The 55,983-nt window shown below is 42.0% G+C and overlaps 4 protein-coding genes and 1 long non-coding RNA gene across 8 annotated transcripts; 1 reads left to right on the top strand and 4 right to left on the bottom strand.

Annotated features, from left to right (window-relative positions):
* Positions 1 to 4,391: 4,391 nt before the first annotated feature.
* On the bottom strand, positions 4,392 to 8,294 carry LOC137473675 (uncharacterized). The gene is made up of 2 exons (XR_010998923.1): positions 7,452 to 8,294; positions 4,392 to 5,424 (listed from the first exon to the last, which is right to left on the bottom strand). It is a non-coding gene; the product is annotated as an uncharacterized lncRNA (long non-coding RNA).
* Positions 8,295 to 10,124: 1,830 nt separating this feature from the next.
* Positions 10,125 to 17,963, bottom strand: MEIG1 (meiosis/spermiogenesis associated 1). Of its 2 annotated transcripts, XM_068189540.1 has the most exons (4): positions 17,858 to 17,963; positions 15,739 to 15,871; positions 13,758 to 13,920; positions 10,125 to 11,788 (listed from the first exon to the last, which is right to left on the bottom strand). In XM_068189540.1, the coding sequence occupies exons 2-4, from the start codon at positions 15,840 to 15,842 to the stop codon at positions 11,660 to 11,662; spliced, it is 396 nt and encodes a 131-aa protein (XP_068045641.1). In that variant the 5' UTR covers positions 15,843 to 15,871; positions 17,858 to 17,963; the 3' UTR covers positions 10,125 to 11,659. The 2 variants fall into 2 exon arrangements, with proteins under 2 accessions (XP_068045641.1, XP_068045643.1); XM_068189542.1 differs by lacking the exon at positions 17,858 to 17,963 and having other exon boundaries at positions 13,758 to 13,931; positions 15,739 to 15,876.
* A 413-nt stretch (positions 17,964 to 18,376) lies between these two features.
* DCLRE1C (DNA cross-link repair 1C) lies at positions 18,377 to 30,199 on the top strand. Its single transcript, XM_068189537.1, is given in 15 exon segments — positions 18,377 to 18,507; positions 18,589 to 18,640; positions 20,312 to 20,396; positions 21,580 to 21,639; positions 22,285 to 22,340; positions 22,419 to 22,520; positions 22,769 to 22,841; positions 23,005 to 23,145; positions 23,667 to 23,768; positions 24,357 to 24,493; positions 24,656 to 24,710; positions 26,344 to 26,432; positions 27,283 to 27,383; positions 27,845 to 28,788; positions 28,790 to 30,199. Coding segments are annotated over 15 exon segments (2,175 nt in total). The 5' UTR covers positions 18,377 to 18,398; the 3' UTR covers positions 28,859 to 30,199.
* Positions 30,200 to 30,500: 301 nt separating this feature from the next.
* Positions 30,501 to 42,402, bottom strand: SUV39H2 (SUV39H2 histone lysine methyltransferase). Of its 2 annotated transcripts, XR_010998922.1 has the most exons (7): positions 42,346 to 42,402; positions 41,215 to 41,360; positions 39,599 to 40,270; positions 37,540 to 37,686; positions 35,853 to 35,982; positions 35,045 to 35,223; positions 30,501 to 34,494 (listed from the first exon to the last, which is right to left on the bottom strand). XR_010998922.1 is itself a non-coding variant. In XM_068189539.1 (6 exons), the coding sequence occupies exons 1-6, from the start codon at positions 42,362 to 42,364 to the stop codon at positions 34,385 to 34,387; spliced, it is 1,224 nt and encodes a 407-aa protein (XP_068045640.1). In that variant the 5' UTR covers positions 42,365 to 42,400; the 3' UTR covers positions 30,501 to 34,384. The 2 variants fall into 2 exon arrangements, 1 of the variants encoding a protein (XP_068045640.1); XM_068189539.1 differs by lacking the exon at positions 35,045 to 35,223 and having other exon boundaries at positions 42,346 to 42,400.
* A 1,634-nt stretch (positions 42,403 to 44,036) lies between these two features.
* On the bottom strand, positions 44,037 to 55,498 carry HSPA14 (heat shock protein family A (Hsp70) member 14). Of its 2 annotated transcripts, none has more exons than XM_068189538.1 (14): positions 55,413 to 55,498; positions 55,237 to 55,317; positions 55,052 to 55,134; positions 54,154 to 54,202; positions 53,266 to 53,359; positions 53,051 to 53,141; positions 51,824 to 51,928; positions 51,084 to 51,245; positions 50,464 to 50,619; positions 49,141 to 49,243; positions 47,421 to 47,633; positions 46,854 to 47,027; positions 45,936 to 46,006; positions 44,037 to 44,687 (listed from the first exon to the last, which is right to left on the bottom strand). In XM_068189538.1, exons 1-14 carry the CDS (start codon positions 55,467 to 55,469, stop codon positions 44,609 to 44,611), a joined length of 1,518 nt encoding a protein of 505 aa, XP_068045639.1. In that variant the 5' UTR covers positions 55,470 to 55,498; the 3' UTR covers positions 44,037 to 44,608. The 2 variants fall into 2 exon arrangements, 1 of the variants encoding a protein (XP_068045639.1); XR_010998921.1 differs by having other exon boundaries at positions 44,618 to 44,687; positions 46,854 to 46,978.
* Positions 55,499 to 55,983: the final 485 nt, after the last annotated feature.

The raw sequence follows: 55,983 nt of genomic DNA, 5'->3' as shown, positions 1-55,983 counted from the left end.
ATGTGAGAAAGCCAGGGGGCATTAATTTTATTGTTATTTTAAATTTTATTTTTATTTATTTTAATTTTCTAATTATATTTTAATTTACATTTTATTTTTTATTTAAATTAATTTCTATTGGTTTGAGGTTTTTTTTTCCTTTTTAATTAATTTCATTTTTTTCTATTTACATCACTTGGTCTCAGAAATATAGCTTTCCTCTTGGACGACCCCCAGACCATAATGGCTACAACCTTTCTCCAAGTGCATTTTAGGATGAAAATAAGCCAATTAAGATGCACTAAATGTTGTAGCTTCCAGGGCAGATTGTAAGTTTTTTGTTCAAATGAGCTCTGTGGTTTCCCCCTGATCCTGCTCTCCCTGCCATGCACCTCTCCAGGGGGCTTTTTCCCCTGAGAGACAAACTCCCCTACATATTACTGGAATTGAGGAGAAATAGCATGGTCATTTCCTTCTTGCTGGATCAAAAAGATTTATAGGCCAGGTGTGTTGGTGAAAAGATCAGAAAGAAGAACACCAGCTGCAGACATGAGCTGTCAGAGCAGTTGTTCTGTTGGTGGCTCCAGTTCCTGTCACCAAGGTCCTGCTGCAGGCCACTGGTCAGGGCTCGTGGGAGCTCCGCAGCTCTCGAGCAAGAGCCCAGTGAAATCAGCCGCTTCTCTTGCGAAATGTTTCTGTCATTTCAGGTCTCAAGTGGGGCCGCTTGCCCCGGGGCCGCGCTGTGCACACAGGGCTCGGAGCACTCTATCTGCTCTCGGCCTCTGCGCTCAACACCCTCAGAGACCAAAGCGCCGCCGCTTCAAAGGTGAAAAGCATTGAATTCAAGTGAGGCTGGAAAATTATCACAGCTTCCACGAGCTTGAGTGTGTCCTGAGCTGAAGTACTGGGTGGGAAGGCACAAAGGCCTCCTGTAACCCTCCAGCAGTTGTTCCCAGGGTAAGCGCTGGGGAAGAAGGGTCTCCAGGACTCAGTGGAGAGACTCTTCATGTCCTCTTGAGCCACTTGGTAAAAAACAATCCCATGGTGTGAAGGATGTGGCTTCCTGACACACAAGTGCTCTTGACCTACAGAACAGTTGGTTCTGTGCTCATTTTTCAGTAGTTGTGTATTAATTATATGCCTTAGCAGGCTCTGGCTGTGCCCAGATTAAATGCTGAGGAGGTTGTAGGGTATGGGTGGGGCATGGCAGTGCTGCAGGGGGTGACTGTGAAAGTGCCCTGCATCATATACTGCATTTATACTTGGAGTTATGACTCGGTGGGACAAAGGGACATAACCTCCTTCAACATCCACTGAATAACTGAGAACAAATGCAAAACACAGGCAAAACTTGCTGAAAACCACAAATTGTTACTTGGGCATAACCATCAATGAATCGATAATCAGGGAATATTGGAACAGGGGAGTTACTTGTTTCTCAGCCGATGCTTTGTTATAGTATCTTGTTTTTTAAGTGCTACATGTCTTCTACAGTTAACCAACTTACATCTCTCCCACCTGGACCACTCACTTGTGCATCAGATGCTTCCTGGGTGATGTGATCACTTAGTAGACAGCAGCTCTAATTTGATGAGTGAGAGTCTGATTGAGCCACTAATCTAACAGACCAAACAGATTCACTTCTTTCTACAATTCAAAGTAAGTGTATCAATCTTCAGTGAAAAGTACCTATGCTTCTCAGGTCTGAAATAAAAAACAAATTGCTTTTAATGGAAGAAGTAATATCAAAGGAAATCTTGGATGGTTTAACATTGGAAAGACTTGTACTGCTCAGGTAGGACACAACTCCCTTGGTCTTATTTATTGTGTTATTACATTTATTACATTTATTACAGTTGGCTGCATCTGTTATAGCAGTTTCAAGGTTTACATGCTGAGCTTTAGTTTCTTTCCTCAAAAATATTCCTGGCATTACTTCCTAGAAATAGATTTGGCCCATAAATTGCAGAGAGCTTTGGAGTCTCTTCAGAACATCAGCACCATAGACTATAAAAGACTATTTGCTTTCTCCTGTCTAATATTTTATTTATATTAGAAGTCATCATGTGTTTTTCTCTGCACTCTGGGTGAAGGTTTAATTCAGCACATATATGAAAATTTCAATATATCCCAAGGCTAATTATATATCACTGTCACTGATGCTGCTGCCTCTCTAACTCACCAGCTGGCTGTCGGAGTCCCAGGGTGGAGGTCAGTAACTCATCTGGGCAGGCAGTGCTGCCTTCAGCCCCTCACTGACCTGGCTCCCTGATGCTCTGTGTGTCCTTCCTAGTGATCTGATGTGCTGGGGCTTCTAGTGCATCAATATATTCCATAACTCTTTGGTAGCAGGGGTTTTCTGCTGCCATTTATCTTAGTGTCAGCTCCAGCAAGAGCAGACCCTGCTCTCCTGGCTCCTTCCCTGTAGTGATTTCAGCTTCCCAACACAGCCGCTACTGATTACAGCCTGGTAATTGGTTTTTGCAGTATTAAATCAGCCCTCAGCTCCCAGCACCGTGGCCGTGGGGCTATTCTAGTTGGCACATTTTATTTTGAAAGGATAGCAGTTTCCTGAGAGCTTTCTAATAAAGCTTCCACATCACAAAACTCCTGGGGCATCCAGGACCTGTTTTCAAGTCCAAAGGAAACCTGACTAACAAACTTTGTTTGTTAGAATAGACTTTAATCTCATCTATCAGCCCCCAACCTGAGGAAATACTCTGGGAGAAGAATAAATGGACAAGACATTTACAACACTGAGATCCCTCTCCATCGTCCCAGAAGAGGTGCGTTTCACTCCCTCCACAGAAAGGGTCACCCGACTCTGGCAGATCATCAAGGGACAACCAGCTGGAGGACAGCCAGCATGGTCCTCCCCCCAGAGCAAGGGGCATGATTTTCAGTTCATTCTGCCATGGTGAGATTGTACATTTCTTGCCTTTGCTGGGGGCACATGTTCTGCTGAGAGGAAAGGAAGTTTCTGTAGAGAGTGTGTGAAAAGAGAAGAGAATCCAAAACCTTTAAGTTTTGCAGTTCCCACAGTTAGTTTTACTTAGTGGCTGCCTATAAGGACCAAAAGATTTTAAAACTGGTACCAAGAGGTGTTACAGACATATTCAAACTTTAAAAGAAAAAGAAACAAAACCAAATCCAAACCAAACAAAAAAACCACCAAACCCAAACAAACAAACAACACCCCCCAAAAAAAACCAAAAACAAACTAACAAAACCACAAAAAAAGACAAAATCAAATTTCAGTGAAGTATTTCCAGTATACCCCAGGTGTAATCTAGTGATGTAGCCAAAGGTCTCTGCCTGCATCTCTCAGTTTATGGTAACTTTCCTTGCGTCTCTGCCTTACTGCTTTCAGAGTTTTCCCCCTAAACTAGGATGCTTTAATTTAGAGTTAATGGAGAACCTGAGTGGCACTGGGACCCATGGGGCAGATGCCACAAAGGGAACACAGGGCTGCTGGGGTGACACCCACTGGCCCCGTATCACCCACTGGCCCTGGGGCTGATATGAGCAGCCCGTACCAAACAGCTCCCCGGAATCTGCTGTCATTGCTTGGGACATGGGGAGGAACATCAGCCCAGCAGGAAGGGGAAACAACCATGGCTGTTTATAATTTGCAGCCAGGGAGAGAGAGGTCTGGGGAAGCAGTCAGCAGAGGGAGGCACGAGCACACAGATCCTGTGCAAACCTCAGCCCGTGGTGTCCTTCCGAGCTCCAGAATGCAGGCAGAGAGCTTCAAATAGTTCTGAAAAACTATTTTATTTCACTTTTTCCACATTTATGTTTCGCTCTTGGAGATCAGATGAGAGACTGAGTAAATGAGGAAGCTGAAACATTCTCATTCAAGGATGTATTATTTGAATTATTCATTATAATCTTCATTCTCCTGTGGATTTTTCAGCATTTGAGTTTTATGAGGATTGTGGATTCTCCCTCTTTTACATTATCTTACTTAATGAATTGCAGAAGCTTTCCCATCTACTCCTTCATGTTCCAAAATCTCAGCAAAGGGTCAGCATTCAATTTAGATAAAAAATTTCTTCAATATTTTTTGAGAAAAAATATCTTCCAAAAGATAAACATTTCATTAATATATACACGTGTATGGATATACTGTGCAAATTTCCCTCCTGGGCTTCTGACAGATGTATAAGCTGTTTACCAACTGCTCCTCTGAGCTGGTGGCAGTCATTATGTGGGGCAGCAGCTGTGGGGCTGCTTCAAAACACCCCCTTGAAGGGCAGAGGATAGAGCTCGGTGTGACACCGGTCATTACACACCAGCTGAACAGCAAAACAGCCTTTCATCTGCTGCATCCGCAAGTCAGACGTCACCCCACCAAGGGTGGCAGGAGCATCGCAGGGAAATCTGCATCAGTACTGATCTTCAAGAAGAAAAAAGCTACTTTGAATAGCAAAAGGACACAGAGCAGCAGTACTACCTCCTGATTTTGCAGGATTTCCATCTTGTCATTTAAGCTTTCCACAGTGGGATGAAGAGAAAAGAAAATTATGTACCTATTTGTCCTTCCTTAGTATGTGCATATGCTCCCCTTTGGCACTCCTACAGCCTTGAAATGCAGGGTTTTGTGATTCTCTGCAGAGAGGTGAGATGAAATACCTTCTTTGCCCACAGCAAGCATGCTCTGAGAGGTCATCCCACCAGCAGCGAGGTTCTGTGTGTCTCATCCATCTTCCCAAGCCACCTCAAGGCTACCTGCCAGACAAACACATCCAGGAGAAGGAGATTTTCTCCCCAAAACTCGATGTTCCATTAAACAATGGCTAGCCAGAGGCTGACTAAAACATCTGCCTAGAATCCAGACTGCTGCCTCTTGTGCTGAAATGTTTCCAGCTGGCACTGCCCCAGCCACAGTTTTTTTCTTCTCTGTGGGCATGTGCAATTCAAAACCTGCAGTGGCTACAGCCTCTGAATTGAAAAGAAAGTCATGCATATCCTATTTGCACCAGGGAGCTGTTATCTTACTAAAGTTTATAGATTTCACAGAGTCTGAGGGCAGAAGGCTCCATCCCAGGTGAAAAGTGTGAACTCTCTTCTCAAGGTCTCACACAGCACAAGTCACTGCTTATAGTCAGGTAATTCTGGGCTGAGACTGATGACAGTGTTTGGAAAATGTGTTAGTCCTCAGGCAGTAAAATAATGTCCGAGAAACAAAATCTCTGCCTGCTCTGTATCTGTCTTACAACTCTGTATCCACCTTGTCTGTATCAGACAAGATGTGTCTGATCAGTGAAGCACAGTGGAAAATACTTATTAACCTCAATTGACAGAGTCCCGTGTAACCACTTCATTAATTTATCCCTGATTAGTCTGTTTATCCAGTCTAGTATCATTCTCTTTTAAGTACTGGTTCATGTTGACCCTCCATCAGTCCTCTGGCACCTCTCGTTTTCCAAAGTTTGTTAAGATCTAAAATTAGTGAAATGAGAGTACTGAGCTACTGGTCTTAAGAATGAAAGTGTGCATGACCCCAGACTTCTGAACTTAAAGTGTTTGTATTTAGAAGGTGATGTTTCACATCCTCCTCAGCTACAGATGGCAAATTATCTCATCTGGTATAGCTGAATCCTACCACCTTGTTCTGATATAGTAAAGCAGGAATTATGAACATTTGGTGTGATGTTTTTCCCATCTGATGGACATAAATGGTAAGATTGCAAATAACAGAGAAGCTATTCCTAAGTTAAGATTCCCAGTGATATTTTAATGTCCCCTTACTGTCTATAACATAATTAAGTTTTTATATTTCTTCTGTTTCTGTTGCTTTGCATTCTCAATGTTTGCAATATGCATTCTATGGCAATGAATATCTCTTCTAAATATCTCTTCTAAATGGGTTCAGATCTGAACCCATTCTTCAGATCTGTCTGTCTGTCATCTATCTACCTATCTTCTCTGCTGAAATATTGCTCTAGTCTGACAAAATAGGAATCCACTGATTTTTTTAAAAAAAAATCTCTGTAGTTGCAAGTGTAGTAATCTTTGTCATTTGCTGAGACCAGAGTTGTGAGTGACAGGCTATCAAAGAGATATTTCATGTTTTTAATTAGCATCTCCTCCAAATTGTGATCTTTCAGCTCTGGTACACAGACCTCCTCCTTTTTGAAGGGTCCAATGGAGGCAAAAAGGGTCCTTCTGGATTGTGACTCAAGTTCCTTCTGAACAAGATGGGCATGCTAGGAGGTTAGGATAGGAGTTTAGGATAGGAGTTGGCAGGTTGCAACCACCACAGAGCAAGAGCTCCACTGTCTGTAGCTTCAGGAAACCAGAGCCACGGAAAGAAGCTGACCTGCAGGGACACCAGGCTCTTTTCTCCAGAAACACTGCCCAACACATCCCTGTGTCGTGTGTGCCTGGCTCCAGCCCATCTCTCCAGGCACAGCATCCTAGCACTTATCTCCTCGCACTCGCATCCCACCTGCTGGCTCCTCCTCGCTCACATCCCAGCCCTGGCTGGAACATCGTGTACTTGGCACGCGGATGCTCCCCAGGACGGCACAGCAGATATCTTCTAGACACCCCGGGCAAACATGAAGAGCCTGCCATAGATCCAGTTCCCCTGCTTTTTGCTCCATCCCCCAAGCAGCTGGCAGCAGTTTATCCACCCGAGCAGGATAGCTCCCCCTTGGATGAGGCATTTGGGTGCTCCTGCCAAGGCAGGAGGAACATCTGCAGTGAGGAGCTGGGACCATATCCTACTTCCCCAACCAGCAAGAGCTGCCAGCAGGGGAGGAGGTTTATGTGAGTACGAGATTGCTGGCAAAATGCTGATGCATCTGTGTGCTTGACTCTTTAACCTGCTCGTCCTTCCCTGAACCCGTCCCCTTCTTCCCTCCCTTCCCCTTCCCCCTCCTCCTTCTGCTTCTAGGCATTCCCTTCCCTGTATCCCTTCCCTAGAGCTGCCGCCTGCCAGGGCACGTGCGGCAGCGGCAGCACCGCGGGGCTCCGGTGCGTAGGTGCCTCTACACCATCCCTCAGGGCGCAGCCAAGCGCCTGCCTCGGGGAGCACGTGTGAAACTGGAGAGCATCTGCTTCAGTAAACTGTTCGGTTATTCCGTATCTCAGAAATAACAAATAACGAGGAAAACAGTGATTTAAACACACAGGCACACAACCATTAATGAGCAGGTGATTAGAGAGACAATAAGGGAAGGCAGAGCTTGCCAGGCACTGACTGATGGGCCATTAAAGGAGCTACTATGGCTTTTGAGAGGATCTGCCTCAATACTGTAACTGGTAAGACAGAGAAAACATGGTTAGTGTGAAATTAGAGGTGTATTTGAGGGAGCTTGGGGGACTGAACAAAACTTACTACAGGATGTTTACGGAAATTACCAAAGACACAGGAAGGGAAGGATCAGGGTGGAAAAGTATGGGAAGATGACAAGGAAGGAGGTTGGAGGGATCAGACATGACAGCAAGTGTTTGGGCAAGACAATCACCTGGCTGGGCCCTGATCCATGCAGTCTGGCCTGCCTTCTTATTAAATCCCATCCTTAATTACCTTTGCTGTGTGCCAGCCCCTGGAAAAGACTTAAGGTCTGAGCCAGGGCTGATTGAGGGAGCCAGGATAGAGGACACTGGACAGGCTTTTCAAGGGATCCATGAGTGAGGAGTGCTTGTGAAGGCAGAGAATATGGAAGACTATTGACAGGGAAAAAGAGCCACAAAAGCAACAAGCAGCAGAGATACTCTATCTCAACACTCAGAGATGTAAATACACTGGCAGAACAAAGCATCCATAAAAATAATTATGTTTGTTCAAAGTTACATTGCAGTAATTTTTTGGGTGCCACCCTGGAACTTTGCTGTCAGCGGACATTCCCCAGTCACCATCCCAAATGCTGTTTGTGAGGGTGCTGTGCTTCAGACTTGAATTAAATGCAAAGTCTCAATTGCCACAAGAAAGAAATCGTGGGTTTTTTAAAGTAATTACAGTTGCTAAGAGGCGTTCAGCACAGGCAGACTACTGAGAAAGCAGATCCAATGAGTGAGATAAATTCAGTGGAACTGGAGTACCAGGAGAGAACCTGCAAGGAGCATAGGGGAGCTCCATTCCAGCTGCTTTCAGGCAGCCTTCATTTGTATTGGCAATGCGATGAAAAGCAGCACCAACGGCTCCTGAGTTAGAAAGCTGTTTTTAATGAGTTTGAGGCCAACCATTTTCAACATCTTGAAGCAAGGGAACCATGTTTGAAAACCAAGAGGGTGAGTTTCAACTGCCTTCAGAAATTGAAAAAACTCTGTCCATTTGGATGCCTAAATGCAAAACAAAACACTTCTACTACTTCATCATTCTGTGGAGAGCTTTGAGCTGCTGTGACTGCAAAGCAAGCAAACAGCCATGGTATCACTGTCAGAAAATACCGTTCCATAATGGATTCCAGTAAAGCCTGAAAAAGAGAGCACAGCAGCCTGGAACACCCAAGGCTGCACTCTTGCTATTTCATGTATAACAGTCAAACACAAAGTCTGAAAAGTAGTTCCTGAAACTTTGCTTTCCCTACTCTTGTGAGCTTCTACAGGCACAGAAAGGATTTATTCTTCTTGTACAAAGCTATGAAGGGAATTAGACCAAGTAGATCAGGCTTAGGCAGCTGCAAGCTAACAGAGAGCCTTGCCACCAGCCATTCCTTGAGCTGCTGCAAATGGCCATTGAGAGCAGTACAGTATTCCCTGATAAGAGAAATAGCAACAGAGAAGTACCTGGGAAAGTATTTTTTATATAATTACTTTTTACTAAGACTCAAATCAGAAAAGTAGAACATATTTTCATCTCTAGGCAATAAAACTTGAGATATGTGCTTTAGTTCTTTAAAATTCAGTAAAAGAGTTTGTATAATGATGTTCAGAAATTATTTATGTTGATAAGTACTGTTGTGTCATCCTTAAATGAAGCACAGCTTCCCCAGATCACTCACTTCTGATAGTCCTTCATAACTAAGCTTAAAAGACAAGTGAGCTCACAGTTCTCCACCTGCTTAAAACTGAGGTAGGGATATTTCAGTTAAGAAATATTTCAGATATTTCTCTTATCAGATAAGAGCAAATACTGAGTTCTTTTGACAGCTTTTCTGAGTGAAGATACATCCAGCACACAGGCAGCAGAGGAAACCTTGCTGGTACTCAAGTATCAGCTTCACGTTTGGCCAGCACAGCTGAATGCCAAAGCCTGGTCAGGAAGAACTTTGGCAGGCTGGAGGAGTGGTCACATTATCTTAAGTTTAGCATGAACTGGATGTCAAAGAACAACTATCATTGAAACCAACACTGCCAGTACAAAACCTGCTGTTTTGCTAATGAACTGAGAGAACTCCCAAATTCACCAGTCTTGACAAAGGCCATCTCCGTAAACTGGTCTTACTAATTACAAGGCTTGTCTTTCTCTTTCATCCTGTGAATCTTTTAAATATCACAGTGATATTCAATCTTTTTTACACTGACAATGCTGAAAAAATGTAAGTAATATCTAGGTAACTCACTCTCTCTAAGTGGGAAGGATCTGTCAACTCATATAAAGTGGAACATGAATTCCCATGCTATTTGTTTGAAGTGAAATATCCATGGGCTGCATGAAATGCATACTCATGGTTTTCAAATACAGACAGAAGCATCCAGCAATACTGCAAAAATATTGAGGGAATGCCAGAATAATCATTTATGTGTTTCAACTTTTAAAAATCTTTCTTGAGGAAAAAAAAAATCACATTAAATTCTACAAAGTTACCTGCAGTTTTAATTCCTGTTCTTGAATGCCCAACTATATCTTTTTTATAGACTAAGAAAATGGCTGTACCAAATGTTCTCACTTCTTCTGTGTGTGCTGATAGCAATAATTTCTGACAATAAATTTGAGCTGGCTATACACCACATCTATTTTTTGTGAAATTCTTTAAAGGCTGTTTTCATGTCCACTGGAATATTTTGTTTTTAGGAATCCATAAAGTTAACAAAGTGAGATCCACTAAACCAAAGTGACAAAATAGATGGGATATCTTGTAATTGCTCTGTTCCCACTATTTAACTGTAAAGTATGCGAAAAGTCATAGTTTTAAAAAGTACATCCAGAGCACTCCAAGCATAAAAGAAATCATAATGAAAGGCTGAAGTGGCATTCATTGTAGCAATGCTTTATTTCTCTACATTGCAGTAACTCTCTGTATATGCCATTAAAACCTTCCAGGAATATAAGTTTCATAGTTGCTTCAGAGTATCTTTCAGTCATTTCTCTAACAGAGCTCATACAAATTTAAGCTAAAACTTTCCAAGTAGTCTAAATAAGATGAGGAGATCATTACCAGTCATTGTCAATGAGGTCTTTTAAATATTGCACTAATACTACTTACTTTGACTAGGAGCTTTAAGTCCTCTATTTCTCATCTTGAGTCTGCTTCCATCTTAGGCTCAAATGAATGAAGAATATCCATAAAATAGATGGTCAAATGTACACTGCTATGTCATGCCTAAAACTAAGTTTAGATACCCTTGGTCAACAGTCCAGAGATACGAAATATTAATAACAAATTTTTTGTAACTACCACAAACACATCTACTGGTTTACATAACAGTCTGTTCTACTGGTCAATTATCAAGAGCTTTGGCATCTCAAAGTATTTTAATTAATTCCCCTCATGAGTGAAGGTAACTACAGTCCCTCATCCTCATTGAGTGTCTCAGTAGCCCAGGTACGGGCAGCTGCTGCAGAGCTGATGTCACAGCAGCACATTAAAACGTTACATAGCTGCACTTAAAATAAATTAATTGTCCCCACAAGAGCTTCTCTCTATTCAGAACAAAGGCTGTCCAAGTGACAGGATTAGGTGTGGATGTTGATAATGTGACATTTGAAGCTAGATGAGATGAATTCTGCCTAGAAATCCCACATATCATCTGTGTATGTCACTTTCACCTATATATTACCAAGCGTGGATTTCATGTTTTCCCTGTAGTTTTATACTCCCCAACACCTGTGAATCCACAATCCACCCCCACAATAAGGCATATTCTACTAAGTCAATTAATACTTCCTCTTTGAGTAATTAATACTGGCACCTGACAAAAATACTCTGGGCATAGACAGAAAGACATTTCTGTTGTGACTCTTTCTATCACAATAACCATCCTTTAACTCTGCAGCTCAGCACTGGCCATTGTTACTTGATTGTTCAGCATCCTTAATTTAAATTCTTCGTTTGTTTTTCTTGCTCTGCTCTAAGGAAATGCTAGTCAGTGCTCTGGCCTCACTTTGGCCCTTTGGAGTCTCATAACCCTTAGCTACCCCAAGAGACTGTGGCTGACATTAACTAGTGCCAACTAGATTATATTGTTTGGAATAAAGATTGATGTTTTTACTTACAATGGGTGTTATATAGTTAACTGAAATATATGATGCCCATTTACCAGCTTTTTAGCTTTATGTCAAACCATTTGTAACCAGGAAAATGAGGACTAATAAAACTTTTAGTTATAGGAAGGAAAAAGTGAAGTTTCTATGTCTATAGTTCAGGCTTCCCTACATTTCTAGCACTCCCATTTCTATCTCATCATGGCATGGATACTTAAGGTAAGCCAGATGACACATTCATTTACTTACAGGTCTTAAGAAACAATTTATAAAAACAAACCAACCAGAACAGTAACAACACTAATACACATAAACTTTCACTTTACGGACATCTTTGTCTTCACATTCTCTTTGCCTATTGTAATAATAGAATGTATTGTCCCTTCTCTGGAGTTTCTTAACAAATCCAGTTTCTGGCCAGCACTCTACCTACAAGAAGAACAAAAAGGATATAAAATCACCTGAACATGTTCACATTAAATGTTTGTGCATGACATTGCAAGGAATATACAGTATACTTTCATAGGAAACCCTAATTTGCATCTAAATACTACTTTTCTATTAACTTGCTGAACTTTTAAAAACAGATTGAGAACAAGCTGACAGAAACCAGTTTTCAGGTTTAGTATAAAGTTATGTGATCTGAAAAGCCTAGAAATAGGAATCTAAGGATATTTAACAGGCTAATTTAAAATTGGACAAGTCAAATATTTTAAAACAAACACCTTGTTTAGGAATATAATATTGATGCTATTCAGTTATTCAGTAATCTGAGAGGCTGCAAGTGTCTGCTCCTGTAAGACTGACATATATTTAAAGGTTTCTTTCAGATCCTTCTGACCATGAAAAATGTGCTTTTCATTAGTAATTTAATGAAAATAAAGTAAGCCTCAGACTGTATCAGTCTCAAAGACAGTAGGATCAGTCCCACATAAATGCAGCATCACCCTGGTGCTCTTCGCTGCTTCACAGTGTAAACCTTTAAATTAAAGGCTTCAGCATTTGCACATTCAGCAGCTTTATGGCTTTAGTACCTCTTTCAGCCTGAGCATCTATGACTGCTTCTGATTAAACTAAACCTTAAAAATCAGGTAGTAAGCATCTTATTTCTCTTCCAGGCAGAGCTGACAACAGGATGTCAAACTAGAGCATTCTCTAATTGGAGAGCCCACTTCATCACTTACCTTATGACTTCAGGCATACAGCTGTGTTATTTGCATTGTCTGTCTAAACATAACAGCCTTAATATTCATTCCACCTACATTATAATTGCATCTTTAGTAACAACTGCATTATAGAAACCTAATATGGACTTAACAAGACATTTCAGAATATGTAAGTTGAAAGAGAATCACTGCCAGGCCCTGGCATGCTGGAACTGAATGCACACTCACATTACAATTAGTCAGTGGTATTCTTTAACTTTAATCAGGGTTTAACTGCCAGTGATTGTGCCCTGCCATAAATCTTGAACACACAGATCCTACTACAATAACTACGTTATTTCCTTCTGCAGTTACTGAAAACTATACCACAGCCTTTGCAGTGGTATCAGAGTCCACAATAAAATAATAAACTATCTTATTATGCACATCAACGTGTTTCGCTGTGTTTTGAGTTAACTGGATGGGGTGTGAGTATCTTGGAACTTTCTGTTCTTTCTTATGTGCTCAGGAGGTGAACATATTTTAAAAGTGTATTCTTCATAATATATTTGTTGCTTTGGAAGATAAATTACGGAGGTGTAATAAAAAATGATATATTGTTTGTTGTATTAATCTGTTGGTTGCTATTTTGAACCTCGAGTAGGCACTGGATATTTGGCCACTACTCAATAGCTCATTTGATGTGCTGGGGAGCATCACTAACAACTGCAGTGAGCAGAGGTGCAAGTCCCTGGTGTTGACAAGAGCCTCTGTCACAACTGCCTTCAGTACAGTTCAAATATTGCCATTGTGGATATCATTTTGAGAGAGGCCAAGCTCTGAGTGTGCACAAAGCCTGACTGTGCTACCACACAATCCAACTGCAAACTGAAGCAGTAGCAATGACACAGGATTGACTCCATGGACAACCAACAAGTTTCCTATCAAGTCTATTGACAGACTAATGCAGAAGCTTCAGAGAACTCACTTTGAAATACTTCTTCACTCAACACTGAATTATACCTTTGGTGATCAGCTACATCTGTTCAAAGAGATCTGTGATGCTTCTAAATGCATCAGAGATGGGGAATAAACAGCTCAAGAACTCAAGTCAGACCTGTGAGGAAGCATACTGTATCAGAACCTAGCCTAAATGAAAGGAAATAAGCAGCACCTTTATTTTTATTAAATCATTTTACATGAGACAGAAGTTTAAAGTAGTAACTCTTACAATACAAAGTTCTAAATCTTACCTCATCAACTTGTTTTACTTGTTTATATTCCACCTCATCTCTGTATCCAGCTTGCTGAAATCTGTATAAGTTCTCTACGTCATCTGACCATATTTTGGCACGATGCATAGATATTGGTTTGATGTCAGCTTTAGTCATGACTTCAGAAACTTCAGACATCTTCCTGAAATTAGACTTAAAAAATTAAATTGAGAAGACAGAAGCAAGTGATTTTTTGGGGACATAGAGTAATGGATAGAACAAAATTTTAAAGTAAAGGAATTACAGAGTTCAAAGTCTGAGGTTAAAAAAGGAAAAAGTTATAAGCAGTTGGAATCAAATTAAACACACTACTTGATGTCAAACAAACGCAACTCATCTGTACTTCCAAATACATCTTGACTCAACCTTCCTAAAATTTAACTGTGCATATTGATGAATTAAAAAAACACTAAATGCAGTATTTCTGAATTTCACATCTTTGCAGTTGCTGTCCCCTTGGGGCAGGCAGGCAGATTTACAGATTTTTCTTTCTTGCTCCTGAAGTGACACCAAACTGGGAACCACAGAATAAAGGTGTGGGTTGTTACTGAAGAACAGCAAAGACTCAGGATGGGAGAGGAGGGGAAAGGAGAAATGCACAGTCAGTGACAGGGCCACAGTGCCAATGACAGAGATAAGGTCTTCAGAGATAAACTGGATAAGAAGACAAGGCACACAACCTGCCAGAATTCAGCCTTTTCTAGCTCTGCCCAAGCAAATGGACTGCCACTGACTTCCTCCTCACACAAAACCCATTTGTTCAGTCTGCTGAGACATAGCAAACAGGTTAATCAGCTGCTAAATCTGAAAAGAGCAGAACTGAGACAAGCTGAAACTCAAACTGAAAATAAAATTAATTAATTAGATAAATGAAAAAAACCCTACCCAAACTAAAAACGAGTAACAAAAAAGCAATAAAAAAATTGCAGACAGTGGATACTCACCAGGGATGGATTTGAACTACATTAAAAAAATAAATAATTTCACTTCTGAATTTCATTGCATTTGCTTTCCTAAGTATATCTTATTTTGCTGCTCAAATAGAACTTTTGTCGCTTCTACAAGCAAAACACACCCTTCACGATCATGCCTAGCAGGTATGCTCAGAGATGAGTCCTTTCCCAGTTTTGAAATGTCACCAAGCTTCAGCTTCATAACTAGGAAAGTATCTCCAAGGAACGAAAATTTCTGGATTTTGCAGTGAGAGGATGAATACAGTCTCCTTCCCTGTGGGTACCATGCTGTCTCCAAACCTTGCCCAATTTCTTTACTTGGCAAGTTCCTATATCAACAGAGAGCTGGAAAAGTTGAAATTATATCAAATGCAAAATGACACTAGTCTTTTAGAAAAGCAGAAATTGGAAAAAAAAGTCTTGCACTACAGGATAAAAATATTTGGGAAAATTATATCAAGAATTATTATTATCATAATGTAGAATTAGCAGAAAGAAGTCTGCACACGTAGCTCCTGTTTGTATGAGAGCCAGCAGGAGACAAAGAAAGGGTCTTTAATCTCTTATTGAATACATTTATTAGAGATCAATAAAAATATGTAAAAGGGCATTTTCTGGCAACCCTCAATCATTTCTTGCAGTTCAGTACTCCAAGCATTCTTTTACCAGACACTACAGCATTTTGCAATTGAAAGCAGCCATTCACTAAACTAAAAAGTAATTTTCCCACCTGGTTATGAGGTATCAAATACAAATTAACAGGATAAGCACAGATCCTTATTCTAAATTTAGGGTAGTAAGTAGGGTAAGTTTTTTTTTTCTCCTGTGCTGTAAAGGGCTCTTTTGTAGCCATCACAGGATTTTTCAAGCTCTGTATTTTTTCATCAGTGCTTTATGAGAACTGCTGTCAGTCAATATTGACTTTAGACAGTCAATATGATTAGCAATAATATTAGACCTAATAAATGCTAAGCTCTAATGAAATTGCATATCTTGTGATAACTTACATGTCATTAGTGTTAAGTACTTCTTTTCTGGACGTGCTGCATTCACCTAATGAATGTTTTTCTTCGAGACATGTGGATAGGTCTGGCACTTCTTGAGTCACCATTAATTCACAGTGCCTGTCCACAGGCTTTCCTGCCCCAAAAATAAAGATCATGTATTGAAAGTTCCAGCTTAGTGACTTCATATAATGAAAGCATCCCATTTTGGGGCTGCTATTTAAAAACTGTACTCTTTGTCTATTGTGTGTGCAAGTTCTAGGCACAGAGCTGTTTTCATTGTACCAGAGCAGGGGACAGCTGTACTCCAGCCAGGAATACAGGGAAGAGATGAAAGACAACAGACAGACAAAGGCAAATAAAGAAGACAAGAGAATGGTAAGAAAATATCCAGTTTAATATTAACGCTTTTCATTGAAGGGGAACTTTTGAACAGTGAAGTGGACTTTGCTAAGATGACAATGTTTGTCAGCTCCTAATTTAGGGTAAACAGTGAGTGCTTTGGCCTTGGGAACAGATTTTTTTAATGTTAATCATAACACAATTACTGTGTGTGTCCCTTAGGGCATCTGCTCAAGGACCATTTTCACTGCAACACGGGGTTACAGGAAAGGGAGAAAGACATAAAACAATATATGGGGTCTCAAACCTGAGCAGCAAATGAGGAAAGTGATGATGAGAACCACACCTGTGGCATGTGAAGAGTGTGAGAATGTTTATTCCAGCAAGGTTATCTGATCAGGGACAATGTCAGTTGGGAAATTTGGGAAAAAAGGGGAAACACACAAAATATGCAGAGACAGGGACCTGACAAAAACACTGATAAACAAACCTCAACTCCAGCACTAATAGATGGGCTATTAAGAAACTACAGGAATGACATTCAGAGAGACCAACCTGGACTTTGAACTGGTGAGACTTAACCAGGGGGCCCCAAACTTGGAGAGGTGTGGGAATCCATGGAACTGTATAGATCTGTGAGGAATGTGCAGGAGCAGTGAGAAACAAAGATGAGAACAGACAGAAAGGAGTATAAAATAAGGCTGTCCTGTGTAAAACAGGACCAGTCAGTATTACATGCCCAGCTAAGCCCCACACCTGATCATCACAGACTGTGCTAACCTATTGTATCTTCTTAAATCTTGACTGTCTCTCTGCACAAACTGTGTATTCCCCATGTGCGTGTGCTGCAAGGATAAAGTGCCAGTTCCTGGTGAGACCTGTGTATGAGTGAACACTGGTGCCAACTCTGGGAGTCAGGCTGGGGTATGAGCACCTCTGGCCTATGATATCTGGAGCCAGAGGGAATACTAAATTTCCAGCCACTGGAGCAGTAACAGGATGTGTCCTGAAAAATAAACTACTGGGGGAGGGCTGTCATGAGTGAGGGGCTCTATGTCAGCAGGTTGGGGCAAGACTGTGGGTTGCAGCCTGTGTGCCTGGTGCTGGGGAGGAGTGGTGTCTGTGCCTTCACCCATTGTGGTATACCCAGGGTGCACACCCATATTCACCAGCAAACTTGAAGCTGAAGAGTAGTGGCACCTTGGCTCCAGGCTGGGGTATCAAGCAGGACAGGGGGCCCTGCTGCATCCTCAGCCCGGACAAGGAGCACCATGTCCCCAGGCAGGAGAGGCCCTGGGGCACAGCAGTGGGAGGAGATGGCAGTACTGCCTACATCACTTAACCCAAGACAGAAAACACAGGACTTGCTTGGGGTGTCAGAAGAGCCAGTAAGAGATTTCATAGGATGCCAAGGGGTTGGAAAGACCCTTAAAGATCATCTCGTTCCGACCCCCTGCCATGAGCAGGGACACCTTCCACTAGTTCAGGTTGGTCAAAGCCCCATCCAACCTGGCCTTGAACTGTTCCAGAGCTGGGGCACCACAACCTCACCGGGCAACCTGTCCCAGTGCCTCACAGCCCGCACTATAAAAAAATTCTTCCTAAGAGCTAATCTAAGTTCCCCTCTTTCCAGTGGCTTCTACCTACTCTACCCGACGGTTCTTTGTACGTTCCGAGGTGCTCAGGCAGACGTCCCGGCCTGCGCTGCGACCCTAACTTCACCCTGCTCCCACCGCCCTGGCCACAACCCGCCCACCACCCGGCCCTTAGGGCGGCCCACCTCAGCTCAAGAGACGCAAAACGGGGACTCTCCTCACGCGCGGCGGGGCGGAGCGGAGCGGCAGCCGAGGCGCGATGGCGGCGGCCCTCACGGCCTCCTCCGTCCCCAAACCCCTCACGGCCTCCCCCGTCCCCAAACCCCTACACGGCCGCCTCCGTCCCCAAACCCCTCACGGCCTCTCCCGTCCCCAAACCCCTCACGGCCTCTCCCGTCTCCAAACCCCTCACGGCCTCCTCCGTCCCCACACCCCTACACGGCCGCCTCCGTCCCCAAACCCCCCACGGCCGCCTCCGTCCCCAAACCCCTCACGGCCTCTCCCGTCCCCAAACCCCTCACGGCCGCCCCCGTCCCCAAACCCCTCACGGCCGCCTCCGTCCCCAAACCCCTCACGGCCGCCCCCTCACGGCGCCCACGGTCGCCAGGCAACCGCCCGCCGCGGCCTCTTTAAAAGGCCGTGCCCGCCCCTGATAGGCCGGCGCGCGGGCGGGGCCGCCTCGGGATTGGCTGGGGGCCGGGCGGGCGGAAGCGCGCGCCGCCCGCCATGAGCCGGTTCGGGGGCCGCACGCGCGAGTACCCGGCCGTGTCCATCGACCGCTTCGACCGCGACAACCTGCGCGCGCGCGCCTTCTTCCTGTCGCACTGCCACAAGGGTGAGGGCCCGCCGGGGTCCCCCGCGCGTCCCGTCCCCTTCCCCCCGTGTCCCCCGACTGACCCCGTGCGTCTCTCCCCAGATCACATGATGGGGCTGCGGGCGACCGCCCTGAAGAGGAGGCTGGAGGGCAGGTACGGGCTGGTGGCGAGGCGGCCGGTGCGCGGCAGAACAGCTCCAGGAGCTGCCATGGGTCACAAATCCCGGGATGGGAACGGGACAGGGACACCTCCCGCTAGACCGGGTTGCTCCTACCTGGCCTCGAACTCTTCCAGGGACGGGGCATCCGCAACTTCTCTGGGCAATTTGTTCCAGCGCCTCATCACCCTTTAAAAACCTTCTTCCTCGTATCCCATCTAGACCTGCCCCCTTTCAATTTGAAGTCAGCTTCCCTTGTCCACACCGTGTCCTTGTAGAAAGTCCCTCTATAATTCTTAAAAGCTCCCTTTAAATGTGAAATAGCAGTAATGTCCCCCCAGAATTTTCTCTTCTCTCGGCTGAAAAGCCCCAGCTGTCTTAGCCTTGCCTTCGTAGGAGAGGTGCTCCAGCCCTCTGACCGTCCTGGTGGTCTCCTCTGGACCTGCTCCAACAGCTCGCTGTCCTTCCTGCGCTGGGGACGCAGAGCTGGACGCAGCGCTGCAGGTGGGGTCTCACCGGAGTGGAGCAGAGGGGCAGGGTCCCCTGCCTTGTCCTGCTGCCCACAGTGCTGATCGTGCAGCCCAGGACAACATTGGCTTTCTGGGCTGCAAACGCACACTGCTGGCTCATGTCCAACCTCTCATCCACGATGCCCCAAAGTCTTCTGCAGGGCTGCTGTTAACCCATGTATCCCTCAGTCTGTTTTGATACCAGGGGTTGCCCAAATACACTTGGCCTTGTTGAACTCCCTGACGTTCATGAGCTTTGTGAGGATCTCTCTGTTATTCCCTGGAAGTGTTGATGCGCAGAGACAGTGCTGTGCCTGTGCCATGAAGGGGCCAGCTGTACTCTCTGAGGTGTATAAGCAAGCAGGTAGCAAGCAGTTTGAGAGAGACAGTTATTCCCCTCTGGCCAGCACCTGTGAGACTTTTCTGGGGTGCTGTGTCTAGCCCTGGGTCCCCTGGATAGTAAATTGATAGGTGTTTTGGTCAGCATCACCACACTGGTCTGGGGCCAGGGCCACGTGATGTGTGAGGAGAGGCTGAGAGAGCTGGATGTCTTGGGTCTTAGGAGTAGGAAACAATCATATATCACTGTTTGCAGGTAGGCGTAGAGGAGATGGAGCCAGACTTCTCATGGAAGTGCATAAAGAAAGGACAAGGCACACCTTTTTCACCATGAGGATGATCAAATGTGGCAATGGGCCCAGGGGGGTTGTGGACCAGTTCCTGGGCTCTCTTTGATTTATTAGAGTAGATAATGCATCTCCTCTGATGCAAGCAGAGAATCTCTCTTTGCTCATGAGGTCTCTGTGCATCAGCTCAAGCTTCATAAGGAATATTCTGTGTTCTGTGTGCTGACTGTCCCAAATGCCTGTTCTAGGGGTGTGTGCAGGGGTGGAGAAACAAGCAGACAGGTCACGACCATGTACCACATGCTGCATTTGTGGTTGCACAAAACCATGCAGGCAGGGGCACACAGGGGTAGGTTTGGGCTTGCTGTGCTGAAGAGAAGCCTGCAGGCTTCCAGCTCTGCAGATCTCCTCACATGAGAGGTTTCTGAGTGCAGGGTTTGATGTACTGGGTGCCAGGTGCTGATGTTGTCGTTAGATTGTTCCTCATGTCTACTTTAAAAAACACTTATCTGTGTTTTTTGTCTCCTCACAGCTTGAAAGTTAAACTATACTGCTCACCTGTAACTAAGGAATTGTTGTTGACTAACTGGAAATACAAGTTTTGGGAGAATCATATTGTGAGTTTGTGTTTATTTTGAAAATAGCACTTTCAAAGCAGTGATTCTCAGAAAGAAGCAGCTCTCTGTCCCTCAGGAGTGTCTTAGTATTGGTGTTGATACAGTGTTTCAGGGCTTGAGTACTTCCAACAATGTGCCTTTCCTGCTGCTTGCTATGTGGCATTGGTTTATTGCTGTTTGTTGTTTAATTATTTTTCCCCAAAAAATTTTTTCCTTTTCTCTCAACTTCAGCTTTACACGGCCTTCATCCTTACATTGATCATTTGTACATTTGAATTGATATTCATTTCCTTACCTTGCTCATGTCTCTTTGCTTCTGTCCTTTATTTCTCTTTCGCTTCATTTAAAGTCTCTTATTGCTTGGATTGTATATAATCTGAAGTTATATGATTTTCTGTTTGCTTTTTGGAAAATGGACTATAGCATTAAGAAGTTTTAGTATAAAAATCACAGAAAAACTTAATAAATTTACTTGATTTCCAGTGTTTGGAGCCAGACTGCAAGGGATCAGTATTATCTACAGGTGTGACTTGAAGTTATTTCCTTACCTTTGCAGAGGCAGGCAGTATAAAACAGAACATGAGTTTTTTTACATAAATAAAAATAATTATATAACAATTATTTTATATATAAAATATATTATTATATATATTATAATGATAATATAATAATTACTAATTTTAAAACAGGCATTTTAAAACAGAGCATGAGTTTTTTTACAGAAATAAAAATAGTTATATCTGCACAAGTACAGGAATACCTGGTCCCAGTGATTTGTGGGCTCTGGTTCTGGTAATAGGGGGCAGTGGGAAGTACTGCAGCACAGAGCTATCCTAGCAAGATCCACTGCTGTGGGACTGAGATTTTGGGCTTTGCAGTCATCCAAAAATGAGGCATGTGATCCATCCAGAGGAACAAGAGCTGTTGCTGATAGAAGTCCAACACTCTCTGACTCTTTTAGGCATGCACACCTTGGCTGAGGTATCTCCCTTTAATTTTTAGATAACTTTAAGGAAAATTTCTTCCACTGGAAATGGAAATTTATGACTTACTATTGGAAAATGAGTTTAATTTTACAGGCTTAGCATTAGCCAGAGTGAGTGCTACAGATCAACATAATAGACATAAACATGAAATAGAATGTTCAGTAAATCCTATAATGCAATTAATCATTTTGTTACAGGTTGCATTGGAAGTTGAAACACCAACTCAGATTTCTTTAGAAGATGAAACATCTGGTGAGGTAAGTTACAGGAAAAAAAGATTCATATGTCAGTCATGGACAGTAATGCTGTTTACATGAGTACAGGAAACACAGCTGCAGCATCTGAAGTGCACAAGCTATTTTTAAAATGTAGGTGCCCCTCCTCTCCTGTAATGACAGAAAAAGGGGTGGTAGTTCTAAACTAAAAAAGGCTCGATTTAGACTAGATGTAAGGAAGAAGCATTTTACAATGAGGATGGTGCAACACTGGAACAGGTTGCCCAGAGAGGTGGTGGATGCCCCATCCCTGGAAACATTCAAGGTCAGGATGAGGCTCTGAGCACTCTGATCTAGTTGAAGATGTCCTTGCTTATTGCAGGGGTTTTGGACTGGATGAACTTTAAAGGTCCCTTCCAACTCCAACTACTCTGTACTTGCTCACCAGGAACCAAGGAAGCAGAACTGTCTTCTGTCCAACTTGCTTTTTTAGCACCATACAATACTTGGTTCTCTCGTCTGCCATGACAGGATGGTGACTGCAGTGTGAAGAGACTCTCTGGCTTTAAAAGCAATGCTAAATGCTGCAGGAGGCTGTGGGGAGTAATGCATTGCTCTCACTGTGCTGACAAGAGTACTGGTAGTACTTACTACAGTCTGAAAATAATGCTAACCCCTCTCTTCCAGAAAGAAGATGTAGTGGTGACACTTCTGCCAGCTGGTCACTGTCCAGGTTCAGTCATGTATGTCCTTTCAATACTTTAAATGTTTCACCACCTGGCATTTAATGAGGAGTTTGACCCAAATATTGCTGTCTGCAGGTTTCTGTTTGAAGGTGAGAATGGCACTGTGTTGTACACAGGGGATTTCAGACTTGCAAAAGGAGAAGCAGCCAGAATGGAGCTTTTGCATTCAGGGACTAGGTGAGCTATTTGTGGGATATAGAAAGAACAGAAGATCATATGGCATGGACAATTTGGCTAGGTATTCATTATTTTTTCCTCATTTTATATTCTGGATTAAATAGAATTGCAATACTGCAGTTACAAGCCCCCTTTAATGTATTCTTTGTAATCAAGAGGTAGAATTACCTCCTTTGAAGAGAGAGGAAGTGGTGTATCTTAGCACTGTGGTACAATGTTTACTCTGATATCACATTTCTATCCTCCAGGGTAAAAGACATCCAGAGTGTGTATTTGGACACTACTTTTTGTGATCCCAGATTTTATCACATACCAAGCCGGGTAAGTCTAATAAATTGTGAGAAGAAAGGCCCTTAAAACTGTTGATTAATTAACTATCCCTTTGTTAGGTAAGTCTTACAAGGCAATGCCATTTTGCATTACTAAATCACAGCACTTTGGAAGTATCTTCCAAGATGATTGACGCACTTTCTACACTTTTCAGGAGGAATGTTTAAATGGGATCTTGGAGTTAGTGCGAAGCTGGACCTCACTGTCTCGTAATCATGTTGTGTGGCTGAACTGCAAAGCTGCTTATGGATATGAGTATTTATTCATAAACCTCAGCGAGGAACTCGGAATCAAGGTAATGTTTCTCTAATAGTTGCTTTGGAACAGATCCTCAGTAATGATTGTGGCCAACACTGAACTGACAATGGCTGTTTAGAGGGCTGCTCTCGGTCACAGTTATGCCTGTTTCTTTAACTTCCCTTAAAAAGTGCAGTTGTGCTCAGAATGAGCTAACTAGTTAACTTCAGTCTGGAACATCTGGGCTTTCCAAAGAGAAGTTAATTCCCAGTTTTCAAGGTCAGTGTTTACCTCACTCCCTTTTATTTTGTGAATGATAAAAGTAATTTGCATACAACATTAATAGTTAGTAAATATATTCTGATTTTCTCATGAGTATTCATCCTTCTTCAGTGTAGGTGGTATGATCTACTTGTTCTAGATGTCCAAGTTTTGGCTGACACATCTCTGCTTGGACATTATTGGGAGCAATAATTTAAATGCCTGCCAGCATTTGAGGAGAGCAGAATCACATCTACACAGCTGCTCCAGCTGCAGTCTGGCAAGCACTAATAAAGAGTAAACTCTGGCTTTCTCTAGGTGCACATGAACAAACTTGATATGTTCAGGAACATGCCAGAAATCCTGTGCCATGTTACCACAGACCAACGCACGCAGATTCACGCCTGTCGACATCCTCGGGTGCGTCTGCTCTGCAAAGCCTCCCCTGACTTTGCTGTGAAAGTGTGGTTATAGGTGCTGATGTTTGGGGCCTCTTGGGTTAATGAAGACGGGTGAAATGGTGACATAATGTGAAGCAGAGTGAAAACCTTAGTGGGTTGAAGTTTTATGTTTTTTTAGGAAAAAAATGAGAAAAATATATTAGCTTATGCTAGAAGCAATTTAATTGTATTTGAAGCCTGAAAATTGTGTTTTTAAGTGAAGTGAGACAAGCAGCAGAGTAGATCAATCAGGTATTACCCATTTCAGTGCATCAAAAGCAGCTCAGATGGTGCCTGTGTGGTTTTAGCATGTGGCCATCCACTTCCAGGATGTCTGTCAGGCTGGAGGCTCCAGCTTGGAGGAACACAGGTAGAAACTGAGATGGCACATTGGGGCATTGGTCTCTGGCTGATTTGCTCTGCCAGCTGCACTAAAAACCAAGATGTGACAGGGTCTTTCAAGGGAATTAGATGTGAGAGAGGAACGTGGTTTGGCTAGATGCTATGCTGCTTAATTTCTGAGTAAAAAAAGGTCACTGTTGAACTTAATTTTATATCCATTGGACAGGATGATGACTGCTTCCGATGGAACAGACTGCCCTGTGGGATGACTTGCCTTAATGGAACTCCCCTGCACATAATCAGCATCAAACCCTCCACAATGTGGTTTGGGGAAAGGAAAAAGAAAACCAGTGTAATCGTGAGGTGAGCATTTGGGCCACACAAAAACCTGTTGTTTCAGGTTTGTATCTTGTTTGATACGTGTATAATTGAATCTCAGAATGGACTTCAAGAGTAAGTTAGGCTGGTCTGTTGACCGCGGATGAAGAGCAGTTACCTAATTTCTGTGACTCTTTGTTTTGCTAGGACTGGGGAGAGAACATACAGAGCTTGTTTTTCTTTCCACTCTTCGTACAGCGAGGTATGTATACTTCTAGTACTGAGTATACATTGATTAAGAGAATGTAAAAGAGTTTTGATTATTCTGGAGTGGATGACAGGATTTATCATAATAAGAAAAAATCCTGTCAGTAATAAGACGTACGGAGATAGGAAGTTCTGAATGCTGAAGACAGAGAAATTTGTTTTTATATAGCTGCAGAGGAACTTGTAAAGTAGAGCAGGATCACAAGCCTATTTCCTGTTCTCTGTTCTCAGTGTATAGGTCACTTCTACAATTGTTTTGACTGCCTTTCTATTTTAGATTATTGTGTAACCATGCAATGCTTAAAGCATGGAGTTTTAGTTTACAATATATTGTTTATCTGGTTTATAATATATTATAAACAATATATTGTTTATCTGTCAGATTTGGGTGGGTTTGCCTTCTTTTCTCAGCCTACATATTTAAACTGAATTTTCTCTAATCCTGATTGCTGCTCTTGCCCCTTTTCCTGTGTTATAAGACTAAAAGGAAATTGGTCATGGCAGCATCCTCACCATAATCACACACTTTCATTTAATATGACTCGATACAGATCTGAAAACACTACTTTCTCCTAAGAAATTGAACTGAAACTGGATCAGTGCTAACAATGAACTGTCACAAAGTCTTGCACTACAAAATGGAGGAAGGCAGTACTGTTTTTAAGATCCTGATTAAGTTTAAATTTGCTCTGCCATGCAGAATTTTCAGTGGAGGTCCCAGTGTGGAATTTGTTAGTGGAATATGGGGGGTAGTGTAACTAACACTCCTACCTCCACATACAAAAATAGATGGGTCCTTGTCTTGGTTTGAGACAATTTAGAGAACACTCTGGAACGCGTTGTCTCTCTTTACAGGTTCAACTAATCCCTTTCCACCAGTAAGGAATGAACAGGAGTAGATAGAAGTGAAAAAATAACAGTTTCCTCACAAGTGCAACAGTAACAGGCAAAGAAATAACAGTAAATAACTGCTAGATACAAAATTGCAATAACATTATAGGTCACTCCAGGACAGTCCTGCCGTCTGTACAGATAGCAGTGTACTTAGCAACCTGCAAGTGTTCCCAGTGCTCAGCAGGAGTGCTCCAAAAAAGCCTCAGCAGGAGTGCCCCAAACTGGACACAATTCTCAAAGAAAATTACTGGAGATCATCTAGAAGATGACAGAGTAAGGCTAGGAAAAACAGTGTGTTTTGTCATAATGGGCTTTTACAGGGTACTTCAGGAGAGACTTTAGAAATAGAAAAGGAATAACTGATCTGCAAAACTAGAGACTTGAACTCCAGTAAGAAAAAATGCATATTTGAAAAAATCAGCAGCAGTAACGACAAGGAAGCACTGGCTCACACTGCTGGTCTGCCCAGCCCTTTCTTTCAGAGACAGTGATGGTCTTGTGTAGTAATTGATAATTGCAGTGAGGGTGTTAGGTGAGGCTGAGTTCTCAGCATCCCTTCAGACCTGTCTCCTTGTTCCAGAGATATCCACTTTGACAGAGTCATGGCTACATTGGTCTTTTCATAAAGACTACTAATAGTACTTTTGGATGTGCTTGCATCAGTGCTGCCTTTAAGTGACATTCTTAACTGTTGAAGTAATTTGTTAAATTGCTTCTTCTTTTCTGGAATTCAGATCAAGGATTTCCTGAGCTATATCTGTCCTGTGAATGTGTATCCCAATGTACTGCCAGTGGGTGGGACAGAGGACAAAGTTATGGACATGTAAGTGACAAGTGGCTGCTGGAGGGAGGTGATCCAAACTCTGCTCCTGTAAGGACAATTCCCCTCCTGAATCCCAGCCTCTCAGGAGGGCTATTGCCTTCTGCTTTACTTGTCTGATAACTCAGATTTTTTTTTTCCTATATTCAGTCCCACAGACTTGGGCTTTCTGAAGCACATGTGTATGTTGAGCTGAGTCTCATAGTTTGTATTCTACTTCCATCTGTGTGTAGAGGCTTTTCTGCTGGTAAACTCTGTTTGGGAGGAAGCTGAATACAGATTCATCTCACTCTGTTCTGTGACCCATTTCTATTTGTCATTGCTACTTCTCAGAAATTTCTTTTAAAGGTGGTTTCTCTGGGGACTTGAACTCCTCCCCTGCACAGCATTAGAGAGGCCAGTTCTTCTGTGCTGCTGTAGATGTTGACAGCTTAAAAAGCAGGAGAGCTGTGGTGTCTCAATCTGGACAGAACAAAGATTCCTTTTCCTTTTTCCTTTCCTCCTTAGTAAGAAAGGAGACTTTCACTTAATAATTACTGAATAAAATTGTAGTCAGATTTTGAACCCTGTCAGCTTGCTTTCTGTAAGTAAGGAACTACAAGATAGTTTCCAAAAAATGTACATGTTTTAAGATAAATATATTGAAAGGACAGATTTCTACCTTTCAGCTGCTGAGGCTCATCAGTGAGTCAGGACTTTGCCCTAGGTATTGCTGCCTTTGCTTTAAAATTTTTGCTGCAGTGCCTATGAAAGGCATGGAGCATTGTACTTAAAACAAGTTAAAGGATTTACTTTTGCTCCCGAAAGCATCTGCTGAGTTCTAAATATTAACTGCTTTTCTCATTCCCTTCAGATTAAAGCCATTATGCAGGTCATACAGGAGAATCACGGAACCCAGGTACAAGCCCTTAGGAACACTGAAGAGAGCCCACAAGAGAGAATTATCTGATACAGGTAAAGGTTCTGCTGCTGCTGCTGCACCTTAAACAGAAGTCTGAGACTAAGCAGAGGTGCCAAAAGCTTTGGTGTTCACCACAGTCTGTCTGTGTGTTCAAAGCAACAGCTGGAAAACAGAAATAGAAATTATGTGAACTTAGGTATTAGGAGAATGAGAGAGCTAACTGTGTGACTTAAAATGTACTTAATGCTCAACAGCCCTGTAAGTTTTTGGACGGAGTTCATTCCCTCAGTCCCAGGCCAGCCCTTGGAAAGCTTGTTCTAACTGTCTCTGTGACATACTGTGCTAGACAAGGCAAGGCAAACACTGTCAATATCATCCTGAAAAATCTCCAGCTGGGTTAAAGAATATTTTCCTCAATTTATACTAAATGAATTTTTATTAAAACTTTGCTCTCAACAAGATTTTAGCAGAGATGTGAACTTTTCTTAGTGATTTTCTGTTTGTTTCTTGCCAGATGAAGATGATCTCTTTGATTCAGAATTAATTTCTACAAGGCCTAAGATTCCAAAACAACAGAGAGGAGAGAGCAGGCCCTCCAGCACAGGACAGTCTGAAAATTCTGAAGGAAACATTAATGAGAGCACAGAAAGTTACAAAGGGACCACAACTTACACCTCTCTCAAGATAGACTTTGTGGACTGTGAAGAATCAAATGATGATGATGATGAAGATGATGAAGAAGAACCTGAAAAAAATACAGTTCAATTTCTTTCCCATGAGCCAGATGCCACTTCCACAGCCAATTTCAATGGAGTAACTAGTGACCAGCAGGAGTCTAATGCCAGTGTCCCTTGCTGGGATGAATTTTTTACAGGTAATAAACTAGAGGAAAGCTCTGAAAATGAGGACAACATCCCATCTTCAGCAGATGCTGGTGGGTCCCAGTCACTCTTCAGCGATTCAGATGGAATAAGTGACTCAACACACATCTCCTCCCAAAATTCTTCCCAGTCAACACACATATCAGAGCAGGGGAGCCAGGGCTGGGATAGCCAAATGGACACGGTGCTCATCACCTCCCAGGAGAGAAGTGCCCTGGACCTCAGCACAGGTGGGAGTAGAGCAGTGGTTCCTGTGCTGCAGGAGAGTCCCAGGGACACTCAGATGGACAGCAGCAGGGGGAAGAAGCCACCAGGTCAGAACAGACTTTGTGCCCACGATGGTGCCTGTGGCTTGAAAAGCAAAGGTTGTGAGAAAGATGCAGAAGATGGCACTGCCCACATTCAGGATGTACTGGGAGAAATAAGTGACAGCTCCAGGACTCCTGATCTGGAGCTGAGGAAGGACTCCCAGAGCTCCTCTGACTTTGAAATTCCCTTGACTCCTGGTGCTGAAGCGCCTCAGCCAGATAAACTGCACCATTTATACAGGAAGCTTGCAGCAGGTGAAAACATAATCAGTGAGAAAAAAGTCTCCTGAAAACAGGTCTAACGGATTACCTTGTGGTAATACCCAGCATGTCTATTAATACCTGAATTATTTTTCTCTTTCCTGCTGGTTACTGTCTGCAGCTATGCTGAGTCATACTTAATTCAGAAGTATCTTACTGTCAGAACCAGGAATTTGCAGCCTGTGCCTTTTATTGTTACTTCCATGAAATACTGAAAAGGAAGTATTCAGAAAGTATTCCCAGGAGGGACAGTAAAAGCCTTCTACCTCCCAAGGTTCAATTCTCCAGGACTGTAAGTAGACAAAAAATGGACCACACAAAACTAAGGGTAGGACACTAAATGAAATTTAGTGTTTATCATGAGCTCTAAGAGTTTGCCTTTGTAATGTGATCTTGGGTTTTAACAAAATAGCACACTGTGCTATTTTAACTGTGGGGACGAAGACCTAAGAATGACCATGCAAACAAGGCAGTTGTAATTTACCATTGTTTATCATTATTATAACAATTTAATCAGTACTCACTGCAGTTATTTTTAAAAATAACTGCAGAACAGATTAGAGAATTACTGAGGTTGTGAGGGGGTTTTAATTTGTTTTAAATCAAAATGTTAATTTAAAAAAGTCTCTCTTTACATTGAGCTTTAACTCCTGAGTTAGGTACTGCAGACTGCTGTCTATGCTTCACCTCCAACTCATTGCAAACACCTTGTCATCACTTCCTCTGTGTTCTGGTTTGTTCTGAACTGTTCTTCAGAAAAACTTACAATCCTGTGGTTCCCAAGTTACCAGCCCTGTCCTGCTCTGGCAGGTAACTCAGCCACAGAAGGTAACCTTGTATCCCAGACAGGCTCTTGTACTACAAAACTTCACCTCCTCTGCAACACTCTGTAGACTTCACTGTTTTAAATCAAGACAATATATTCTCCATGCATATGTGCCATTATAACTCTCTGCCAAAATTCTTAGTTTCTAACATAGAAATGTGATTCAGGTTTTTCCTAAACTGGAGTGCCTACAAAATATCAAAACCACAGAAGTCATCTAAAAATCCCTGAGGTCTTCCATCCATGGTCTTAAGTCCCAAAGAATTAAACATAATTTAGCACAACATCCCTCTCCTCTGAGTGTACCTTCAGTTGTTGTGCCAGGTTTAGTGACATGTGAATGTTAAACTGACCAGCATTCTGCCACAGGGAACAGAGGCAGGAGGGACAAAGCATTGCCATAATCTATGTATGATTCTAAGGATATTAAAGATCCATGTATTTTTCCCACTGTTACCTTTCCTGCTCTTTGTGGGATTTGTTAACCTAATTTCCAAATGTGATCTACTAACTTTGGGGTTTTTTTTAGCAAGCCTGAGTGAGTGGAACTGCTGTTGGAACTACCTCTGTGAATAAAGCCAGACAAAACAGAACCTCTTCTTTTGGCTCATTTCATATCTGAAAACTGTGCATGTAAGTTCAGGGCTGCCTTTAACAGGATGCTCAAATACACAGGAATCCAGTCTGTTCAGGCAAGTGTAAATTTATACCAGTTCTCTCCAGCCCTAAACTGAAAACACATCACTTCCTCATGGTCCCTCTGGAGTCCTTACAGTCCTAGAAAATTTGGGTACAAGCCAGGAATTAAGAGGTTGCAGTCTTAAAGCAAATTCTAGTGCTACAACTAATTTTGACAGATTAATTTTTTTTTTTTAAAAATGACAACAACAAGAGAAAAACTAAATTTAATTTATTTTATCAAAAACTATAGGAAGACAGCAATACTAGAGATGACACAATATGAAAAGAAAATGTTCCTGAGCTTACAAACTGCATCTTCTAATACAGTTCCTAAAACATACATTAAAAATAAACAAAAGATTGACTTGGAGATTAAACAAATAGACAGTAACTTTTCTTACAGGTGATCTTGCAGCTTTAGTTTTGCTACAAAAAATAAAACCAACAAAAAAAGAAGAGCTGGAGGGCAGGCCACAGTTTACCAGCCCCCAAGAAGTGCATACACACAACTGAATTGGTGACCATGATGTTGCCAATGGACCACAAAGCAAAACAAAGGCAGAAGCTGGGTTGGTTTAGCTTCCCTAAGGAATTGGAAACAGCTATTTCTCCATTTCCAGTTTGGCAATTTTCTGCCAAACTCATAAAAACAGTCAAAGGAGTTTTAAAAGTGACACAGTGTCCCTTTAAGCTAATTCACTGGCTGCAATCCAAATACACTGTGAATATGTAAATATAAAATACTGTTCAAGGCTCTTATGTTGGAAACTGGATTAATGGGTTTCCTTCAAATAAATACAAAATACTGCTACCTCCCAGAACATAAATTAACGGTTCTTTATTTATGGCAGAAGATAACACACATATCCTTAACCAACAGCAGCATTATTCCAGTGCCGGTGATAACATTCTCTGCCTCTGGAAAAGGCAGACACCGTACTCCAGTACAACTGCCACAACTGTTACCTTCTAAAATGCAGCTACTTGCAATAGTAAAATCAAAGTGGGCATGGGGAGAGACAGAGCCTGGGGCCTGCCCCGTGCCCCCGGCACAGGCGGGGCTGGAGTAAGGAATCCATCTCTTGCCACAGCTGCTCCATCCTGCAGGGACAGCCCAGGCTGCAGCGGATTAAGGAGCTGGAGACTGCAGATTCCATCCACATGGAATGCACTGCTCATTTGAGCTACATGCAAGAGAAGCACTACTGATTCCAAACGATGCAAGATCATCTAGAGTTTGCTGACATTAAAGCTTCACATTTCACTTAAAACTTTAAATTAAAAAAAAAAAAAATTAGAGATATGGCGTGACAAAACTTACAAGATTCAGCATTTATCAACTGTGGATACAGGTGAGCCTGATCAAATACTTTTAAATCTAAGCAAACTTCCTCCTATTCATTAAGCAATATAAGGTCTCTATTTCAATGTGCATCTCTGTATTGTAGATTACAAAACTCACACAGCATTTCCAGCAGCCCATGCTCTTCACCAAAAGTGTAAAACTGATTTTGGCTAGTAGCATATAAAATGTCATTTGCTACCAAAGAGCCAGATCTTCAGTACAAATGCAACTGTGCTTCTTAAGAAACAACCTTGAAATGCTCTTTTTGAAGTGCTAATAATTAACATGGAATTTAAGGCATTTTCTAACAAATTAAGTAAACAGTTACATGCTAGGTACTTGACTTCATTCACCTGAGCCAACAGCTGTGTACCTTATAAAGGTAACTAGCTGACTTACAATACATAGCCAGCATCCAGCTATGGAGCATCCATTTATGGAGCAACATTATTCTGCCTGACCCTGTCAACATTTACATGACTGGTAAGCAATATGCAAGTTTTATGAGCTCTGAATCCATGAGAAAAAGGCATGTGGATCATTCCTAGAGCATGGATCTTGGCTGCAACTCCACTCATCACCCACCTCAACTGCTCTTCAGTGGTTCTGAAGCCAAGCAAAACTTAGCATATGTTATGAATAGATTGAGACAACTTTAAGATGATCAGGGAAAAAAAAAAGATTACTAAAGCAGCTGAAGAACAGCACATTTCTCAGCCTTTACATTCAAGAACATCTCACAAATGTCTACAGCAAATGGGTATACTCACCCCTAGTCTAACTTCACTGAAGTTAACATTTTTGCAACCAGAAAATACAGGCCTAGTATCTTAGAAGTCTGTCACTAGGTAAAAAAGACACAGTATGTAAAAATTTAACCAAAACCAGTTGTGAATATACATCAACCCCAGGGCTCTTTTGCACCTAACAGATAACAAAGCATATCTCCACAATGCACCAACTTTGTTAGACAATGGGCTGCTCTCTTTAACCTTTTGCTGTTTCCAAACTGTATCCAGCAACTTGTTCCAGCCATGACTGCCAAATTTATGCAATGAAAACAAACAGCCAAATGTTACTTCTGACAATTCCATATTTACAAATGCTCTGTGGAACTGCAGTCCTCCTATAGAATCCTAACAAAATCAGAGCATAACAACTGAAAACATTCTACATAACATCAGCTAAGAAGTTCAAATTTTACACTTGGGATCTGTTAATACCAACTACAGAATCACAGAATCAATTAGGCTGGAAAAGGCTTTTGAGATCATCGAGTGCAACTTATGACTGAACACCATCTTGTCAACCAGACCATGGCACTGAATGCCACATCCACTCTTTTTTTAAACACCTTCAGGATGCTCCTATCTGAGCAGCCCATTCCAGTGTCCAATCACCCCTTCTGTGAAGAAATTTTTCCTAATATCCAACCTAACCCCACCAGCACAGCTTGAGACTATGTCTCCTTGTCCTATTGCTGGATCCCTGGAAGACTGACCCTCACCTGGCTACACCCTCCTGTCAAGGAGTTGTAGAGAGAGATGAGGTCAGCCCTGAGCCTCCTTCTCTCCAGATACATGATGGAGTGGCTTGGTGAGCTTATCTGCCAGCTCCCTCTTCACCCTAGGATGGATCCCATCTGGTCCCATGGACTTATGAGCATCTAAGTGACTCAGCAAGCTTCTAACTGCTTCCTCCTGGATTACAGGAGGACTGTTCTTCTCCAGCTCAGGAGGCCAGTTGTCCTGAGGACAGAGCAACTGTCTTGATGTTGAAAACTGAGGCAAAGAAGGTGTTAAGTACCTCAGCCTTGTCCTCATCTTTGGTAACCATATTCTCTCACTGTGTCCAACAATGAATGGAGTTTTCCTTGCCCCTCCTTTTGCTATTAATGTATTTATAAAAACATTTTTTACTATTCTTTAAAGAAGTGGCCAGGTTAAGTTTTAACTGAGCTTTGGCCTCTCTAATTTTCTTTCTGCAATTACTTTCTTTGCATGGAGTTCCATGGACATTTTACACTTTGCACTTCTGTGAACCTTTATTTACACACTGGCTTCTCCTTAATCCCTCACCCTGGTGCCATAAATGTTATTGCAAAGATCTTCAAGCTTTTCTTTATATAACAAAAAAAGCAAAAGAACTGTCAACTAAGATTTAGAATTCAAATCAAATGCTTCCTAACTTCTCAAGATATAAAAAACATGTAGCGTGAAGCTGAATCACAGAAGGCTTTGATTGGATATTAGGAAAAGGTTCTTCACCCAGAGGGTAGTTGGGCACTGGAAGAGGCTCCCCAGGGATGTGGTCACAGCACCAATACTGGCGGAGTTCAAGAAGCGTTTGGACAATGCTCTCAGGCACAGGGTGTGACTCTTGGGGATGTCCTGTGAGGACTAAGGGTTGGACACAATGACCCTTGAGGGTCCCTTCCAATCCGGCTTATTCTATGATTCTAAGAATATTCAAATCAAGGTACATTTTAGAGTTTTCTTTGCATACATTTTATGGCTTCCTAAACAACTGCTCTAGAAAAATGAATTTTTAATCCCCATTAGCAGTTCTGTATTGGCTTGAAACACTACAATCTCTTTCTTTGGCCAATGCCATTTCAATTACAAACACAATACTTTGTTTTCACCATCCTTATTTACATTAGGTGTAAGAATACTTGAATATGTGTGAGAAAGAAGAGTCTTCTTAAAACACAAAAAAAGAACAAAATATTTGTGACTTTGGATACCCGAACTCAGTTGAGATAACCTCTGCAACACATGGCTCCACATTTACAGACAGTTCTGATGCTCTTTTTGGATGGGGTAAGACCTTCAGCAGAGTCTGAAGTCAGATCTAGTGAACCTGCAACACAGATGAACACAAGTAAGGAAGTTCTAAAAGACAGACCAAGATCATGCCCAGTATTCAAACAGCTTCTAAAGGCCTTGTAACAGCCCAGTTCAAAGAGCCGTGTGTGAAGCTCACTCAGATTCTACTGACACCCTTGTTACAGCTACTTGTACAACACGTGGCATACACATCGGAATCCAAAACTCAGACTTGATCTTTGTACCCCCCAGGTGTCCACATGGATCAGCTGACAGTGCAGCTGGCCTTCAATGCCAGTGTTACAAACAGAGAGAAAGAAGAGTTGTAAGGTTCAAGATCAATTTGGCAGTATGGTGTTTTAAGCCCAGATGGCAATGAAACACCACACAGACTCACTTTCACCCCAGCAGAGCAGGGAGGAGAACCAAAAGTAAAACTTGGTAGGTTGAGATAAGAACAGTTTAATAATTGAAACAGTAAAATATTGTAATAATTATGATATTCTGATTATGCTGCTGATGATTATTATTAGAAGTAGTAAAAGAAAAAAACCAATATGAGTGATGCACATACAATTGCTTACCTTTGGCTCATTGATGCCCAGAGACCATCCCTGAACTCTGATCAGCCCTTTCTGGATATCTCCCCAGTTTCCACATTGGGCATGACATTCTCTGGCATGGAATATCTCTTTGACTAGTTCATCTGTCTATGCTTCCTACCAGAGTTTTGTTTTACATTTTTTTTTTGAGTACCTCCTCACTGGTAAAAGCATGAGACACAAAAAAGTTCTTGACCTAAGAAAACATCAGTAAATTATCAACACTATTCTCATACTGTCTCTAAAACACAGCACTGTTCCAGCTACTGAGAACAAATTACCTCTATCCCAGCTGAAACAGCTCTTCCATAGGACCCACATCCACAGCTGAGGCCTACAGGACACCAGAACTCAAAGACCATGGTCATGCTGCTGAGCTGTTACAACTGCCTTAATATCTATCTTAGTAACTATCACTAACAGACTACCTAGAAAGTAGTTTACCTGCAGTGCTAATTTGAATAAAGGAAAGCTTTATTTAAGGGCAGCCTGACCATTCCTTTGAGCATTCCTGGGACAAGGCTTCAAAATATTTTGCTTTACCAGACAATCCAGCCACAATCCCTGACGTGCTAGGAGCACTGAGGGAGGCAGTGCACTAGAGATGCAGGCAAAAGCTTCTGGATGTGCTCCTCTCTGTACTACACGTCATGAGCAATGACTATTCTGAAAGCCAGAGCTATGTTTATAAAAAGCTGTGCCTGAGCTGAAATGCTACCATCATTCAGGCTGCAGTAAACCCCACCAGCACCCCAAAACTTCCACAAGAATCATGTTAAAATGTGCAGACCTTTCATCTGATAGTCAAAGGTTAGCTCTTCTCCAGCCTTGATGGTTCGGGTAGAGAACAGTGCTATTCGAGGAAGACGCAAGTCGAGGTTATCAATAAACACATTGAAGACTTGAAGATTTGGATCACACTGTAAGCAAAAATTAATGCAGTTTCTGTTTAGAAAAAATAACATTTAATATCACTGAGGTGTTTAAGTAAACCAAGGTCACAGCAAAGACCTTGCTGTCTTCTGTCTCAGTGACAGAAGTATGCAATTAAGTTATCTTCTGAAATCAACAAATTGAAATAATGTTCCAGGAGAACATTCGTAGCTCAGATTCAAGTCCTTCCAGGAAGGCAACATTTGCACAATGTGCAGACTACACTAATATGCAACAATCTATAAAAAAATGGCACCTTCAAAGGTGACAACAAAAACGCTGATAAAATAATTAGAGCTACATTCAGAGGCTAGTATGTACCAACAAAACCCATAAAAAGAATTAAAGTTGAAAGAAAACTACAAACAACCTAGTGTTTCAAGCCCCACAGATTCACTTCTCTGTAGTGATGTTTAAGCATTGCTTCCAGGTCAGAGATAACATCTTCATACTATGCATGAATTTCTACTGTAAACTGCAAACCTGCTTGGCTTCTGAATTTCCTGCCATGATCTGGGTGCTTAGAGGAGAGTGAAGGTCACTAAGCTGGAACTAGAAACCACTTCCTCATTTTCTCTGGATTAAGTGTCAAAAGTCAGTAGTCCCTGAGACTGTTAAATTCTGAATGCTTTTTTGTTCTTTAACAGTGAAATATATCACACATTAAACAATCAGAAGTGAAGTCACAGACATCTGAATTTACACTGAAGACTGAGAATACTCCACTCCCATTTTCAAAAGTGAAAAGCAACTGTATCTAAAACTCTTCTTTATCCTTTTCCCTGGCAAGCCTGCAGGAAATACAAGTATCTCCATCTCAAAAACCCGAAGACATGAATTTTCTGAAATTCATGAAATTGACTGCATGCCTCACAAATACTGAATTAGTATGAAATAATAATTTTTAGCTCAGGAATCCTTACAAATGCAGGTCAGCCTTCTTGCTTTAGGTACTTCAGTTGAACTTCAATAAAACACTACAAAAACTGCTTGTAAAATTTACTTTTGAGTTCTCTGGCAAGTTTAGATTAGAAGGAAAAATTATATTTGTCTGCTGTAGATACCTAAGAAAGCACAGGAATTTTCTCTTTTTCCTCTGCCAAGTTTGCAGGATGAAATTCAGAGTAATGTTCCATCCTGCCCAGCTACAAAATAACACATCAATTCCTGTCATCTCTGACTCCTGGCTAATTTCATTAAGGACCTGTCACATGTTAAGTATTTCAGGTACTCAGAAAAAACACACCCAAACCAACCCTATTGTGGTTGTCTAGAACCAGCTGATTCCGTGAAAACTCCAGTCCTACAGGATGTCCACTTCAGGCAGCATCTCTCCCCCAGATTTTTGTAGGCAGTCTCAATCCAAGTAAGGCCCAGTATTCTGTTCTATTTATTACATCATCTGATTAACTGGACTGTGCTGGCATGAAGCAAACTACTCCAGAAAAACTGTGAATACAGTAAGGAAATGTTTACAGTAGAAAACATTTCTAGCACAATGAGGATAATTCTCCAAATCCTTAGTATACAAAACAAAGTCTTACACTGTGGTTCACAAAGTGGGACACATTTCCATATCGAGCTGCATCTACTGTAAATTCATCTGAGTCATAGTCCAAATCAAACAAGTATGTATTTCCCTGGTTGTCATAGAACTGGCCTCGCCTCTCTGCTTCCTCACTTGTAATCACCTAAAAAAAAAAAAAAAGAAGAAAAAAGACACCTGCATCTTACTGTTAATTATTACTAAATCAAAACAAAAATCACAACCAAGTTAGAAAAAAAGTTTAAAAAATACTTAGCAAAACCAATACCACAATAAGTTTTTGATGTTGAAATAGCATTCCATCTAATGAATGAAGAATACATAAGAGTACATACAGCTGAACTAATTATTTTTGATTGAGGCTTCTCTGGATGCAATTTGTCTACAGCTGATGCACAGCACTACCTTGTCTCTGGAAAAAAAAACATATAAGCACCCTCTACTAATAATTTTGATTATGACAATCCAATCAACTGTTTTTACGTGAAGTTTCTATATACACACTTTTTCCATTAGATCCAGAAAGCCTCACTTACTTCACATAAAACCAAGATTCAACCTTTTCCCTTTGCAAAGGTGATCAACAGGTATCAGTCTTTAAAACCCAGCCACATTTACAGTCTGATATTCATTTCCTCTCTTCCCAGAAGCATCTCTTCCTGCTATTTTTGACTGCAATGAAAGATCCTATTCACTGCAGCTCAGACAGACATCACTTCACAAAGCTCAATCTATTCAATTAGGCGAGTGTGTCACTGTCGACAGATGAAACAGCTTAAACAACTTCATGTGCAGCCTGTCACATTAAACACATTCTGTTGTGCAGATTCAGCAAAGAAATCATAACTTGGCAGCAAGAGAGATACAAAATGTAATGGAATTGGACAACAATCTCTCTAAAAATCTGACAGATGAGATTTGAGAACTCAGCAGTAGATATGAAGTAGGTTCAGGTGAAATGGTAAATACACACTCTTTCCTTTAAGCAACAAAATTACATAATCACCTTTCGGTGAATGGAGTGTATGACCTTTTGTATATTTAAAGGAAATGGATGAACGTGAGAAGAAGCTTTCAGGCAGGAAGCATGGAGGAAATCTACTTAAGAGCATAATCATTGTACAAAGGGACAGAAGGAAATACTTTGAGTCAACATAGTAGCAAGGCAGATTTGTGGTAGAAACTCAACAGACTGTAACAGAGAACTGCCAGGAACTGCTGGTGTGAAGAGACCTAGAACAGAGCAGAGGCTGAAACACATAAACAAGGGCAATACAAAATCTCAAGAGTAACTCAATGTATGTATTTTATAATATAAAAGTTCTCTTTGAAATAATATGAGTTGAATAAGCAGATAATGTCCGTACTATGAGCGTTACTCTTGCTGTTAATCAAAAGCAATAAATATGCTTGGAAATACTACCTTAGAAGTGCAGATAAAACAGAAAAGGGACTGCAAGTCTGTGCAGGGAGTTTCAAAATGACTGTATTTTGGGAATGGCAAAAAACTACAAAAAAGATGATCAGGGAAGAATGAAGACTATGATTGCCATGAAAGAAATTAAGGACTTGCCTTTAGAAACACTATTAGGGCATGCATCTATAATAATTCTTTAGTACCATATAAGAGAAATATTCTCTTTAGTTTTGATCTTTTACAACTGCTCTGGAATGAAAGAATGTTGTAGACAACAGATTTTTGCTGTCAACTTGAATGTCCCTTTATATCTCCACTCAAAGGCCGACTGATCTATTATATAGTAGAATTGCAGAGTATCCTGAGTTGGAAGAGTCCCACAAGGATCACCAAGTCCTGGCCCTGCCCAGGACATCCCCAGGAACCACACCATGTGCCTTAGAGTATTGTCCAAACACGCCATGAACTTTGTGAGGCTTGTTGCCATGACCACCTCCCTGGCGAGCCTGTTCCAGTGTCTGACCACCCTCTGGGTGAAGAAGCCAAGAAGTGTGAAAACTGAGAGAAAGCTCATTAAGATTTTATCTAACGTTTCCTTGATTGTATGTAATTCACCTCTACGAGATAAATACATACCTACCTCTCCAACATACTCCATCACAAAACTGTTGGTTTTAATATTCTGGAGGGTTTTTACTCCCCAGCCACGGCCGTTGTTGGTTCTGAAGATGCAGAGTGAATACGGGGTTCCTTTCTGCACAATCCTATTCGGGCAGTCAGGCCCACACCTACAATATGAATTGCACTCATAGATGGGCAAGCCAGGCTGGATTTTCAATTTCTTACGTTTATTGTAAGCCAAAATAAACCCAGCCTCCTTTGGACAGCACTTCTCAGCAGGGCAGTCAGCACATTCGCAGCCAGTTGTTATTCCATTGAGCACATTTATTCCTGGAGCAGGTTTGTACTCATTGATGTAGTAGAAGTCTAAAGGAGGGCCTTCAAGATCCACGGTGTTTTCTACCAGAATCATTGCTTTGTGATTCTTTTTCCTGTTGAGTTCTTCTTTCCACCTCTGCAGAGCTATTCTTTGTTTGGCCTTCTTTACAATATAATCTGCAATTGCAGGTTTCAAAGTTTTAACATGGTTTCTCAGCTTCATTGCTTTGCCTCCCCTCCCCCGAGACAAGTATTCATTTTTGTCTCTAAGAAAGTTCTGAATAAGCAGAGGACAGTTCAGATGTTTCTGAGGTTCCCAAGTATTTGAAGATTCTGGCCATCCTTTCCATTTCACAAGATAGTATGCTTTGCCCTTGAAATACAGAAACAGATACAGATTTAGCCAGAGATCATGTTGCTGAAATCCAGCATCACAGAACAACACAGACAAACACAAGAGCTCTGGACCTAAAGATCAGCACACAGGGCAGAAGGCCTTGATATCCCCATAAAAATTACAACAGGGGAGAAAGAAAAATCAGGTTGTTTGCAAATTAACTTGTAGCACAACTTTGCATACTTTACACAATGTCTCTAGGGGCGAAGAAATCAAAAGTTGGGATGAACTCTGCTAACAGCACACCTGGAGGAGGAGGAGGCTAGTTTGTCCAGGCAGGTGGTAACTCACTGTATGACTCGTACACACAAGCAGAATGCAGTCGTATCGCACACAGAACAAAAAAAAAAAGAAAAATGTAGCAAAAAAAGTCTAAAACTCACTATTGGTTATACCAACCATCCTCCCAGAGCACTAATTCATTTGGTAAGTGTAATATTGTATTTACAATGAAGCAGCATACATTTTGCACTTATTTTAAAAAGATAAATAACTGTAACAAGGACAAATCCTGAGACTGAATTTCACAGGAATCCATTTGCAGCACATGGCCCTAATTCTTCGTCAAATAGACGAAAAGAATCAAGAGAGAAATACACATAGTTGTCTGCAAATAAAGGAGAGGCATCATAATTTATACTGAACTATCACCCTAAAGCATCAGCATCACATACACAACGGTGAAACATTTCATATTCTAAATGTCTGTAATTTCAGGAAAAGATCTTCCTTCCACATACTGAAAGTAGCAGCGTACACCACTTTCTGTTTACAGTTTAAAGTTTAAAATATATTTAATTTGATGCCAGCAAAAGCTTTGTCCTCACTGTCTACTGCTTTATATTACAAGCAAAACTATCTTTGGCTTGCTTCCAAATTTCAGCTGAAACAGTGATCAAATTGGTCTGTGTTTCTCTTACCTCTGCTACCTTGTAGTCACACAAATATTCCACCTCATAACTCTTTAGACTCCTGTTGGTGATTCCAATGGATTTACATGTGAGATTTTCCTTCCTACATAATTCTTGGAGGGTCTCAAGTGAAGCTAGACATGGCACATACCAGGCTACAATAAGAAAATTGGTAAAGAATCCTATTTAATGTGCTAAATTGAAATCATCATGCCTCATCCCAGAGTCCCCACATTACCATTTGTGACAGCAGTCTATGAGTCTCTTGTACAACTGCAGCGTCTCCAACTCAACCCTTCTCTAACGGGCCAAGTTAAACACGTTCATGATTCCCTACCTGCACCTTTATCCTCTACAGTACGTAAGCATCTAAAGAACAACAAATATTTTGTAAGGCAGAGACTTCCACAGGTGAAAGGTGCACTAAAAGCACCAGCATTTTTTTCTACAATTACAGCATCGCATAACTGAATTACGGCAAGCACGAAGGCTCCATTCTTTAACAAGACCGCCAAATTTCTGCAGTCAAGAGCAGCTGAGTACTTGTGATGCAACCATGGTGACTGGCCGAAGAGACAGAGACCCAGAGCCCGCACCCGGAAAGATCGCGAGTGCCCGGTCAGCCAGGCGGATTTAGAGGGACGCGGCACTCTGCAGGGCGCCAGCGCCCGGGGAACACCGGGATCAAGGGGCTGAGGGAAGTGCAGAGCGGGAGCCGCCGGCTGCGGGGCCGTGCCCACCTCCCCCCGGGGCTCCGCGGGGCTCTCCCGCCCCGGCCCGCGGCGCAGTTCACAGAGCTCGGGAGGGGGCGGCGGTGCCTTTCCCGCCGCCGCACCGGGAGCCAGCGCCTCTCGCTGCGTCCCACCCTCGGTTCCAGGTTTACCCCAGGCACCTCCCGCCCTCCTGCCACAGCTCCCCTGGGGCCAGCGGGCAGGACCCCCAGCCCTTCCCTTACCGCCCGCCGGGGGTCTGTGGGCAGGGGCGGTGGGAACGGTCCTGACAGAGCCGGGTGACAGGGACCGGCAGCGGCTCCCATCGCCGAAAGCTAGCGGGAGCTTCCCCACCCGTCCTGCCCGGCCCCGCTGCCCGGCAGGCAGCAGAGCCGCGGGCGGCCCCGTGCCCAGCCCGCTCCCCCCTCACCTCCGCGCCAGCTCTCCATGTTGGGGGGTGGGCCGCGCTCGGGCAGCGCCGGCTCCGCCCCCCGCCGGAAGGGGGCGGGGCGCAGGGGGCGGCCCCGCCCGCCCTCGCCTTTCCCGCCTCTGCCGTGAGGGGCCCCCGGCGGGCCGGAGCCGGGAGAGCGGGAGCGGGGCGGATTTAAAGCCATTTTGCTTTTGTTCTTACAGAGCTCTGCGGTGCCCGGGACAGGCACCGGGGGAACCGCGAGGCAGCTTCTTTCCCAGGCCCCTCAGCTGCAGAACTGAGAAGAACCTCGGATAAATGGTCCCGAAAAAAAAAAAAACAACGTTACACCATAATCACCTCAGATGAGGTGTTTACTATTAATGTAGCTTCGACAGAATCACAGAATCGATTAGTTTAGAAAAGGCCTCTGAGATCATCAAGTCCAACCTATGACCAAATGCCACCCTGTCAACCAGACCATGGCACTGGGTACCACGTCCAGGCTCTCACTGAACACCTCCAGGGACCGTGACTTCCCCACCTCCCTTGTGTCCGAACCCAGAATGTCCCTTGGACACTCTTGGATGTTCCGGGCCCAGGTCAGAAGCATTTGAGACCTTGGAATGCAGCTACAGACCCCTGTGGCTTTGAACCTGATCCATGGAACAATTTACCAACTTTGCAGGAAGAACAAGAAATCACAAAAGTTTAGATATTGTAGTAGAAGTAGTCACAAAGTGAAGGGAAGAGTTTTTGAGTGCTGTACAGGGGGGTTTTAGGCCTTGTACAGAGGGGTCTGAGTTTTGTACATGGGGGTCAGAGGTTCTAAGATGAAGGGACTTGGGTGTGCCCTGTCCTCTTTCCTTCTCCTTCCTAACCTTCATGTTCTTGGTGATGTTGGCATTCACAGATTGGTTTAGAGTAGAAAGTCACTGTTCAATATAGGTGATGGGCATTGGGGAAAACCATAAACGTTTAACACGTAATGTATGATATAAAAGAGGGCACCAGGCCCCTGGGTGTCGGAGTGTGCCTTTGTCTGACTGCTGAACGGACCGCAGCAGTTCAGGGAGAAATCTTTTAGATAACATACAATAAACTACCTTGAGACCGGACGACTGAAGACTACTGAGACTTTCTTTAGAAGCTCGGGTTGGAGGAGAGACTTTTCCACCTTTCCGGGCCATCCCAATCAGGGAGTGAGCCCAGACACCCTTGGGCAGCCCATTCCAGTGTCTGATCACCTTCAATATGAAGAAATTCCTCCCATTGTTCAACCCAAACCTCCTGTCACAGCTGAGTCAGCAACCTCTCATCCTGCCGGGGTCTTTCTCCCAGGCAACCACTGACAGTAAGGCTCCTTTCAGGCGGTTGTTTTCAAGTTCATTTTCAAGTTCGCTTCAAACCCCAGGTAATGGAATACAACCCTCTTCAAACCCAGACAGGTATCCCTTGCCCTGTATTCTCTAATTCTTGAGGCTCTTCTGTGACACTTTCAGTGTTTTACAAGGTAAACACAAGGCTGTAAGCACTGAACTGTTGTCATTTAACAGCACTTTAGGCCGAGACCCTCATATTATTGTTATTGTCATAACCACACTTGCCTGCTCCGTCTCATTATTGAAAAAACCTGCCAGCTTATAGCCACACAAATGTATGACAATACAGATTTAAAACAGTGCCACACATAATGGAGATTGTCAGGATCCGCATAAAAAAATGTATTTTTTAATAACACATAAATAAGCACACTTAACTCTTACATTTCTCAGGTAATATGACAAAACCATTTTACAGAAAAAAACTCTTGGAAAAAAAAATTCACCTGCTCAAGAGGCCAGCGCAAATGGGCTCCACCTTCATGGTCCTGGGCAATATCAAGACCATACAGGATTCCAGTATAATTACCAGAGAGGGGATTTTCATCTAGTCTCGTTCTCACTGGTTCAAAGCTATACTACTGAAGCCACAGGTGCACTGGCTGAACGGGTACGAGACCTGATTAGTCAAGAAAAATCTTCAAACTGTGTAATATGCTTGTTGCTGAACCACAGACATTTGTGCTTTGCATTTTGTAAACCAAGTGCTGATAATTCAATGATCTGCTGTTCACATGTCTTGACTAGTGTTTTGCACCACACTCTAAACTTGATGGCAATTTACTTTAGTTTATTACAGTCCTCTAAGAATCAGGAAAGACATCACAGAGAGTCACTGTTTTGGCAGAAAATCCAGTAAGAGACAAAAATCAAGTTAGAAAAATGTTGCCTTCCAAAATGGCCTATGATGCCACTTCAACAGTGATAATTTCACATTTTCCAGTATCTTGATCCGTGCAGGTAACGTGCAAGGACCCATCCCTAGATAAAAGAGAGAGTTATGTTTAGGATTATCTCAACACAATACTTACTATGTTACTGCATGTGCCAGAGTTGATAAACAGTCCTCACACAGATGAAAGGATGATAGATCAGCATCAAAATATCCAGGGACAAACATGCTTCAACATAGATGAAACTGATTTATGAAATTAAGTTTAATTTAGTCATTGGTTTTATACCTTTATACTTCTTGCCCTTAAAGCATCTATCTTCTCTACATATGCTGGGATAGATCTAAGAACACATTTAAATATTGCAATTGAATTTGTTTGGTACAGGTTTGTAAACAGAATATGTGGTAATATTATTCAAAATATTCCTTGTGAGAACTGAGTAACAGCAGTGGATTGATAAACATGTCTTGTCATAGCATGAGAACATGACTTTTGAAGCGTAAGTAGTCTTTAAATTCCAAGGATCTCCTTCAACAAGGAAAACCTTTATTGTCAAAATCCAAGACTTAAGAAACAATATTGAGCCCTACTTCAGCTAGGCATACGGTCACACAAAATATTTAGGTACAAATAGATGTTCTTCACTAAACTTCCTCTCCCTTTTACACCTAAATATTCCTTAAACCTCCTTCCAAGTAATGCTGTTTTTCTGCACGACAGAGCTGCATCTATAATCCCCAAAATGTTTTCCTTATCAGTGCTCAATATATAAATCTGTGTATGACAAACAAGGCATTTTAGGTGAGGTCTACTGATAGGCATTAATACACCTGATAGCTACCATAAGAAAATGAAGTATTTTGAAACTTAAACAGCAAGTAGAAATTTCTTGTGGCATTGTTTCTCTGTTTAACAGAAAGGACAAAGCCACTGTAAATTCTACAATCCTTCATAACTAAAAAAGACAAAACCTCCTTCAGTTTTTCCCAAGAGTGTGGACATTCGGCAAAGCTACCCAACCCACTTCCAGAGAAAGTCTGAGATCCTGACTGCTCTCATGCATGGTCAAACTGATCAACAGTTCAGAAGTTGCTAACACTAATCTACACAATTGTACTAAGCTTTATTTCTTTAAGAATCAAACAATGACAGGACCAAAGGTACTGCAGAAAACCCACATTTCTACAGAATTTACCCCTGCTAGGACTGTACAGCCCTGGGACCAAAGAAACGCTGAAATTTCTAAAAATTAAATACTCTGTAACAGGAGCAAAGACTGTTTGTCAGAAGTGTGACACAGCAGGGTAAACAGCAGAACAAGTGGTTTGGGTACCTTTTCATAGTGAGAACAGTTAGTATATCATGTAGGCCGTCTTCCTTTTTATCTAAATCCTGGAGTACAATCTATTAAAAAAAAAAAGAAAGTTTGATTACAGTAAGTTCTTCAAGTTCTTGTGCAGCAGTTCAAGGGAAGTGACACAACAGCTAAGATGTGAAAATTCATGCATTTTAGCTATTTGCACTATCTATTTTGTGTTTTGGTTCAGAATCTATCCCTGAGATAGCTGAAGTACCTATCACTCCCACAGTGTCCTTTGGAATCAGTACTGTAATAATTAGGTAACATCCCTTCCCTACTCCCTTTAAAGATATTTGGGCAGAATTAAGGTGGAATAACAATCTTCTTAAATATTCCATCAAATTCAGACACATCTTCCCCTTCCCTGATGCTTTCCAAGGAAAGCACATCATAACTGTTTCAAAAAAAGCTGTGCTCTCTCTGTAGATTCCTAAACAACAACTTTAAACCCTCACTTGAGTAAATAATTTCATCTTACCACTGTGATAAATCAAATTCAATATTTAATAACAAGATCCTGTCCAATCTAGGAAGATCAAAAAGAATCAACACATTAGCTATACCATTTAATTCATCAGTCTTATTTGAAATTGTTCAAGGATCTGTGTATGACTGGAATAACTGGTAAAGATCTCTCATCCCAGGCGATCTTATTACAGTAGTGCCACATGTCAAATCCTGTCAGCCATTTAGGACTTCAAAAGGGAAACTTCAGCGCTTTACAACGTAGTTCAGTATTTTGCATGTCCAAAAGAACAATAAAAAGACCAATACCAAAGAGATGCATGTCACTGTAATTTTCTAACAACTTTTGGTATTGGTGGAATTGATTTCCATTTTTTTTTCCAGGTGGCTGCTGTTGAAAGTAGACAGGAGTGTGCACACACTCACCTGTGCAAATTTCTCTTCTTCATTCATGGGACTCTTCCCCAATGACTCGTACAGCTCTAGGCACACAGAGGAAATATTTCCAGGAGCGTGCAGGGTGTGCTGCCTTCGAGCCGGTAATGGTGTCCCTGATGGAAATAGCACTGTGAATTTGTCAGCCCCTGACTCATCTACTCCCTTAAAAAAAGGAAAAAAAAAAGAATAGAGTTCATGTTTTTCTTTAAGTGCTTCATTGACCTGGAAGTGTTACAACAATGCCCACAAGAAAAGAAATCCAAGCTTCATTCCCTCTGTCACATTTACCATCACAGCAAGTAAAAACCCTGACATTCCTCCAAATGAGAAGTCCAGCTATTGCAACATAGGAAAGACACAATCTATCTCCCCTTAAAATCAACTTTTCCTGTCAATTTTTTGTCAATAAACCTAAGTTACCATGTACTGCTGATCTATAGCAAATCTGTAGAAGAAATAATAAACCAATGCTGTTTCTCTAACATCAATCACACAATCACTACTATATATTCACTGCAGCAGTAAGATTTTCTAATATTCTAATTTTAGCCTTACCTTAAGAAGAATATCTTTGGCAGAGCACTCAATGAGTGCTTCTTCTTCTAATAAGGTATTCTCTTTCCCTAGCAGAATTCCTGCCTCTATGGCTGCACCAATGGGAATAACTTCATCTGGAGGAATTGAATTCAGTAATTCCACAGTTGGGAAAATATCTTTGATCAGCTGCTGTAGCTTTGGGATTCGAGCAGACCCACCACAAAGAACTACCTGGAAAATACATCATCAAAATTTCAAATCTTTAGTCAGTGAAATAAAACAGACAGGTCACACCCTGCAGTGCAAAAATGCAAACTGCTCTGGGATATTTTATCATCTGCAGTTGTTGGAATAAAAATTGATGTAATCTTTGGTTGACTTGATACTTTTGCTTTTGAAGTTAAAGGAAATATGATGTCTTTGAAAAGTTTCTCTTACAGCAAGAATCACCTAAATAAAGTAACACCTTGAAAATTGAAAAATTCCATCACAAAAAGAACATCAGGTTCAAAGGAACTTCCAGCAGTAATCTAGTCCAACCTCCCGGCCAGACCAGGCACAGTTACAATAGGCTGCTCAGGACCTTTCCTCCACAGATACAAATTCCACAGACTCTGTAGGCCCTCAATTCAGCATCTGATTTCCCTCATACTACACATTCCTTTCTTGGAACCTAAAATTTCCCCATGCTGTAACTTGTGCTGCTTGCCACTCACCCTTCCATCACGCACCTGTAGGAAGGAGCAAGTCAGGTTTTATCCCTAAAGCCAAGTCTTATCACAGACTTTGTTGAAATCAGCCAGATCTGGAAACAAAGCTATCTCCCACTTTTCCTCATGTAAAACATAAACCTAATTTACAACTCTGAAGTTATTTATTTTTACATGTAAAGTGTTCCACTGCCCTCCATCCAAAGCACTAAAGCCTGAAAGGCCACCTAAAAACCACTGCCACCAGAAAACAAAAGCTGTTCTTCGAACAGTGGCCTGGGATACTTCATTATCCATCAGAGAAACTGAGATGTGACACAACAAACACTAATTACGAGTCTGAAACAGCATTAAGTGTCATTGAAAGCACCAGGCAGCTTCAGCTGCAGACCTGATGAGCCAATTCTATCAGCAATGAATGCAGCATCATTTGCCAAGCACAGGCACAAAGGGGGTGAGATGAATTTCCTCTCACACCAAGGCAAGAGAGACATGAATTTAACTACTTATGTCTGCAGCCTTGCTCACCATCTTTGGGATGAAACCACTCCCTGGTTTGGCACCTCCTGTAGTTTTTGAGCCAGCAAGGAGGAGCACAAGCACCAAGTGGACACTTAGTGATCTGTTCAACTTTAAGTCAAAACTTTGCCTTTCTTCAGAAGTGTCAGCAAACCCTGTCCAAAGTTGAATGAAGGCAGAACAAAGCCCACAGACTGAACTTAAGGAAGGTACTCCTCAGCTTGAATTTGGGCAGAGTTACACAAACACACCAAATAGAGACAAATCCTCCGCACCTACTCAATATGCACCAGTAAAAACACACAACTGAATGTGACTATCTTATACTTAACTTCAAATACCTGAAATGAAAGCAAATACAGCAATTCTAAAGACCCCGAATCTATAGACTTTGTTGGATCCCTGTCAAAACTGCTTAAATGTATCATGGCATAATCTCAGTCTGCAAGGAAAACAGGCCCCATAAGCATTGTTCTCGTGGAAACGTCCTACATGATTTCTATTGTTACCTTATTAATATCATCTGCTGTGAATCCAACTTGCTGCAAGAGCTTTTTAATTGCTTCTACACATTTACTAAAAAGTGAAGAACAGATAAGTTCAAACCTGGCCCTAAAAAAGAAAAAGAAAACATTCAAAAAGGATCACATCATCCATTAGAGAAAAGTACCTGAAATGGAAGAACAATAATTTTTAGAATATACCTTAGTTCTAAAGTATATCTACTTCAGGGATTTAAAAAAAATCATCTTTTTCCATTATTAATCTTCAAGTAATTTTGCTGTTGTGGAAGTATCTGTGCTATTAGTTCCATCAACAACACCTACACAAATTCACATTCATTCTTCAGTGTACTCCAGAGGAAAAAAAACCAGTATTGTTGTCCTGACAACATCAGTATTGATGTCTTGACTCATGCCAAAAAATAAAGAAAAATCCTGGAGCTGCTTCATGATCTTTAAAATGAATACAAGGACTCAATTTTTAGGAGCAAATCAAGCAGTGTCTTGATTGTCACACAGGGAGTAGATTAAGCAAATTAAAAAACAAACTTGTGCTTGCTTTTGTCTCTTTCAAGCCTGCAAAGGAAGTTCTACTCTGCATGAATACAACAAATCAAAGTCTGCAACACTGATCCACAGGACTGGCATCCTGATCCAAATGGAGCTGACCCCATTTATACAGCATTGCTTCTCACATTTTCAAACATGCTGTGCCTTATTTGAGCAGCTCCAACTGCTGGAGTTCTGGAATGGAAAAGTCTATTTCATTTTTCTAAAGCTGCTGCTGCCTAGAAGAGCAATCAAAGTGAGCTAAAAAATCTCACTAACAGGTCATCCCAAGGGAAAAGAGACTGAGTAGGACACAGCAGTAGGAACAAAAAGACAGAAAATATCTTTCTAGTCCGGCTCTCACTGAGAAGCAACATCAAGACTTCCAGGACTCCTACCATTCTGGATCTCATTTAGATGAGGAGTCCACAAGCTATCTTTTCTTTAAGAAAAGTACAACAAAAACAATAAGGGGAAGGAAACAGCCACCTTGATTCATTACAGTATCTATTCCCCTCCCATCAACAATCAGACTCTGAAGATGGCGTCTCCTTGTGACTTTTTTGCACTTCATTTCCTAACCATCAGGGCAACACTGTTAGTGTGACTGCCCTGACCACTACATATTGCAGCATAACAGAACCACCAACATGAAACAGCAGGTTTGCCTTCAATCTTACTTTCTTCTCTTAAATAAACACCATCAGAAATCAAAGTTTACTGAATGAACATCCATAACACCACCTAGAAAGACTTCAGTAGCTTCAAGATCAGCCTTACCTGGACACATTACAATCAAAATCCAATCCATCATATAATGAATCTACAAAACAGTTTGCACTTCCCAGGGTTGATAAAGAGTGTTTTGCAATATCAGCGCTGTTCATTAACTTCATCATGGCTCTGGGATTTCCTCTAATATCATGTTTACACGACCTGTATTTCAAAAAAAAGATGATCCCAGTTTAAAGAGACAGGAATTTCACTGGTAACTCTTTCTGAAAGGAAGAACAGGTTAGAGCTCTTGCACTGTTTTTTTTTTTTGGTAAAAATTTTAATATTAACTACAATGCCACTTGACATTTTGCACACATCTCAACACAACAAAGTCCACAGCTGAGCCCTTATAGTTTAACATCAGCTTCAGGCAACATCCTCCCAAACTCGGGCATTTCCCAGTCCTCCTCCTCCCAGGCATTCCCCTGTTTTCCTCCCAGCTGAAGGAGCCCATTCCTCCTGGGGCTGACTGCCCCAAACAACTGACTGCTCCTCCAGCATCATCTTTACCTCAACCATTTCACTAACAGAGATTCTGCTCGGGTTTGTTTTTTTTTTTTAAGCAAGCACCATATAACGAAGATCCTGTCCTAACAACAACATGCTTGGAAATCAAATCTTACCTCTGAAATTCAGAAGCTAAGTGTTGTGCTAGAGCTTCTGTGAAGCAAACTCCACCAATGCTGTCATCTGTGTTTGTAGCAAGTACACGATATATTCCACTGTTTACTTCTATGACTGTGATAGAAAGTGATGTTCCACCCAGTTTATAAACCAGCACGTTGCTGCCACATTAAAAAAAATATTGAAAGGAGCATTAATTTTGACACACTGTCAAAAGATTACCACCATGTATTGAAGGTTTTAATCAGACAAGAAGTATATGAGAATAGTAAAGAAACACCAAACAAGAAGAACATAAAAGTTCAAACTGACAGCAGCCTTTAGTATTTTGAAAGTGAATTATATGTATATTCATAAAGACAACCAGATGCACCTACTGAACCCAGGAGCTCTGCTTTAGTTCTTCCAGCCCATGTAAAATGATCCCACCTCCCATGATTAAAAGCAGATATGCCAAAATATGTTTAAAAAGGAATGCATTTTTCTTCAAGCCAATCAGCTTATTAAACAGAAAGCTGGAAACTGGGGACAAATCTTTAGAGACAATTCTCAAAAGATAAAAACCAAAGCAAAGGGATTTAATACACTTCAAAATTACAACTTCTAAATGGTTATTGTCTTGATTGAGAGAAAAAAGCAAAACAAGCCTCATGCTAAGGCAACACAGCATTTCCTCATTTAAGATTTCTCAGGATTTAAGTACAGCAGCTTAAAAAGAACCAAAATATTAGGATTTTACCTTTTCCCAGTGGGTGAATCTTGGCCAATTCCATAAGCAAGGAGAGCTGCAGATGGTTCATGAATTAATCTCATAACATTGAACCCAGCAGCTGCAGCTGCTTCCCTGTAATGAGCCATAACAGCATTTTATTTTACTTTAATGATCTCACTATAGTCACACACTATTAGGATTTCACCTGAACTACACATGCCACCTAATCAGACCTTGTTTATAGCATGGTATTAACAAAACTGAGTGACTGGACAAGATAGGTACCAAGAAGGTCAGCTGATATTGTGTTCTTCAAATAATTGGATCTGCTGTGTGCTCTCTGTCAAAGAAAATACTGGTCTATCAGATTACACAGCCCATAAAAACTGCAAAATACCCCACAACTACACCCCACCCTAAATCAAATTTGGTAACTTATCTTCAGGTGTGGTAGTTAAAGTCCTTGATACATTATTTCAACATGTAACTGAATTAATTTACATTTCTCACTTGCAACATTTAACTTACATATTTCCTTGAAAATTCAGTAACCCTGGGAATACCCCACAACTTGTTTCTCCCACCTTCAAGTTCATACCAGAGCAACAGAATGTTTCTTTATAGACATTGCAAATCCCCAAGATCGCTGTTTTCTGACCAACTTTTAGGCATGCTTTATTTATTTCTTTCATGACAGTTAAATGTAAGGGCTTCTACATATCAGAAAGCAAAACCAGATGCTGCCATTTATGCTCAGCTTTAAGCATGCTTATGTTTTCCTACTGAGGAACTGTTAGAGCAAAAGTGTTTCCAAACAGAATTCCCAGGTAGAAAACTGGTATGTATTCCAAATCTGCACTCTGACAAAGCAGACCTCAAGAGGCCATGCAGCACCACTCTGGGGAGTATGAAGGGCAGGGAGGGGAAATTATGGAGGAGAGTGAGAAACTATTTGCATTTCAAAGGGGTCACTGAAGATCCTGATCTGAAATGAGGTTCTATCCTTGATGAAATTGAAATTTCCTCTCACTTCAGTGATTCAGAATTTCCTTTTGGCCACATCAGCAAATTCCACTAAAAGTTTTTCCACTCAGGATTAAATCTCTTGCTTTCATATTTTCCCAGTTTAAATAACATCCCAATATCTTGACTGACAGTCACAAGTTGAAGTCCAGCAGCAGAATTCTCTCTGCTGATCTTCCAAACCATCTGCTTTAGGCACATAAAGTAACAGAAAAACCTCAATACTCTTACCCAAGGGCATTTTTCTGATTCTCTCCAAAATCAAATGGTACTGTGACAACAACATCATTCACATCTGAACCCAATGCAGACTGGGCAGTCTCTGTTTAGAAACACAGGCAGAGCATGGTGAGTAAAAGCAAGCAAGAAAAAAATATATGATCTCTTAAAAATAAAAGAATGGCTTAAAAAGCTAAAACAGGTCAATGAATGTAATTATTATCTACCTTTCATTTTACTGAAAATTAGTTTTGCCACATCTTCTGGGTTAATAAGTTTGTTATCTATTTCATACTGAAGTTTCCCATTCTTCTCAATTATCTGTAAGCAAAACCAACACACCTTCGTCAGACAGTAATTTGGTTAATAACAAAAAGTAATGTCTAATTTAGGCTCTGTTTAAAGTAAAAAGCACTGGACTATGTAAACACTCTCTGGATTAGTATTCTACTACAAGGGAATAAACACTTTCAACATGCTTATCAAAGACTCCTAGCATATAACAGACACAAGAGGAACATTTAAGAATTTAAAGAGTCCAGACTTTCCCTTTCTATTAAGTTCTCCTGAGTACAAAAGCAATGTTTAGAACAAAAGTACACTCCTGGTTATATTCCACGAGAAAAACCTCAGCTATTTATAAAATCACACCAGTATGAACAGTCAAAACCCAGGGGAAAACTCACTCTTTTGTTATGAACGTATTTTCCAGGATAATTTTTCTCCCGTTTTGCAAAATTTTCTAGCAACAAGGACAGTATTACATAAATTAAATAATGAGATTAAATCAACTGGTTAGAGATGTTAATCAAAAGGTGCTGCAACTTTCACCAATATCTTTTACCAGCTCTAAGAAAAACCACAGTGCCACTACCTAAATATATTAGGATCGTCCCTTTTGAGAATGGCCAAGAGAGAAATAATTTTCTGTAAGAACTAACTATATCATGCTGGCAGACCCCAGAACATGGTTAGCTACTGGATAAAACCAGAAACATTCCGCACAGCAGCAAAGGGACATCGTATGATGAGAGCTGATCACTACAGAACACGGACATGGTATGGCCCAAACAATAACAAGGAAAGCATAAAATGATACAAATCATCATACTCACAGAGCATTTGCTTTCTGCAATATACTTCTTTGCCTGAGGGTCACCAGAGCTGTCCATAAAAATTCAAAATAACAAAATAAATCACGCATTCAAGGTTAATTACACAAATGCATCTTGCTGATATTCATTTTAATATCTCCAACACATCAAGCTATACTTGAACCAAAAATTCTTGTTTTCACTCTACAGATACATTTATAGAGTAGAAAAAAACCCAGCAGTTCTGACTGGTGGCATTTTTCATTCTCCTTTCTTAAAACTTATGATTGGAAAAATACCTAATAATAATGGAAAAGGAAAACCAAAACCTAACACATTGTCTTAACCTGCTATCCCCCATGAACATTATAAAAGATTTCAGTGAAGTTCTGCATCTGAGAACTGCTGAGAAATACACCAGAATGGGTAACGTCTCGTCAGCTCCTGTCCATGAAAGGGCTGTAACACACAGCTCAGACACCACTGAAAAGTTAAACCACAGTGTATTTTACAGAAGAGCAATCAGGTGACAAAAAATCACAAAGAAACTTAAGTATGTATGAAAAGCATATATGCAACTATTTATTTCACAACCTGATTTTCACAGACAAGTTCAGACCTCAAACACGTTTTTTTCTTCTCTACTTTTCTATTTTCACAAGCATCTCTTTGCTGCTGGGAGAAAATCCAGGCTAAGAAGCTGACAGCACCAACCTGGTCCAGGGGAAGGTGTCCCTGCCCACGGCAGGGGGGTTGGAAGAGAGGTGATCATTAAAATCCCTTCCAAACAAAACCGTTCAGTCACTTATGATAACAGAACGATTTTTTAAACAGATGCCTTCAGTATCAGTGCTGAGACGTGAAAAGAGCTTTAAATGGGAGAAATTTCTCACCGCCCCTTCCACGCCCATTCTCTTACCTTCGCCCAAGGATCTGCTTTACTTTCACCACAGTGTTTGAAATATTTCTTATCCTACTTTGCTTCGCAGCTAAGCCAACAACCTGAACGAGAAACAAAGGACAAGAAGACAGGAAAAGCTGAGCAGCGGACAGAGCGCGCTCCCTTCCTCCTCCCCAGAGCCCGCCGCGGAGGGGCAGCCTCACCTCCTCGCTCGCCGAGAACGCCACGACCGCGGGAGTCACCCTGTCCCCGGCGTCGTTGGCGACCACGTCGGCGCGGCCATCCTGCGGAGAGAGACAGCGAGGGAGGCACAGCCGTGAGCCCGCGGGGGCTTCAGGGCCGAGCGGCGGCTCCGAGCGGCAGCGACGCCCGGGCTCACCTTGTACACGGCGGCGCACGCACAGGTGGCGCCCAGGTGGACGCCGATGGCCGCCATTGCCCCCTCCCGCCCCGACGTGCCCCGCGCGGGCCCGCTCCCAGCCAATCCCGCGCCGCGCCGCGCCGCCACCGGCGGAGCAGCCAATGAGAAAAAGCGGAGCGGGCGGCGTCATCGAGCATAGCAACGCGGGCAGACTGCGCGCGCGGGGCGCGCGGGTTTCGGCGGGAAGCGGCGGCGGGGCCGTGAGGGCTCCCTCAGCCCGGGACACCGGGCTGAGCGGCGGGAAAACGGGAACTGGACAACAGGGACATCAAGGTAGAGAACCGCGATCGAAGTGGAGAAAGCACCACGTGTGCCTGTGGTTTATGGCCGTGGCGCCTCTCGCGGTTTAGTTGCTGGCAGCGAAGCACACGGAGGGAGAGGCTGTAAATCACAGAATCACAGAACCTTTCCCAGCCTTTTCCATTAGGCTGGAAAAGACCTCTGAGATCACCGAGTCCGGCCTACGACCGAAAACCGCCCTGGCCGCCAGACCATGGCACTGAGCGCCCTGTCCAGACTTGCCGGGGAT

The sequence above is a fragment of the Anomalospiza imberbis genome, chromosome 5 (genome assembly GCF_031753505.1).
Source record: "Anomalospiza imberbis isolate Cuckoo-Finch-1a 21T00152 chromosome 5, ASM3175350v1, whole genome shotgun sequence".
NCBI lineage: Eukaryota > Metazoa > Chordata > Aves > Passeriformes > Viduidae > Anomalospiza > Anomalospiza imberbis.
Note: the sequence above shows the minus strand (reverse complement) of the source record. Positions and strands in the feature narration are given on the sequence as shown.

Excerpts from the sequence above, each read along its gene's own strand:
- MEIG1 (XM_068189540.1), bottom strand. The coding sequence starts at position 15,842 with ATGGTGACTCAAGAAGTGCCAGACCTATCCACATGTCTCGAAGAAAAA. Across the intron at positions 13,921-15,738 it reads GTACTTAACACTAATGACAT|GAAGATGTCTGAAGTTTCTG; the intron begins GTAAGTTATCAC and ends GTCTAATTTCAG. Across the intron at positions 11,789-13,757 it reads AAGTAAAACAAGTTGATGAG|GTAGAGTGCTGGCCAGAAAC; the intron begins GTAAGATTTAGA and ends TTCTTCTTGTAG.
- SUV39H2 (XM_068189539.1), bottom strand. Across the intron at positions 35,983-37,539 it reads CCCACTTTGTGAACCACAGT|TGTGATCCAAATCTTCAAGT; the intron begins GTAAGACTTTGT and ends TTTTGCTTACAG. Across the intron at positions 34,495-35,852 it reads CTTTGACTATCAGATGAAAG|GTTCACTAGATCTGACTTCA; the intron begins GTCTGCACATTT and ends TCTGTGTTGCAG.
- HSPA14 (XM_068189538.1), bottom strand. The coding sequence starts at position 55,469 with ATGGCGGCCATCGGCGTCCACCTGGGCGCCACCTGTGCGTGCGCCGCC. Across the intron at positions 47,028-47,420 it reads CCAAAGATATTCTTCTTAAG|GGAGTAGATGAGTCAGGGGC; the intron begins GTAAGGCTAAAA and ends CCTTTTTTTAAG. Across the intron at positions 44,688-45,935 it reads ACTGTTCTCACTATGAAAAG|GGATGGGTCCTTGCACGTTA; the intron begins GTACCCAAACCA and ends TCTTTTATCTAG.